The 70,547-nt window shown below is 57.0% G+C and overlaps 1 protein-coding gene across 1 annotated transcript; it reads left to right on the top strand.

Annotated features, from left to right (window-relative positions):
* The first annotated feature begins 15,999 nt into the window (after positions 1-15,999).
* SEMA6C (semaphorin 6C) lies at positions 16,000-53,651 on the top strand. Its single transcript, XM_065420147.1, has 18 exons — positions 16,000-16,117; positions 16,580-16,694; positions 18,331-18,388; positions 19,377-19,433; positions 20,286-20,387; positions 21,086-21,176; positions 22,873-22,995; positions 23,481-23,569; positions 25,464-25,681; positions 28,079-28,210; positions 28,723-28,878; positions 29,755-29,928; positions 30,448-30,585; positions 34,577-34,654; positions 38,433-38,488; positions 39,452-39,502; positions 41,774-41,923; positions 52,429-53,651. The coding sequence occupies exons 1-18, from the start codon at positions 16,000-16,002 to the stop codon at positions 53,649-53,651; spliced, it is 3,129 nt and encodes a 1,042-aa protein (XP_065276219.1).
* Positions 53,652-70,547: the final 16,896 nt, after the last annotated feature.

Here is a 70,547-nt window from a genome sequence, read left to right on the forward strand (position 1 = left end):
GTTTGTCTATTGCATCAACGCTATTACTTTTATCAATCAATCTTGTAATCTCCTCAAAAAAAGATCAAGTTAGACAAGATTTATTTTCCATAAACCCTTGTTTATTGGCATTAATTATATTACCCTCCTTTAATTCTTTATTAATCGAGTGCCATATCAGCCACTGCATTATCTTGCAGGGTGCAGTGTCAGACAGACAGGCCTATAATTACCCGGTCATTCCATTTACCCTTTTTAAATATTGGCACATCAGCAGCTTTCTTCTAGTCTTCTGGAACTTCCCCAGTGTTCTAAGATGTATTGAAAAACAATATTAATGGTCCAGCGAGCTCCTTAGCCAGATCTGTTAAAACTCTTGGATGCAAGTTATCCAGACCTGCCGATTTAAAAATGTCTAACTTTAGTAGCTGCTGTTTATCCTCCTGAGATACTAGTGGAAATAAAAGAGTCTTATCTTCTGTTTTTCTCCTAAATACAGAATAGAAATATTAATTGAACACTTCTGCCTTTTCTGGATTGTTCTTGATAATTTTACCATTTCCATCTACTGACAGACTGATATCATTGTTAAGATTCTTTTTGTACCTAATATACTTTTAAAAAACTCCTTATTGTCCTTAACTTTGCTGGACATAGTGGTCTCCTTGTGTCCTTTGCTTCCCTGATCAATTTTCTACAGTTCCTAGCTTCTGATTTATTTTTGTTACTATCAACTTCCCCTCTTTTCCATTTTATATATATATATTTTTTATTTGTATAGCTGTCTTCACTTCCCCTTTAAACCAGACTGTTGGCTTTTTTGGAACCAATACAGCCTTCTTCCTTGATTGTGAAATTGTGTTTTCTTGGGCATCCACTAAAGCGTTCTTAAACAATTCCCAATGATCGTTCACATTTTTCTGATTAAATTGTTCCTCCCAGCTGACTTGGCTCATAATTGTTTTGAACTTTGTGAAACTGTCCCTTGTAAAGCACCAAGTATATCTATTGCTGGTCTGGACTTTATTCTGTGTGTACATTACAAATGTGATCAAGTCTTGATCACTTATACCTCAGTTACCATTAATTGTTAGTTCTGTGATCAGTCCCTCTTTATCTGTCAAGACAAGGTCTAATATAGAATTCCCCCGTGTTGGCTACAACATGGTTTGAGTTAGGAAATTGCAATCTATAATATTTAGAAATTCCAAGGATGTTTCACAGCTGGCAGCATTAGACCTCCAGCTTGTGTCACTCAAACTGAAGTCTCCCATGATCATGCCGGTTTTGTTTTTTTGCTACACATTTTAGACAGGTGTGTAAGGAGCTGGTTGTCCTGCTGCCTAGTGTGATCAGGGGCCTTTCAGTTGCACTATAATCCAAAGTAGCCTTGTTGGTAGGACACTTCACTGGGACCTAGGAGACCCGCTTCTCTTCCCACCTCCAAATCATTTAAAAAAAAAAATTGTGACGTGCCTCAGTTTCCCCACCAGTTAAATGGGGACAGAAAGGACCTTCGCAGATAAATCCCAGAACTCTCCACTTGTTTATTGCCTTACTGGATCAGCACCCCACCCAGACGTGCGACCCACCTCTCTACCTGTGGCACACTGATGTCTCTACAAGTCCCCAGGCCAGGCGATGCAGCCGCAGTTAGAGATGATATTTAAATTGCAGCAGCGCACCAATTTGAGGCTGACACAAATTACTGCTGAATGGGCCTGCGGGAGCGGTTGTTACTGGCTGGATCCTCTTTGACGCAGAGCTTAATTGTCTGCCATTAAATTTGCATTAAACCACAAAATGTTGCTGAATGAGAGATGAGGGTGTGTGCGGGGAGGTGGGGGGCAATTCTCTGGCCTCTTTGCCCCACCCTGGCAGCATAAAAGGACCTTGGAGTGGGTGGAAACAGCCTCCCTGTGCACCACGCCTGCTGCTAGCCCCTGCTCCCCCCCCCCAGCATTGGGGGTGTGGCTATTCTCTGCCCCCAAAGGGATCATGGGAAGCAGAGAGTAAGTTAGAGCCACCTCGGAACTGCTCTAAATTATACCCTGGCTGGGCTGCCTGGATACAGGGGGTTCAAAGGGGCTCAGAGCAGCTTCCCATCCCCATGTCTGTCCCTGTCCCACATGCAGGAATGGGACCCCACGAGAGTCAGGGCTGGAAACTGCAGTCCAGGCTCCCATCTCTCCTCTCCTTCCTTGAGGGTGATAGGGGAGCCACGGGGCATCGGTCGCTGGCCAGGAGGTGAATTTTCCCTTTGCAGGACCAAGCCCTTTGTCCCCACAGTGTTCCCACGCTGTTGGATGGGAGCAGCTGCCTTGGGAGACCGGGACAGCTGGAAGGTGGGAACAGTTCCCCGGGGGTGGGGGGGGTCTTTGTTACCGTGCAAGCACCATGCATGGTGGTTACCCCGTGGTCACGGACACCAGGGACCAGACCCACAGGTGGGGTAGCTGGCCGTTAGCCTGGTGCCTGCTAAGCATCATTCTGCAGCCACCCCTCCTGGGGGCTGAGCTGTTGCAGTGCCAGTGTGGGGAAAGGACCCTAGAGAGGGTGTTTGTGTCTCAGCAGCCTTTGTTCGGTGGGAGAGGCGGGACAGAGAGAGGGAAGTAACTCACCTAGGGCCACACTGGCAGAGTGAGGAAATAGAACCCAGGAGTCCTGGCTATCCCCCACCCCCGCCGCCTGGCTCTGACCACTAGTTGCTACTCCCCTCCCAGAGCTGGGACTAGAACCCAGGAATCCTGGCTCCCCCCAGCTCCCTCCTCTAACCACTAGTTGCCATTCCCCTCCCAGAGCTGGGAGCAGAACCCAGGAATCCTGGCTCCCCCTGGCCCCGCTCTAACCATTAGTCCCCAGTCCCCTGCCAGAGCTGGGAATAGATCCCAGTCCTCATCCCATAACCTCTAGAGGCCCAAAGCCCACTCCCCACACTCACACAACTAATTCCAGGAGTGCTGTGCCGTGCCAGCGAGGGGCTGGGGGCAGCCGGGGGGCGGGCGGAAGCGGCTGAGCCCGGCTTTTCGGCAGCAGTGTAATTAACCGCGCTAATGATGCGTGTGGCAGCGACAGCAGCGCTGGGATCTTTCTTTAAAAATAATAGAGCGGAAAAAGAACTGATGGATTCAGAGAGAGAGAGAGAGAGAGGTGGGGGGAGGGGGGAGCCAGCCCAGGACTCCTGGGTTCTCTCCGCAGCACTGATACAGTCACTGGCCTAGGGATCCCAGCCACCCGTTGCTGGAAAGCAGCTACGTCTGGGCAACAGCAAGGAGCAATAACTGGAGCTGGGATGAGGCCAGAGCTCCTGAGGATTTTGATCTGTGGCTCCTATTTTAGTCCTGAACCTGCCTAGCTCAACAGCCAGCCATATGTTGGCACCCCCCACCCAACCTGTCTGCTCACCCTGCCCCCCAGCTCTGATGCCTTCCCTGCCCCGTCCCTGCCAGCTGCCTGGAGCCCCTCGCAGTCCCCCCTGCAGACAGGACCACCGGAAGGCAAGACAGTGTGACAGGATGGCACCAGGCAGGCTCAGGTTGGTGGGGGGGAGCAGGACCCGCTCTGTATCTTAATGGCGGCGGGGGGGGGGGGCACAGCCTCAGGGGCCTCATGCCAGCACCTGCCCCTCAGCTGAAGGCAATGGAGCTTTGCCAGCTTACGCCAACGGGGGCCGCAGCCCTGGCGGCGCCATCGGGCATGGGGAAACCTTTCCATCAGGTCCTCTTTATAAAGCATCCTCAGAAAGGTTAATCGATCCCTATAGAACCGAGTGACCAATTGCTATAGGTCGTGTCTAGCCATGTATCACCCCGCGGTGCCTATAACACGTCTATGACACGCCTAGGCACGCCTGCAACATGCACCCGCAGCCTCCGGCCATCCCTCGCTCCCCATTTCCAAACGGAACCAGAGGCCTGAATTCCAAGGCCAGACGGGACCGTTGGCATCATCTCATCTGCCCGCCGGTGTAACGCAGGCCTTGGTCCGCCCTGAATGAACGTGGCCAATGATGGTCCAGGCCCCATGGCGCTAGGCGCTGTACAAACCCAGAACAAACAGACGGCCCCTGCCCCAAAGAGCTCACAGTAAGACAAGAGACAGCAGATGCAGACCGACAGAGGAGCCCAAGGATCCAGTGGGCAATCTCCAGCCCTAGGCTGGGAGGTGAAAGGCCCTGTGTGCTCTCCCCATGCGCCGGAGCCACCCTGTCCCCCTCCGCCACTGTCTGGCAGCTCTCCCATTAATCACAGCAGCTCGCTGGCGCCTGAGCCAGGCTCGTTCCTGGCCTATTTATAGTGCCACCCAGGCAGGTGTCTTTCTGCCAGACAGATGGCGTGACGGCGCCGCCGTTTCGACAGTTTCTCAGCCTATCGGGGGCTCGTCCTTCGCATTTGTGCTTTTCCTTGCCCTTCCCTTCCCTTCGCCTGGGCTTTAAAATTATGACACGTTTTTATGGCACAACGGGGGGAAAAAACCAACACCTCCTCCACCCTGCAGAGCTAGACTGAGATCAGTCCACGCTCCTCCCCGGGTACCGTGGGGAAGAGCCAAAGCAGAGAGGCCTTTGCTTGGATGAGAAAAACTGTCTCCAGTTCTGACTAGTGGGGGCAGGTTACCCTACCTCCTGCAGGGCTCTTTATGCCAGCCTTTTCCAGCTGATGCCAGCCACTGGCAGATGCAGGCTCCCAGCTAGATTAGTGCCTGAGCCAGTAATTGCTACGAAAGATTCCAGCTTAACAACTCTGTTCATCCACGGGGGAGCTTGTTTATGACGGGAGCGCCTGGTTTCCAACGGAGAACAGGGCCTCCTTGTGCCAGGCGCTGTACAGACAAGACAGCCCCTGCCCTAGACGAAATAAACAAGACAGCCCCCGGGCGAGGGGGGCGGGGAAGGGGTAGAACGTGCGTGCAGAGCGAGCGGGTAGGTGGCATGGTCGCGCCAGGGATCTTTGGGTTCAGTCTTGTTATCTAAATCCCTTTGGTGGGGGAGAGGTTGGGCTGGAGGGCCTGGCAGGGGCGGGGCGGACACGGGGGCTGGAGGCCGGGAGGAAGGGCGGCAGCAGAAGGGGAAGATTCTGCACTCGCCACCCACCGCCACGGACCATGTAGTCCGTGGCCCCTCGGCTGACTCAGCCAACTGGGGACTGGTTGAGTGATGAATCCGCTGGGAGCGTTTGGGGACTTGGCGATTGGCCCGAGGTCCCCCCTCCGCCAACTCATTTCACCCAATGGTGAGTTACAGGGACCGGAGACGGAGGATCCTGTTGGACCCTCTAGGCACCGGGGCTGCTCCCATGAAATGCGATGGGACATTGGCCACGGATCAGGCCCAGTAGGGTCAGGATCTGGCCCAGAATTGTTCCCTCCATCTCTCCAGCGCTTTGTGCTGCCCAGTGTTATACAGCCCCCAAGCAATGGGGCTCCCCCCAGCAGCAGGCCTGTCTAGTTTGCTCTAAACTCACAGGCCTTTGGGGGGCTGGTTCCCCCCACATTGCTCAGCTTCTGGAATAGGGGTTAATGTTACACTGGGGGTGACTGGCACAAAACCCACCGAGGGAGTTGGTAGGACTGGCGTGAGGCCAACACCCTTAGGCTGCCCATGAGGCTGTAGCACAGAGGGCTGAGAGCCAGGACTCCTGGGTTCTATTCCTTGCTCTTGGAGGGGAGTGAGGTGTAGTGGGTTGGGGCTAGGTGGGGACAGGGAGCCAGGACTCCTGGGTTCCATTCCCTGCTCTGGGAGGGGAGTGAGGTGTAGTGGGTTGGGGCTAGGTGGGGACAGGGAGCCAGGACTCCTGGGTTCTATTCCCTGCTCTGGGAGGGGAGTGAGGTGTAGTGGGTTGGGGTTAGGTGGGGACAGGGAGCCAGGACTCCTGGGTTCTATTCCTTGCTCTGGGAGGGGAGTGAGGTGTAGTGGGTTGGGGCTAGGTGGGGACAGGGAGCCAGGACTCCTGGGTTCCATTCCCTGCTCTGGGAGGGGAGTGAGGTGTAGTGGGTTGGGGCTAGGTGGGGACAGGGAGCCAGGACTCCTGGGTTCCATTCCCTGCTCTGGGAGGGGAGTGAGGTGTAGTGGGTTGGGGCTAGGTGGGGACAGGGAGCCAGGACTCCTGGGATCTATTCCTTGCTCTGGGAGGGGAGTGAGGTGTAGTGGGTTGGGGCTAGGTGGGGACAGGGAGCCAGGACTCCTGGGTTCCATTCCCTGCTCTGGGAGGGGAGTGAGGTGTAGTGGGTTGGGGCTAGGTGGGGACAGGGAGCCAGGACTCCTGGGTTCCATTCCCTGCTCTGGGAGGGGAGTGAGGTGTAGTGGGTTGGGGCTAGGTGGGGATAGGGAGCCAGGACTCCTGGGTTCCATTCCCTGCTCTGGGAGGGGAGTGAGGTGTAGTGGGTTGGGGCTAGGTGGGGACAGGGAGCCAGGACTCCTGGGTTCTATTCCCTGCTCTGGGAGGGGAGTGAGGTGTAGTGGGTTGGGGTTAGGTGGGGACAGGGAGCCAGGACTCCTGGGTTCTATTCCCTGCTCTGGGAGGGGAGTGAGGTGTAGTGGGTTGGGGTTAGGTGGGGACAGGGAGCCAGGACTCCTGGGTTCCATTCCCTGCTCTGGGAGGGGAGTGAGGTGTAGTGGGTTGGGGCTAGGTGGGGACAGGGAGCCAGGACTCCTGGGTTCTGTTCCCTGCTCTGGGAGGGGAGTGAGATGTAGTGGGTTAGAGGTAGGATGGGATTGGGAGCCAGGACTCCTGGGTTCTATTCCTTGCTGTGGGTTAGAGTAGTCAGGCCTTACCAGCAGGACTCCTGGGTTCTAGTCCTGGATCTGGAAAGGTCTGTGGCCTAGTAGGTAGAGTAGGAGGGGCTCAGAGTCAGGACTGCTCGTCTCCTCACACCTGTGAGAGGGGAGTGGAATCTAGTCATCAGAGTAGGGTATACTGGGAGCCAGGACTCCTGGCTTCTATTCCCAGCCATAGGAGGCAGTGTGATCTAGTGGTTAGCACTGGGGATGGTGGCTCAAGACTCCCAGGCTCTATACCGAGCTCTGCTGATTCCTTGCTGCGTGGGTCTGGGTAAGTCACTTCCCATCTCTCTGCCTCATTTTTCTCCATCTGTCAAGTGTGAAAAATGATCCTCACCCACCTTTGCAATCCCCTGGTGTGTATCGCTCTGCAGCCCACGGCCTGGGCCAGCCGTAGCAGGGAAGGCTGAGTCCTGGCCACTCTCTGCCCCGGGGTAAAAAGAAACCTTCTCTCCATGTGACTCACCATCTATTTTTAAATGGTGTTGAAAACATAAAAGGGCCCCTTCCCCATCAGTCTAATTATAAATCGGCTGGAGCGTCAGTTTATCAAGTATAAACAAATCCGCCCCGGCCTCCTTCTCACCTCCTGGGCCGCGCTGACAAAGGAGAGCTCGGCGCACGCCCCGCTGGGATTCTGCGAATGGTGACGGTCACGGCACAGAGCTCGGGGAAGAAATTAATTTTCAGTCTATATTAAAAACGCGTCTTTGCCGTCTGTTCCCCACCCCCCAACGCCCCGCGAAATTCACGGCTTTTCATAGATTGTGCTGGCTTCACAGCACCTGGTATCGGCTCCTCATCGGAATGGGATCCAGGGAAGGGATCAGGCCAGCTTTGCAGAAGCAGATCTCACTGCCCGTCATGCTGGCCCAATATTGTCTCCTGGTTTCCTTGTGCTCCCCCGGCTGTCTCCACCTGCTGTCTCTTGTCCTATCCTAAGGGCAGGGCGAGATTGCAATCGTGGGGTGACTGCAGCGTGTGTAGACGTACCCCAGCTAGATTTCCTGGGGCTTGCTTGGGTGCTGGAGCAGAGGAGCCCCCGCCACTGGGTAATTACGTGGGCAGCTAGCCCACGCCGAAGTCCATCCTGCCACAGCTTCGCAAGTTTAAAGCCAGCTCGGGGGTGTCTGTACAAGCGGCATCCCAGGCCTCAGCTCCCGTTTGTCCCTTTATGTGTTTGGGCCGGGAGCCCTCTGGAGCAGGGATGCGCTCTGCTCTGTCTGTGCAACGCCTGGCACAATGGGGCTCGGATCTCAGCTGGGGGCGTTCCCTGCTACCGTCATGCTTCCCATCAAAGAAATCAGACCGGATCTGGGGAGAGCTCTGTGCAGTCTGACGCCCTTTAATAGCTCTTTTCCACAGATCTCAAAGCACTTTACAAAGGAGGTCGGTACGGTTATCCCCGTTTCACAGATGGGGAAACTGAGGCACGGGGCGGGGAAAGGACTTGCCCAAGGTCACCCAGCAGGCTAGTGGTAGAGGTGGGTCTAGAACTCAGGACTCCTGAGTCTCAGGGTAGCGATCCACCCACTAGGCATCACTGCTCAAGATTAGCCATCCTAACCGTACCAAAGCTTCTGCAGGATGTTAACCGAGGCCCTCGGCGACGTACTGCTAAGCTGGCAAGCCATGTCAATGGAGTGATTTGACTCCCCTCTCTTCAGTGCTGGCTGGAGGTTCATAACCAGCGTTCTCTGGTGTCCTGGCTGCTGACAGGCAGTGAGCGAGGGGGGTGGGGGGGGGGCGAATTCTCAGCTCAGTCACTCACGAGTGAACCATATGATCAGCCTGGCGCCGTGTGTATTTTCATTGTAACTCAATCACCAGGAACAAGCGCTGGGAGACAAGAAACGCAAAATGCAGTGAGCCTCCCTCAGGAGCCTGCCGAGACTTCCTGGAAAACGCCAAGAAACGGCTATCGCCCCAGCCGGGCCTGGGCTTTGCTGCCTCCATCCCCCCTATTACCAGGGAGCAGTTTAGATGCAAACAGAGAAGCCGTGCGGCTCAAGGGTTTGCCCAGCTCCTGCTGCTTATTCCCAGCTCTGAGACCACAGCTGCTCCATTTCATTGGGGTTAGCCTGGACGCAGGGCAATTAACAGGGTTCCGGAGAAATTGCTTAAAAATTGACTTAAACCCAGATTTCTGGATTTTCTGGCTTTTACAACGACTTAGTTACATGACGGTAGCAACTGAGATAGGGGCCCCATTGTGCCGGGCACTTGACAGGTGTGGAGCGAGAGACAATCCCTGCCCCAAAGCCCTCCCGAGCTAAACAGACAGATGCAGGGGAGGGGAAACTGAGGCACAGAGAGCAGATGGGTTCTCCAGCCCAAAGTTATCCGGCAGGTGGCTGAGCTGGGATGAGAACCCAGGTCCCCTGCCTCCACTGGGAGCCTGGGGCCTCTTGTTAGCTGTGGGGGGTAATATGTGTGACTGAACAGCCGGACCTGGGCGCTAATGGAGTTTTTTGATTAGGCCTGGCTGTTTCCCCTGTTGGCAAAGGGCTCCTGGCTACGCGTCATGCTCCAGTGCATCAGCTCAGCTTTCTTCATGATCAAGAGTCCAAGCCGACTGACCAGACCTCCCTCCGCTCCGGAGCCCAGGTCCCCCCGCCCACTTTGGGGGACCGTGCGTCGGCTCCATTGAGTAAATGGCAAGGAGTAGCAGGGCGTGGCTGAGAACGACGCCCGACATTGGGGGGCGTCTTCAGGGTGCCAGGTTCTTCCCCCACCAGCCCCTCCCGGCTGCTGCCCAAGAAAGCGACCTGCAGAACAGCCTGGCTTTGTTCTAACCTGGTGCCTCATCACAATCAGATTACAGCTCCCAGCTAATCAGTCCCAACTTCCAATTAGCAGGTGATTGGGATGGCGCAGCTCCTCGTAATTAGCAGTGCAGCAGGGAGCTCGGGCTGACGGGAGGGGATGGGGTGCTGGGACTTGCAAACCTGCTGGCGAGCTCAAATCATTCTTCTCTTCCCAGCCCCTGCTCTCCCCCCGCTCCCCCGCACACACACCCCAGCTCCCCATCTGAGCAAGAATTAGGTTGGTGTGAAGAGACAGGGGCCTGATCCTGCTGCCTGCAAGCTCTCCAGGAAAACCCGTAGGTAGAGAAGCATGTAGGATAATAGATAGGTGGATGGAGAGAGGTTCACGTAAGGAACTGGATGGATAGGTAGACAGAGAAGCAGGTATCCTGAGAGGTAGGTTAGATGAATGCATACGGGAATAGAGGGATGATGAACAGGTACATGTGGCACTGGATAGACCGTGATGAAGGGAATCCAGGGATCCATGGAGCGGTATGTACAGAACAGGGTGGATGGAGGGAAGGAGGGCGGGTGTGTATGTCACAGGACTGAAGGGAGAAAGGGAAGGCTGTGGGTCATGATGGATGTATATATATAGGGTATTATGGCATTGGATGGAAGAATGGATGGAGGGGAGTGTAGGTGATGGAGGGGTGGATGGATACATGGAGGGGCGTGTAGGGGATGGAGGGATGGACGGATACATGGAGGGGTGTGTAGGGGATGGAGGGATGGATGGATGGATACATGGAGGGGTGTGTAGGGGATGGAGGGATGGATGGATACATGGAGGGGCGTGTAGGGGATGGAGGGATGGATGGATACATGGAGGGGCGTGTAGGGGATGGAGGGATGGATGGATACATAGAGGGTTGTGTAGGTGATGGAGGGATGGATACATAGAGGGTTGTGTAGGTGATGGAGGGGATGGATACATGGAGGGGCGTGTAGGGGATGGAGGGATGGATGGATACATGGAGGGGCGTGTAGGTGATGGAGCGGAGGGATACATGGACGGGCGCACAAGTGATGGAGGGATGGATGGATACATGGAGGGGCGTGTAGGGGATGGAGGGATGGATGGATACATGGAGGGGCGTGTAGGGGATGGAGGGATGGATGGATACATAGAGGGTTGTGTAGGTGATGGAGGGATGGATACATAGAGGGTTGTGTAGGTGATGGAGGGGATGGATACATGGAGGGGCGTGTAGGGGATGGAGGGATGGATGGATACATGGAGGGGCGTGTAGGTGATGGAGCGGAGGGATACATGGACGGGCGCACAAGTGATGGAGGGATGGATGGATACATGGAGGGGCGTGTAGGGGATGGAGGGATGGATGGATACATGGAGGGGCGTGTAGGGGATGGAGGGATGGATGGATACATGGAGGGGCGTGTAGGGGATGGAGGGATGGATGGATACATAGAGGGTTGTGTAGGTGATGGAGGGGATGGATACATGGACGGGCGCACAAGTGATGGAGGGATGGATACATGGCAGGGCCATGTAGGTGATGGGAATGACAGCTGTTGTCCGCACTCCCACAGATGTTGCCTACATCCAGGAGGTGACAGCAACAGGAGGGCGGGGGGCTGACCCCTGACCAAACCCCGGGCCCCCAGGTGCGGTGGGTGCTGTGCTGCTCAGCTGCTAGTGGGCTCTGTGTGGGGGCAGATTCGCAGGGCAGGGCAGGCTGGGGCCCGTGCCCGGGGGCCCACTGGGATTCACAGCGAGATGGAGACCAGGGTTGGAGCCCCAGGTGCTCGGCTACAGGCGCCAGGCTCCAGGCAGGTGAGTGGCTCCAGCAATCCCCACTCAGCGGGTGTTGCTGTCGGACTGCAGAGAGCCCACAGCCCGGGCGGCCCATCAGCATGGCCAGCACCGCGCCAGGACCGATCAGCCAGGGCCTGGCACTCCAGCCCGGCCACCCCAGCAGCCTCCGAGGGCACAGGGGCTGGAGCGCCTGGACCCAGGGCCGGAACTCGCACATGGCTACGGGGCTGTGTCCTTGAAATGGTGTTTCATTCATCCCTCCCCCCCCAGCTGGACACACACACACACACCCCATGCATTGCCCCCACAGCTGCACACACACACACTATGCATTGCCCCTGCCTCACTATACACACCACACACACACACACTGCCTCATCCTTCCTGGACACACACACACACACACACACCATGCATCACCCCGCCCCTCCAGTAATCCCCTTCATGCATTGTCCCTGCCCAGCTACACCCCCACACACCATGCATCCCGCTGCCTGGATACACACACACATGCACACACACACACACACACCCCATGCATTGCCCCCACAGCTGCACACACACATACACACACACACACACACACACCATGCATTGCCCCCACAGCTGCACACAGACTATGCATTGCCCCTATCTGACTACACACACACACACACAGCCTCATCCTTCCTGGATACACACACACACACACACACACACACACACACCCCATGCATCACCCTGCCCCCGCAGTAATCCCCTCCATGCATTGTCCCTGCCCAGCTACACCCCCCCCCACACACACACCATGCAGCCCCCTGCCTGGATACACACACATGCACGCACGCACACACACGCTCCTATTCCCACATTCACTGACACACACCCACACACACTCTCATTCCCAGTCATTTCCATACTCACACCCCTCCCCCTCTCCCCTCCTCTCTCTCACACTCAGCCCAGCCTCCCTCCATCTCTCAGTCCCTAGCGCCTTCTTTCCTCCTCTTTTCTCTCTTTCCTTCCTTCCTTCCTTAGTGCTGTCTCCCCTCCCCTAACCCCCGCTGCCCCGAGCCGGGACCCCAGCCCCTCCGCTCCCTATAAATCCAACAGCACAAACTCCCGTCCCTGGCTAATCACGGCTCACCACTCTGGGTTGCCTGGCACTTGGCTCCCGGCTGGAAAACCGCCCTGGAACGGGGTCCCCCCCAGCCCACCCCACCCCACCCCACCCCACAAGCCTCCCTGTAATTGTCGTTTCCTGCCGTCGTGTTGGGCATTAATTGGGCTTTGGCGGCGATTTCCCCTTCCCGGGGCAGGTCTCCGGCTCCTCCCAAGGGGAAAGGGGCGCAGCGCCGAGCTGGCAGGTGGCGCGGAGCAGTGGTTAGGGCAGGTGACTGGCAGCCAGGACTCCTGGGTTCGTCCCGCTCAAGTGGTGTGAGCAGGGGGAGGGGACTGGGAGTCAGGACTCCTGGGTTCTATTTTCAGTGCTGGGAAGGAGCTCTGGGAGGGGAGTTGAGTCTAGTGGTCAGAGCAGGGGGGTGGAGCCGGAAACACTCGTCCGATAAAGAATTTGTTGTCACGTTTTTCCTTTTAAAACAAGTGTGTCTGTCCGTCCATCTGGGGCTCTGCTCCAAACTGCTGCTGAGCTGGCCTTTGCAATAGCACCCTCCATGTCCCCCCCAGTTGGCTATTCTCTACCCTCCCTTGCCTGTGCTCTGGGGAGCTCTCCGGGGGGACGAACCCACATCCTGCCTGCGTGGGAACTCCGGAGGGCGGGGAATGGTCTCGGGTTCACCCCGGTGACTTTCCAGGGACGCCGAGCTCCGTCCTGGAATTACCGGAGAGATCTTCTGAGGCTCCCGCAAGAACCAACCCGCGTCAGCGCCCGTCAGCGCCACGCGGCACTGACGCCATCACCTGCCTCTGCTCCGGGGCACTGGCTGCCCGCTGCACCCAGGGGAGGCCCTGTGGGCAGGGCCTGCTAATTGGCAGCCCAGAGGATGGCTCTCCTGGGGTGTGTAGATGGGGAGAGTCTCCACCACACCTCCCACACACACCCCTTGTACACACACCCCTTTTACACCCTCATGCTCCTCACACACACAGTCCTTGTACACCCGCCCCCACAGGCCGTACACCCCCCTTTTACACCCCCATACCCTGCACACACACACAGTCCTTGTACACCCCCCCACACAGCCCATACACCCCCCCTTATACAATCCCACACCCCCTCTCACACACAGTCCTTATACACCCTCACATCCCCTCACACACACCCCTTTTACACCCTCACTCTCCTCACACACACAGTCCTTGTACAACCCCCCAGCCGATACACCCCCCTTATACACTCCCACACCCCCTCTCACACACACTCCATATACACATTCACATCCCCTCACACATAGCCCTTGTACACACAGCCCTTTTACACCCCCACACCCTGCACACACACAGTCCTTGTATACCTCCTCAAACACAGCCCATACACCCCCTTTTCCACACCCACACCCTTATACACTCCAACACCCCCTCACACACACAGCTTTTACAACTCCCCTTATACACCCCTCACACACAGCCTGTACACACACACTTATACATAGACTCACACACACCTCTTATACACCCATTCACAGGTGTACACACACAATCTTTACACATACAGGTTTACATAGACACATACACACCTTATACATCCCCCACAGCCCTCACATACAGCCTGTACACACAACCCTTACACACATATAAACATAGACACACACACACTTTATACACCTCACACACACAGTTATACACGCACACCCCTTACACACTCCCACACCTGCTCACATACAGGCATACACACTCACTGGTATACACATACACAACCATTACACACACACACGCAGCGGTCTACCTAGCACGCACCGCTTACACATACATTCACACACACAGGGATACACTCACACACACATGCGCCTTACACACGCCCAGGTATCAGTGGTGCTGGAACAGTTTTTCAGTGGGGGTGCTGAAGGCGGAAACCATGTATTTGGGTTGTTGTTACTACTTCACGTAGCAGCACCTTGATGTAGGGGGTTAGCCATGATCCAAATGAAAGGGGATTGGGGAAGAGGTGCGGGTCCTCTGGCATCGGGGGGGGGGGGAAATGGGGTTGCTTCTCCCCCCCCCGCGCTCTTCCCCCTCTGATCACTCCCTTCCTCCCCCCACAACCCAGATCTTAGGCTGCAGCTCTCATTGTAACTCGACCCCTTGCTCCAGCTGCTGCTCCCTGATGCTTGCAAGCCCCATATGCAAGCTGGGCCGGGTGGGGGTCTGGTACCCTGTTAATAACCTGGCCTAGGGAGAGCTCCAGCCCGCAGGACAAAGTGGGGGCTGGGGGGGCGGGGGTGTTCACGCCCCTGCCCGTCCCCGCTTGGGCGGAGCCCGTGCTCCCAGAGCACCCGCGCCGACCGGGTATTCTGAGGACGGGTGCACCCTGGGCAGGGCGTTCTGTGCTTTCAGCAGTCCTCAGCATCCCCAAATCCCATGTGGCTGCTTGTAGGGCCCCTTGGCGTTGGTGTGGTGTCTAGTGGTTAGAGCCGGGGGGTGGGTGGGCTGGGAAAGCCAGGGCAAAATGAAGAGGCCTTGAAGCAGGGGAGTCTTAATGTAAATAAGACTCAGGCTACAAGGTCTGGGCATCCGGACTCCTGGGTTCTGTTTGCAGCCCTGGGAGGGCAGCGGGGTCTAGGGGCAAAGCAGGAGGGTCTGGGAATCAGGACTCCTGGCTTCTCTCTCCAGCTCTGGTTAGAGCAAGGACGTAGGAGTCAGGGCTTCTGGGCTCTAAGGAAGGGGAGTGTGATCTAGTGGTTATGGGTTCTTTCCCAAGATTTGCAGCTGACCGGATGTATGACCTGGGGCAGTCACCCCACCCCCCGCCTGCCTCAGTTTCCCCATCTGTATAACGAAGGGGTGATGCCTTCGCAGGGATGCTGTGGGCTTTAGTGAGTCAATGCTGGCGAATCGCCTGTGTCTGCCTTTCCCTCCGATTGGCCTTTTGGCTCTGCTGTTACCAATAGACTCTTAAATTAATTTTTTGTTGCGGGGGGGGCGGAGGTTGTGGGCGCGGATTGACCGTCTTGCTCCCATTTGGCCTTACCGGCTTTTCTGGAGCCTGCCCAGCCTGACTCACGGCACCCATGTGCGTCCCGTTCCCTCCCCATTGTGCCCGGTTGGACCGACCCAGGGCCAGCTGTTCTGCACCCCAGGCCTCTCTGTCCCCCCCCCCCCGTCCTTCCTGTGCCGTGCCCCACGAGGCATCAACCAGAAGCAACCTGAGGGGGGCGCTAGCTTAAGTAGAGGGGGTGCCCGGAAGGCAGGGCTGGAGCGCGTCGGCAGGGAGGCAGAGCCTGCGGGTAGCTCCCCCTGCCCCAGCTCCGTTGCCACAGCCCTGGCTCTGGGGTGGAACGAGGGCTTGTGAGGCACGGTGGGGAGGCGCCTCCGTGTTCTGGAGAGGAGGAGGAGGAGCTGCGTGGAGCCAGCAGCGTGGGCTCCGAGGTTGATGTGACAGTGACAGCCACACACACCCCCGTCTCCACAGGTCCTGTCGATGGGCGAGCGAGCGATGGTCCAGTCGTAAGGCCCAGCCGGTTCCGCTCTGCTCTCCGGCTGGGAAGGCCACGAGGATGCCCCCCTCCTGCCCTGCTGCGGCCGCTCTGCTCCTCCTGCTGGGCCGATGCCTGCTGCCGTCCGCGCTCTCCTTCCCCAAGGACCTCGCTCCCCTCAGCACCGTGGGCCTGCCGAGTAAGCCAGCCTGTTCGCGCCCTCCACGCTGCCCCCCGGAGCAGGGAGCCCACGGGTGTCGAGCCACGGGCCTGGGCTGAGACCTGCCACGCTCATGTCGCCCGAGCCAGCCGCCTGCAGGACAGGACACTGGGCGAGCCACTTCGTGGCCTTGGCCACTAGACCACATGGCCTGCTGCCGAGACCATGACGTGTCCCCCCCTTCCCGCCAGAGGGAGAGCAAATGGGGTGGCCCCCGCCTGGGCTGGGGTGTCCGGCTGGGGTGTCTCCCCAAGTCTGGAATGAACCCCTGGGACCGGAACAGGGTCTGTCAGTAGGGTGCGGGGGGTGACGTATGAAGGACACTATGGGGTTCCCCTCAGCTTCTGTGCTGGGATGTCACTGGTGGCCATCGTGCGGGGGGGGACCCCCGTGCTGGGGGAGGTGGAAGCGTATAATGGCCGCCCTACTCTCTGCCACCAGCGACGTCCCCGTACCCCTGCTTCCGAGGCCTCGCCGGCGACAATGACACGGCCCAGCTCGGCCTGGACTTCCAGAGGATGCTGCGGCTCAACCAGACGCTCTTCATCGCCGCGCGGTGAGTGAGGAGAGAGACAGCCCCCAGGGGGCATCGCGCCAGGGCACCCCACGTGCAACGTGGGGCCTCTGCACCCCTCGCCCAGACGCCAGTGTGCACACCCCTCACCCAGCTGTGTGTGCATACACCCCTCGCCCAGACGCCAATGTGCACAGACCCCCTGTGTGTACATACACCCCTCGCCCAGCCATGTGTGCACGCCCCTCGCCCAGCTGTGTGTGCACAGGCCCCTCACCCAGCCGTGTGTGCACGCCCCTCACCCAGCCGTGTGTGCACGCCCCTCGCCCAGCCGTGTGTGCATACACCCCTCGCCCAGCCGTGTGTGCACGCCCCTCGCCCAGCCGTGTGTGCACGCCCCTCGCCCAGCTGTGTGTGCATACACCCCTCGCCCAGACGCCAATGTGCACAGACCCCCTGTGTGTACATACACCCCTCGCCCAGCCATGTGTGCACGCCCCTCGCCCAGCTGTGTGTGCACAGGCCCCTCACCCAGCCGTGTGTGCACGCCCCTCGCCCAGCCGTGTGTGCATACACCCCTCGCCCAGCCGTGTGTGCACGCCCCTCGCCCAGCCGTGTGTGCACAGGCCCCTCACCCAGCTGTGTGTGCATACACCCCTCGCCCAGACGCCAATGTGCACAGACCCCCTGTGTGTACATACACCCCTCGCCCAGCCATGTGTGCACGCCCCTCGCCCAGCTGTGTGTGCACAGGCCCCTCACCCAGCCGTGTGTGCACGCCCCTCGCCCAGCCGTGTGTGCACGCCCCTCGCCCAGCCGTGTGTGCATACACCCCTCGCCCAGCCGTGTGTGCACGCCCCTCGCCCAGCCGTGTGTGCACAGGCCCCTCACCCAGCTGTGTGTACATACACCCCTCGCCCAGCCGTGTGTGCACGCCCCTCGCCCAGCTGTGCGTGCATACACCCCTCGCCCAGCTGTGTGTGCACGCCCCTCGCCCAGCCGTGTGTGCACGCCCCTCGCCCAGCTGTGTGTGCATACACCCCTCGCCCAGCCGTGTGTGCACGCCCCTCGCCCAGCTGTGTGTGCACGCCCCTCGATCAGTTGTGTGTGCACGCCCCACGATCAGCCGTGTGCGCACGCCCCTCGCTCAGCCATGTGTGCGCACCCCCTCGCCCAGCCACCTGTGCCCATGCCCCTCCCACACCCTCACAACTACAGCACAAACCTCCCCCGGCCCTTGCACAACCACAGTGTGAGCATAGCCCTCCAACACACCCACATCCATGGCACACACCTCATGCGCCCCTTGCACAACCACATGTGCACACCCCGTCCCACTCCCAACAGCCATAGTTCTATGGCTCCCGTGCCTCTCGCACAATCACAGTGTGCACACGCCCCTTGCCCAGCCACAGTGCGTGCATCCCCTCCCACACCCCCACAGCCCTCGCACAACCGCAGGGTGCACATGTCCTCACACACACAGCACACAGCTGTCCCATCCCACGCAGGGTCCCCTCACACAACCAGAGCCCGCTCACACTCCTCGCACATGACCACAGCACACCGACGCACGGACACCATCACAACCCCCCCCTTCCCCCCCGCCCTCAGCCGTGGTCCTTTTGCCTCCTCCCGTGCTCGGGAGATCGTCACGTTCCCTGCTCTCTCCCCACAGGGACCACGTTTATGCCTTTGACCTCAGGCAGACCCCAGAGGAGTTCTATCCCGACAGGGTAAGGAGGAAGGGGAGTCGCGGCCATGGTGCGGGGGTGGGTGGGAATGTTTGGCAATCTTCCCTCATGCAGTGGTGAGAGCAGGGGGCTGGGATTCAGGACTCCTGGGTTCCATTGTCAGCTCTGCAAAGAGAGTGTTCTCCAGTGGTGAGAGCAGGGGGCTGGGAGTCAGGACTCCTGGGTTCCGTTGTCAGCTCTGCAAAGAGAGTGTTCTCCAGTGGTGAGAGCAGGGGGCTGGGAGTCAGGACTCCTGGGTTCCGTTGTCAGCTCTGCAAAGAGAGTGTTCTCCAGTGGTGAGAGGAGGGGCTGGGAATCAGGACTCCTGGGTTCCATTGTCAGCTCTGCAAAGAGAGTGTTCTCCAGTGGTGAGAGCAGGGGGCTGGGAGTCAGGACTCCTGGGTTCTGTTGTCAGTTCTGCAAAGAGAGTGTTCTCCAGTGGTGAGAGCAGGGGGCTGGGAGTCAGGACTCCTGGGTTCCGTTGTCAGTTCTGCAAAGAGAGTGTTCTCCAGTGGTGAGAGTAGAGGGGTGGGAGTCAGGACTCCTGGGTTCTGTTGTCAGTTCTGCAAAGAGAGTGTTCTCCAGTGGTGAGAGGAGGGGCTGGGAATCAGGACTCCTGGGTTCCATTGTCAGCTCTGCAAAGAGAGTGTTCTCCAGTGGTGACAGCAGGGGGCTGGGAGTCAGGACTCCTGGGTTCTGTTGTCAGCTCTGTAAAGAGTGTTCTCCAGTGGTGAGAGGAGGGGCTGGGAATCAGGACTCCTGGGTTCTATTTCACATCTGGGTCGAGGGGTTAGAACAGTGGCCTGGGCATTCTTGGCTCACCCTGCTCAAGAGTTAAAAGCTGCTGGCTGGGGCTGTCCACAGAGCATCCTGTGACCTCAGCTGCCGTCCTGCCCTTCCCTTCCTTAGCCAGACGCCTCCCATGCTCCCCCCAGAACACCTTTGTGCCCCTCCTAACCCCCTTCCTTTGCCTTCCCCACCCCTTCTCTAGCATCTCACCTGGAAGACCCAGGACATGAAGAACTGCGCCATGCGTGGGAAGCTGCGGGTAAGAAATGTGGCTCCGCCTCCAGATGTTCCTGTACAGATGTTCGCTCCTCGGCCACCCCAGGGAGAGGGGAGAGCTGGAGTCTGGAAATGCTCCTGTCCAAGTCCCGCTGCCTCTCTCTCCCCCATAAGAACGGCCCTACTGGGTCAGTCCAAAGGTCCATCTAGCCCCGTATCCTGTCTCCCAACAGTGGCCAATGCCAGGTGCCCCAGAGGGAATGAACAGAGCAGATAATCACCAAGTGAGCCATCCCGTTGCCCATTCCCGTGGGTCTCTGAGCTCCCATAGCAGGGGGCAGCTCTGGGCGCCTGGGAGATTCATCCCCCCTTCCTGGGAGATGCGCTCTCAGGGCCCAGTCCGAAGCCCATGACATCTACAGCTTCGGGGGTGGGGGGTGGGGGGTTGGCTCAGGGCCCCACCCCGCAGGGTTGTGCCATACCCTATGTGCCTGTCAGATGTTGCCCTCCACCCCAGAGGTGGCTGCATTCCAGTGGTGCTCTAGGCACAAGCTTCCAAAACCCTTTGAGATCCTCCAGGCTGGACGGGGGTCGGGAACTGTGACATCTCCTGGTTCCTGTCTCCTTTCCTCATCACTTAACCCAGGTTCCGGTGCTAGGTGATCTACAAACCCACTCCGCCCCAGGTGACTCACTCCCCACCCCCGTCAGAGCCAGCTGACCACGCCCCCTTCTTTGCCCCTCCATACCACCTGATTGCACTATCCAGGGAGACCACACCCACCCCTCAGACTCCTCCTTCCCAGTGCTAGGCAAACCCATGTCCCCCGCAATGCCAGGTCCCCCACCCCTCCCCCAACCCCCTTTAATTTGGATCATGGCTAACCCCCCGCAGGACGAATGCTATAACTACATCAAGGTGCTGGTGCCCAAGAATGATCGGACCCTCTTTGCCTGCGGGACGAACTCCTTCAATCCCATGTGCCGGACCTACCAGGTGAGGGCACCACCCACCCGTCCCCCGCGCTGGTCTGTCTGCCCCATCACAGAGCCCCACGGGGACCAAGCCCGATCCCCGCTGAGGTGGTGGGGCTTGGGGAGTGGATGGACCCTGGTTGCTGGCTGGATCCCTTTCTCACTTAGCGCCCTGCACACGCTCAGGGCTGTTCCTGGTGGCCCACGTGGCTGGGCAAATCTTGATACTTCCAGCGACCGTGCTGCAGGAGCTGGCCTTAGGTTCCAATCCAGGCTCAGGGCTCAAAGGCTGGGCCAGCAGGTGGCTGCTGGGTGACCCCCAAGTGAAATGAGTTTGCTAGGGCTCAGCCCAGGTGTCCAGGACTCAGAAACCACCCCCTTGCGGGCAGCCTCAGCAGAGAGGCCAAGGAGGGAGTGGGTCCCACAGACTGGAGTCTCCCCCAGGTCAGGTATGAGCGCGCCTTGGCCAATTCCCCCAAGGTCAGGGTGGGGCAATGCATGCTGGGAGCAGGAGGCCTCATGGGCCGTGTCTCCCTATCAAAGATAATGGGTGGCCATCAGCTCCGTGGGCCGCACTCAGACCACCCAGGGTCTGTGAGGGTCAGTCCAGCCCAGCCCTCCCTGGATGGGGCCCCATGCATCGCTGTGGCGTGCTCTCCTGTAGGGCCCTGGGGTGGTATTTGCGTGGCCCATGAGTTCACCTCGGCCCTTGGTTCCCAGATCAGCAGCCTGGAGCAGGAAGGGGAGGAGCTGAACGGCCAGGCCCGCTGCCCTTTCGATGCCAAGCAGACCAACGTTGCCCTCTTTGCAGGTACGCGGCCACGCCCTCGGTGGGTGGTGGGACACAGGCTGAGTGGTGTAACCAGCCTCCGGATGCTGTGCCGGGATGGGGGGGTGACAATCAGGGTCCAGACACACCATGGGGAGAACAGGGGGTCTGATCCCCACTGAATACGCAATTGCACAGGCAAAGTGGTCATACGGTGCAGCCAGTCCTGACACACCAGCCTGCCTGGGGGAAAAGTCACTTCTTCCTTTGCTTGGTCACAGACTTTAAAGCGTAACGTCAGTGAGCATCGTAGTCCTGTAACATTGTGCACCATCAGCTGAGTCAATTGCTTATTCTTTGGGGTCCGGACCTGGGGGTTGTTCTGGGGCTGCGGGGGGAGAGGGGGGGTTCGCACACAGTTCTGACCCACACGGGGGTTTGCATTCTGACACCCTGACGCTGGGGGGTGCTGAGTCTGCGGGGCAGGGGCTAGGGCCCATCTCTGTTGCGTGTGCATTGACACACGGGAGTGTTCGCACACAAAGCCCATGGGACAGTGCTCCCCAGGGGCCGGCCTGCAGCATCCCATTGAGGGGGCAGAAGCTGCTTGTTGGCTCAGTTCACCAGGAATAACTCCCTGATGGCGACCAGCTCAGTCCTTGCCCCGGGGTTACCAGGACTGGGTGCTACGGGGCACATGTGGGGCACCCCCGGGACAAGCCCATCTGCATTACACTAGACAGCTCCCGGAGCTCCATCCTCATGTTTCCTTCCTTCCTTCCTACACGTCTATCTATCTAATGTGTCTGTCCCGTTCCCATACACCCCCTCTGTCTGTCTGTCTGTCTATCTATCCCCATACACACCCATCTATCTATCTATCAATCTATCTATCTATCCCCATATACCCCCTCTATCTATCTATCTATCTATCTATCTATCTATCTATCTATCTATCTATCTATCTATCTATCTATCTATCCCCATACACCCCATCTATCTATCTATCCCTGTTCAACCCCTCTATCTATCTATCCATCCATCCCTGTTCAACCCCTCTAACTATCCATCCCCATACTATCTATCTATCTATCTATCTATCTATCTATCTATCTATCTATCTATCTATCTATCTATCTATCCCCATACACCCCCTCTGTCTGTCTGTCTGTCTATCTATCCCCATACACCCCATCTATCTATCTATCTATCCCTGTTCAACCCCTCTATCTATCCATCCATCCCCGTTCAACCCCTCTATCTATTCATCCCCATACAATCTATCTATCTATCTATCCCCATACACCCCCTCTATCTATCTATCTATCTATCTATCTATCTATCTATCTATCTATCTATCTATCTATCTATCTATCTATCCCTGTTCAACCCCGCTATCTATCTATCCATCCATCCCCGTTCAACCCCTCTATCTATCCATCCCCATACAATCTATCTATCTCCATACACCCCCTCTGTCTGTCTGTCTGTCTATCTATCCCTCCCCATACACACCCATCTATCTATCTATCTATCTATCCGTCCCCATACAACCCCTCTATCTATCTATCTATCCCTGTTCAACCCCTCTATCTATCTATCCATCCCCATACAATCTATCTATCTATCTATCCATCCATCCATCCCCATACACTCCCTCACTTTATTTATCTATGTATCTAATCTTCCCTTTTCTCTCCCTCCCTCCCTCTCTCTCGTTCTTCCTCCCCCCTCCCAGACGGGAACCTGTACTCAGCCACCGTGGCAGACTTCCAGGCCAGTGACGCGGTGATTTACCGCAGCCTGGGCGAGAGGAGCCCCGTGCTCCGCACCATCAAGTACGACTCCAAGTGGCTGCGAGGTGAGGGGGCCAGAAGCCACGGGGAAGCCCCGGCTGGTGGGGGGTGGGGGAGCAGCAGGAATACATCGGAATACAGGGAAGCAAATGACTCATATCAAGGGAACTAGCAGGAACCTTAGCGCTAGCAGGGAGCATAAATTAGTGATTAGAGCTGGGGGCTGGGTGCCAGGACTCCTGGGTTCTGTTCCTAGCTCTGGGAGAGGAGTGAGGTCTGGTGGTTAGAGCAGGTGAGTCAGGACTTCTGGATTCTATCCCTGGCTCTGCTACTAGCTCCGGCAAGCCCCTTCCCCACCCTTTGCCTCAGTTTCCCCCCATGTGTAGTGGGGATAACACTGACCCAGCCCTCGGGGGGCGGGGCTCTGAGGCATCCTGAATTAATATCTGCAAAGTGCTTTGCGCTCCTTATGTGGCTGGTGCCTGAGACAAACACATCTACCATAATGGCTCCTCCCCACTTCACCCCTTGTCTCTGCCCCTCCCCCCAGAGCCCCACTTCCTCCACGCCCTGGAGTACGGGAACTACGTCTACTTCTTCTTCCGGGAGATCTCCATGGAATACACCACCCTGGGCAGGGTGAGTGCTGAGCGGGGGCCGAGGGGCCTCAGCGTGGCCAGGCCCCAAGGGATGGGGTGCAGCCATGGCGGGTAGGGGTTGGCATGCTGGCGGTCGGGGGCACCATGCCCTCTGGGGCACCCACAGCCCAGTGTGGCCATACCCCGATCCCCGGACATGGTAGCGCCCTGACGGCCAAAGGGGCAAGGCCCAGCACCTCCCAGCCTGGGCTTTGCAATGGGGTCGAAGGAAACTGGGCATCTAAATCCCATAGACAGGAAAGCTGAGGGGATCCCTGAACCCTTTAAGCCCCTTTCTAAATCCCTGTCCCGTTGCTGTCAGGGGGATGGGCGGGATTCCCCGTTGCTGTCAGAGGGATGGGCGGGATTCCCCGTTGCTCTCCATGGGGGGATGGGCGGGATTCCCCGTTGCTCTCCATGGGGGGATGGGCGGGATTCCCCGTTGCTGTCCATGGGGGGATGGGCAGGATTCCCCGTTGCTCTCCATGGGGGGATGGGCTGGATTCCCCGTTGCTCTCCATGGGGGAATGGGCAGGATTCCCCGTTGCTCTCCATGGGGGGATGGGCAGGATTCCCCGTTGCTCTCCGTGGGGGGATGGGCGGGATTCCCTGTTGCTCTCAATGGGGGGATGGGCGGGATTCCCCGTTGCTCCCAATGGGGGAATGGGCGGGATTCCCCGTTGCTCTCCGTGGGGGATGGGCGGGATTCCCCGTTGCTCTCCATGGGGGGATGGGCGGGATTCCCCGTTGCTCTCCATGGGGGAATGGGCAGGATTCCCCTTGCTCTCAATGGGGGGGATGGGCGGGATTCCCCGTTGCTCTCGATGGGGGGATGGGCGGGATTCCCCGTTGCTCTCCATGGGGGAATGGGCAGGATTCCCCTTGCTCTCGATGGGGGGATGGGCGGGATTCCCCGTTGCTATCAATGGGGGGATGGGCGGGATTCCCCGTTGCTCTCCATGGGGGGATGGGCGGGATTCCCCGTTGCTCTCCATGGGGGGATGGGCGGGATTCCCCGTTGCTCTCGATGGGGGGATGGGCGGGATTCCCCGTTGCTCTCCATGGGGGAATGGGCAGGATTCCCCGTTGCTCTCCGTGGGGGGATGGGCGGGATTCCCCGTTGCTCTCCATGGGGGAATGGGCAGGATTCCCCTTGCTCTCGATGGGGGGATGGGCGGGATTCCCCGTTGCTCTCCATGGGGGGATGGGCGGGATTCCCCGTTGCTCTCGATGGGGGGATGGGCGGGATTCCCCGTTGCTCTCCATGGGGGAATGGGCAGGATTCCCCGTTGCTCTCCGTGGGGGGATGGGCGGGATTCCCCGTTGCTCTCCATGGGGGAATGGGCAGGATTCCCCTTGCTCTCGATGGGGGGATGGGCGGGATTCCCCGTTGCTCTCCATGGGGGAATGGGCAGGATTCCCCGTTGCTCTCAATGGGGGGATGGGCGGGATTCCCCGTTGCTGTCAGAGGGATGGGCGGGATTCCCCGTTGCTCTCCATGGGGGGATGGGCGGGATTTCCCGTTGCTCTCCGTGGGGGGATGGGCAGGATTCCCCGTTGCTCTCAATGGGGGGATGGGCGGGATTTCCCGTTGCTCTCCGTGGGGGAATGCTCAGTGGGAGCTGCTGGGTACTGAGCAGCTTTGAACAGTCGGCCCCTTAGGCTTGGAGCCCGCCGTGTGCCCATCGCTGTGGCCTCTGGCCAGGCCGTGCTTGAGTGGAGCCCCACAGCAGGAAGAGAACACCCCCCTCCCCCCAGCATCTTAATCCAAGGCAGCGTAAGCACTCAGCCCAAAGGCGAAGCCTTGCCCCGGCTGGCCCTGGCTGGAGCTGAGTGTTAGCGCCCCCGGCAGGGCCGGCCGGCCCCTCCCCGTAACCAGGGCCCTGTCCCGGCAGGTGATCTTCTCGCGCGTGGGCCGGGTGTGTAAGAACGACATGGGGGGGTCTCCCCGCGTGCTGGAGAAGTACTGGACCTCCTTCCTCAAGGCCCGGCTCAACTGCTCCGTGCCCGGAGACGCCTTCTTCTACTTCGACGTGCTGCAGGCTGTCACCGACGTCTTCCAGGTCAACGGGCGCCCCGCCGTCTTCGGGGTGTTCACCACCCAATCCAACAGGTACTGCAGCCCCCCCTCCAGCCCTGCCCGCTCGCTCGATGGGGCGGGTCCTCCTGTGGCCTCCTGCTAACGGCCCAGCAGCACCCGGGGTGCCAGGCCCTGGAGCATGGCGCTGGGATGCCATGTGCCTGCAAGACATCCTGCGCCTTCAGGGGCCTCTTGGGGAGGAGAAGGGAGGAGTCTGAGGGTGCTGGCAGGAGGGAAAGAGTTGGGATCCACTCCCCAGCTGGGGGAGGAGGGAGCTGGCTCTGCTGCTGACTTCCCATGTGACCATGGATAAGTCACTTGATCGCACCGTGCCTCAGTTTCCCCATCAGTACAATGGGGATAAGGAAACGTTCCTGCCTCCCACGGGGGTGGGAGGATCCATCCATTCCTGTCAGTGACGGGCTCCGATGTGGAGCAGAGGAGCCTGTTAGAAAAGGTTGAAAGAGGGGGGCACAGAGCTGTGGGAGGGGGCCCGGATGTATAAATCCCCCTGCTGTGCCTCCCCCATCGCCCTGTCACTTCCTGCCTGCAAAGCCCATTGGGATTCTTTATAAATGACCCTATAATAACAAGTGGTGTGTGCAGCCCAGAGATCCTACAATAACAAACCAGAATGCACAGCCCAGAGACCCTACAATAACAAACCAGTGTGCGCAGCCCAGAGACCCTACAATAACAAATCAGAATGCACAGCCCAGAGACCCTACAATAACAAACCAGTGTGCGCAGCCCAGAGACCCTACAATAACAAACCAGAGTGCGCAGCCCAGAGACCCTACAGTAACAAACCAGAGTGCACAGCCCAGAGACCCTACAATAACAAACCAGTGTGCGCAGCCCAGAGACCCTACAATAACAAACCAGAGTGCGCAGCCCAGAGACCCTACAGTAACAAACCAGAGTGCACAGCCCAGAGACCCTACAATAACAAAGTAGCTTGCACAGCTCCAGGGCACAGGAGAGACCATAAGAAAATAACAAACCTGTATGCACCCCTAAAAGACTCTATAATACCAAAGGCAAATGTGCAGCCCCAGCTGTCCTGAGAGATGCTACAATAACAAACCAGTGTGCACAGTCCAGCATCCCGAGAGACCCTACAATAACAAACCAGCATGCACAGCCCTAGTGCTCACAGAAGACCCTACAAGAACAAGCTGGCATTTGCATGACCCCGAGGATTTCCTTTGCCCATTACCTGGGGTGGGGAGCTGTTCGTTGGTCTAAAACCAGGGGCTGCAAGGGAAGAACTGTGCCAGAGGCCCCTGGAGCATTTCCGGTGGGAGCCTGGCTTGGAATAGGGTTGATTAGCTGGGAACAGGCAAACAACAAGCCTCTGCCATTTCCGCAGGGTGGCTAGTGGAGAGAAATACGGCCCGCCTGGTGTATTTCATCACTTAGCCACCACTGCCTTTCTGATCAGCCGAAATGCGCTCAAGCCGTCCCTCGGATTTGACAGGGTCGCTTACGAATGGCCCCAGCCCTGTGCGGTGAGGATGTCTGGGGGGTCGTGGGTGTGCGGGGGGGGGGCATTCTAGCCCACACGTGGCACAGGGCCAAAGGGAAATGAGGGCCCAGGAACCACCAACTGGGCGAGGTGATGAAGCCAGGACGGGGCAGGCGATTCCGGGACACCCCAGGAGCTGTGGACTGTAGCCTCGAGGTTTAATGGCCCCTGATGAAGTTTCAGAGCCGTGCTCAGGGTCAGGGAGGTAATAAAACCTCCAAGCGTGGGAAGCCAACGTGCCAGATGGCACCAGAGATCAGCCACTAGGACCCACCTGGGAGAGGCCTCACCCCTCCACTGCGGGGGCCATTTCCCAGGAGGATGAGGGACCTGGGGGGGGGAAATGGATTGTGCCCATTATGGGGGAATGGAAAGAGACTAGGGGGTGTCATGGGGGGTGGAGGGGGGGTGCTGACTGGGGGGAAGGGGTAAATGTGTGGGGCAGGGAATGAAGGGAGGAGGACCCTGGCTGGGTGAGGGGATGCTGGGCAGGAGGGGGCGTAGGGAGGACAGGATGGGGGGGCTGGAGGAGAGTCCTGGGGTGGGGGTGGGATTGGAACGGGATGCGGGGGGGGGGGGACTTGTGGAGGGTCTGAGATGGACTGAGATGCCGGGGGGGAGGGGCAATGGGTCCTAGCCCCTCCTTGCTCAGTGTGAGCTCCACAGGTGCCCATACACTGACTGTGACCCCCACCCCTCGCGTCGCAGCCTCTGACCCCATTAGCCCCCTAGATTGCTGCAGCCCCCTCGGGAGGTCGGGGCCTGAAGGTGACAGGGAGGGGGATGGCTGCGGGGGGGGGGGGGGGCGGGTGAATCCGAGCTGGGCCCAGCAGCAGCTGGGTGGAGGTTGGAGCCACCGGCAGCCCCACTCATGCCTCCCCTCATCTCTCCCACCCCCCCAGCATCACCGGCTCGGCCGTCTGCGCCTTCTACCTGGACGACATCGAGCGAGCGTTCGCCGGGAAGTTCAAGGAGCAGAAGAACGCGGATTCCGCCTGGACCCCAGTCCCGGAGGAGAAGGTGCCTAAACCCAGGTAAACAGCCCCCCCCCCGAAATGGAGCAGGACGTGTGTGGGCTGTTACTGGGCACAGCCCCTGGCCTGCCCGTCAAGGCAATGGGCCAGACGCCAGGACTCCTGGGTTCTATTTCCAGCCCTGGGACTAGGGGCTAGAACAGTGGCCTGGGCATCGGAGCAGAGGGTTGGGAACCAGGACTCCTGGGTTCCTCTCTGTGCTCTTAGAGGGGAGTATGGTCTAGTGGTTGGAGCAGGGGCGGTAGCCTCTTCCAAGCAGGGGAGGGGGCAGGAAGTGGGGTCTAGGAGGTTTTACCCTGGCACCTTAATTATGTAAAGAGATGGACACAAGGTTTGGTTAACGCAACATCGGCTCCCTTGGGGGCTCCCCAGTCCAACGCTGTGGATGGGACTGGGAGTTGGGCATGTGGAGCAGCTACAGTAAGGGGGGGCACTGCCCCCTACCCAGAGCCAGATGAGCTGCCACTCCTGGGCCGCCCACGCCTACATCTGGATTCTCTCCGTCCCTGCAGGCCAGGCAGCTGTGCCAGCGTTGGCCAAGCAGCCGGCTACAGAACCTCCAATGAGTTCCCCGACGAGACGCTGGCCTTCATCAAGTCCTACCCGCTGCTGGACGAGGCCGTGCCCGCCGCCACAGGAAGGCCCTGGTTCACCAAGACCACCAGCAGGTACCACATGGGCGCTGGGGCTGGAGGGGCAGCCGAGGAAGGGCCGAGGCCTCCTGGGGAGGTGGGGAACCATCAAGCCCGGCCAGGTCCCACCTAGCCCAGGGCCAGGTTCTCCTGTACCGCATTCGCTCCCATCTACCCCATCAAGATGGTCCAAGGCATTGTCTCATCCTAGGGCGAATGAACCCTGGGGAGGGGGCTCCCAGCCCTTCCCCCGGGAGCTGATGCTGTCCAGACATTTTCCCTGCTAAATTGTCCTCTGGCTCCATTTCAGCCCGTCCGCCCCGATCCCTTCTGGCTCACCCTAAACAGCCCCACGCGGCCTGATCCTCTGGCCCGCCAGGAGTCGGGGAAGGGGAACCGCACCAGGCTCTGCCTTGGATTGAGGGGCAGCCATCAGTGGCAGAGGCAATCGACCCCACGCTCTTGGGGCTGGGATCCTTTGGGGCCAGTAAACTGTTACCAGCAAATGGTCTTTGGCCAGTGATCAGTGAGAATAAACCACCTGGGCCCTGGCGACAGACCAGCCTCTGCACGCGTACCAGTGTGCGCGGATGTGTACGTGTTCACATGGGTGTGTTCACGTGCGTGCGTGCATGCCCTTGTGTGCGTTTGCATGGCCATGTGCCATGCCCAGATATGGTTCTGTGTGTGCCCGTCGTGCACGTGTGCGTGCATTGGCAGGTGTGATCACGTGTGCACGGGTATGTGCGCGTCTGTATGTTTTTCCCTTGTGCAGTAGTGCATGTGCAGGGGCGTGCATTCATGTGCACCCACGTGGGCATGTGGGTGCACATGCATGTTCATGTGTCTGGGTGTCCAATGGCTGCCACACCAGGCTCATGCCCTGACCTCGCTCCCTGCCACCCCCCGCAGGTACAAACTGACCCAGCTAGCAGTCGACACGGCCGCCGGCCCCCACAGGAACTACACGGTGCTGTTCCTCGGCTCGGAGGACGGGAAGGTGCTGAAGGTTCTTACCGGGACTAAGGAGAACTCCAGCGTGGAGACCCTGCTCCTGGAGGAGATCAGCGTCTACAGCCCAGCCCAGTGAGTGCAGCCGGGGCAGCGGGCGCTCGGCACAGCCTGCGGGAGGGGCGCCTGGACGGAGAGATGGAGACCAAGCAAAGTGCTCACTGGAGAGCGTGGGACCTAGTGGATTAGAGCAGGACTCCTGGGTTCTGGCCTCAGTTTTGGGGACGGGGGGGTCTAGGGCTTAGAGCAGGACTCCTGGGTTCTGGCCTCAGTGTTGGGGAAGTGGCGTCTAGTGGTTAGAGCGAGGGGGCGGGGGATCACGGCTCCAAGGTTCTGTTCCTGGATGTGGCTGAGTGATTAGCAAAGGCACCTGGGAGTCTGGACTCCTGGGTTCTATTCCCCTGTGCCACTGACTAGCTGCTTAGCCTGGGAGTCTTCACCCCGCCCCCTCTCCGTGCCTCAGTTTCCCCACCTGTCAAACAGGGAGAGCGCTTCTGCTGTCCCTGTGCTCTCGTGGGAGGAGGGGCTCAGGTCGGCACGGGGACTGGGGGCGCGGGCTTGGTTTTGACTCTGGCTCTCTGTGCTCGGCCCCAGGTGCAACGTGAAGAGGGAGGACAGGCGGATTGTGGGCCTGGAGCTGGACACGGCCCACCAGGCCCTGTACGTGGCCTTCTCCAGCTGCGTGCGCCGCGTGCCACTCAGCCGCTGCGACGCCTATGGGAGCTGCCGCAAGTGAGTGGGGAAGGGCCGTGGGGTGGGTGGGGGCCTGCTGCCCCCTGGCTTGGAGGGACCCTTCCCAGCAGAGTCCCGAAGGTCCAGCAGGGCCCGGGGCTCCATTCACACAGTGCGCGTGCTGGGGGGGGAGAGGGACGGGAACTGTGTGTGTGTGTCAGGCGGGAGAGTGTGTGTGTGTGTGTGTGTGTGCACGGTGTACAGCATGTGTATGTGTGTCGGGGGAAGTGTGTATCTGAGTGTCAGGGAAGCGTGCACGTGTGTGTAGGGTGTGTGTGTTGGGGAAAGTCTGTGTGTGTGTGCAGGGCATGAGGAGTGTAGAGCATGTGTATGTGTGTTGTTGGAAGTGTGCGTGTGTGTGTGTTGGGGAAGTGTGTGTGTGTATGTGAAAAGTATGGGGGTGTAAAGCATGTGTATGTGTGTTGAGGGGAAGTGTGTGTGTGTAGGGTGTGGGGTGTACAGCATGTGTATGTGTGTCAAAGGGAAGTGTGTGCGTGTGCATGTGTGTGTGTGAGTAGGGTGTGTGTGTTGGGGAAGTCTGTGTGTGTGTGTGTGTGTAGGGTGGGGGTGTACAGCATGTGTGTGTGTCAAGGGGGAGTGTGTGTGTGTGTATTGGGGAAGTGTGTGTGTGTGTAGGGTGGGGGTGTACAGCATGTGTGTGTGTGTCGAGAGGGTGTGTGTGTGTGTCGAGAGGGTGTGCATGTTGGGGAAATCTGTGTGTGTGTGTGTGTAGGGTGGGGGGTGTACAGCATGTGTGTGTGTGTCGAGGGGGAGTGTGTGTGTGTGTGTGTGTGTGTGTGTGAGCGTAGGGTGTGTTTGCACCGTAAGCAGCCATTGGCTCCCCCAGTGCCCCTGCCTGGCCCGTGTCCCAGTCCCGACAGGTGTAGATGTCCGACCCGAGCCAGTTCCAAGAAACTCAGAGCCCCTTGCAATCGCTAGCTGACCTTTATCTGGCAATTAAAACCACCTATAAAAAGCCCCCAGCGAAGCCCTGAGCAACCCCCCTCCGAGTCGTCAGGAGCGGGGATAACAAGCAGAACTGGGCTGGCATTAGAAGCATGGGGGCCTGTCTAGTGGTTGGAGCGGGGGAGGGGGAAGGGAGTCAGGACTCCTGGGTTCTATTAAATAAATAAATGGAGATATCCTGTCTCCTTGAACTGGAAGGGACCATGAAAGGTCATCAAGTCCAGCCCCCTGCCTTCACTATCAGGACCAAATACTGATTTTGCCCCAGATCCCTAAGTGGCCCCCTCAAGGATTGAACTCACAACCCTGGGTTTAGCAGGCCAATGCTCAAACCACTGAGCTATCCCTCCCCCGTATATTCCCAGCTCTGGGAGGAGACTGGGGTCTAGTGGTTGGAGTGGGGGAGGGCGAAGGGAGCCAGGACTCCTGGGTCCCATTCCCAGCTCTGCCAGTGATATGTGTGATCTCGGACAGGTCACTTCCGCTCTCTGAGCCTCATTTTCTACGTGGCTGAAAGTGGTCCCCAGGGGGGTGGAGGGGGAGGTGATGAGCTGGTGTCTCTGCAGCACGTGTTACCAGCTGCGTCATCTCCACACGGGCTAGTCATTGCTGCTCGGCTCTCTAATCCTTAGCGCTTCTTAGCTGCCTAATCCCTGCGGCTCCCAGTACCATTCGCCTCATTGCACAGGGGTCACGCAGACGGCAGAGCCGGGACCAGAACCTAGGAGTTCCCCGCTGCCTCGCATTTGTAGTTCCCCTGCCCGGTGCAGCCTGCCCGACCCGGCGGCACCCCTGGCCCTCTGGGCGGGAGGAGCTAAAGGAGCACGCTGGACATCCTGGCCCTGCTCTCATGCCCGCGGGTCCCGGGATCAGTCCGTCATTGACACGGGCATCAAACCAAGGTCTGATCTGACACCCAGGGACGTCCCCCCACTGACTCCACTGGCCTTGGATCGGGCCATAAGTGAAGGCAGAATCAGGCCCCAGAACACACCCGTGATCAATCTTGTCTGGTTTCCTGACAATGTCCCATGCCAGCTGTTCTGAAGGCAGGTAAACCACCCCCCACATGAGCATTAACTACCCCTGGGGGCAGAAGTGGGGGATTCCTTCCTGGCCCTCAGAGGATGATCTGATTTTGCCCTGGAGCATGAGGCTGGCTAGCCCCATCCAGGCCGCTACCATTCATATTACTTAAGCAGATGGCTGAAGAGATCTGTGAGCCGTTAGTGACTATCTTTGAGAACTCATGCAGGACGGGAGAGATCCCAGAGGACTGGAAAAGGGTGAACATAGTAGCTAGCTGTAAAAAGGAGACTAAAGACAACCCGGGAATTACAGACCAGTCAGCTTAACTGTGGTACCTGAAAGATAATGGAGCAAATAATTAAACAGTCGAGTTGCAAACACCTAGAACAGGGGTTGGCAACCTTTCAGAAGTGGTGTGCCGAGTCTTCATTTATTCACTCTCATTTAAGGTTTCGCGTGCCAGTAATACATTTTAACCTTTTTAGAAGGTCTCTTTCTCTAAGTCTATAATATATAACTAAACTATTGTTGTATGTAAAATAAATAAGGTTTTTAAAACGTTTAAGAAGCTTCATTTAACATTAAATTAAAATGCAGAACCCCCCGGCCCGATGGCCAGGACCCGGGCAGTGTGAGTGCCACTGAAAATCAGCTCGCGTGCCGCCTTCGGCATGCATGCCATAGGTTGCCTACTCCTGACCTAGAAGAAAATAAGATGATAAGTAACAGTCAATATGGATTTGTCAAGACAAACCATGTCAAACCAACCTAATACCCTTCACTGGTAGGATAACAAGCCTTGTCGATGGGGGGAAGCGGTAGATGCGATATATCTCAACCTCAGTCAGGCTTTCGATACTGTCTCACATGACCGTCTCGTAAATGAACTAGAGAAATATAGCTTATTCTAAGATGGGTGCCCAACAGGCTGGAAAAGTGTACTCCGAGAGTAGTTATCAATGGGTCGCAGTCAAGCTGGAGGGACATATCGAATGGGGTCCCACCGGGATCTCTCCTTGCTCTGTTTCTAGTCAATATCTTCATAACAGATGTGGATAATGGCACAGCGAGTACACTTATAAAGTCTGTGGACCGTGCCAAGCTGGGAGAGGTTGAAAGCGCTTTCGGGGACAGGATTAGAAATTCAAAATGATCTGGACAAAGTGGAGAAATGGTTTGAATTAAATAGGATGAAATTCAATAAGGACAAATGCAAAGTACTCCGCTTAGGAAGGAACAATCAGTTGCACACATACAAAATGGGAAATGACTGCCTAGGAAGGAGGACTGCAGAAAGGGATCTGGGGGTTATAATGGATTACAAACTAAATATGAGTCAACAATGTAACACTGTGGCAAAAAAAGCGAACATCATTCTGGGCTGTATTAGCAGGAGGGTTGTAAGCAAGACACGAGAAGTAATTCTTCCGCTCTACTCGGCGCTGATAAGGTCTCACCTGGAGTATTGTGTCCAGTTCTGGGCGCCACGCTTCGGGAAAGATGTGGACAAATTGGAGAAAGTCCAGAGGAGAGCGACAAAAATGATTAAAGGTCTAGAAAGCTTGACCTGCGAGGAAAGATTAGAAAAATTGGGTTTGTTTAGTCTGGAGGAAGAGAAGACCGAGTCGGGGACATGATAACAGCCTTCAAGTCGGTAACAGGTTGTGATAAAGAGGAGGGTGATAAATTATTCTCCTTAACCCCTGAGGATAGGACAAGAAGTAATGGGCTTAAATTGCAGCTAGGGAGATTTAGGTCAGCCATTAGGAAAAACTTCCTAACTTTAAGGATAGTTAAGCATTCAAACAAATTACCTAGGGTGGTTTCGGAATCTCGTCATTGGAGGTTTTTAAGAGCAGGTTGGACAAACCCCTGTCAGGGATGGTCTAGATAATATTTAGTCCTGCCTCGGTGCAGGGGATTGGATCAGCTGACCTGTCAAGGTTCCATCCAGCCCTGCATTTCTGTGTCTGATCTGCTTCCCAATCCACCACAGGAGCTGCTTGGCCTCCCGCGATCCATACTGTGTCTGGCTCCGGCCGGGAGCGTGTGTGGCTTTTGGACAAGAAATCAGGTGAGTGGCTCTGGTTAGAGATTGGGAGGGGCGGGGGATTTCTCAGGGGTCTGCAGCCCCCGGTCAGTGTCTGCGCCCAGCACAAGGGACAGGTGTTGAAGCAAACCAGATACGGGTTTCAAATGTGCCCTGACACAACTCAGCTGGGGGATGGAAGAATTTACCGTATGTCCCTGACTAGCTGCCCTGCCCCGCCGACTGCACCACTCCCTGAGCCTGTTACACATTGCACACCTGGTGTGCGCTCATTCGCACCAGTCAAATCAGGACAGTGGCCTTTCACCCCCACTTCAGGGCAGCAGAGTCCAGCTCAGATTCTCCTGTCCTCTCCCACCGCTCTGCGTCTGTCTCCTTCACACAGGGTCTCTCCTCTGCGTCTCCGGCCGGCGGGGTCGGCCTCTCTGCCACTGCCAACTCTCGGGCTCAGTTCGCGTCGCCCTTGCACCATCTGAATCGGCTCCTATCCCACGGAGCTCGGCAGTACAGATTGCACGGATAGCTCTCCCCAAGCTGAGTCCCCAGGGTGCCAGTGAGGAAAGCGGGGGTGTAACACACACACACAGCAGTGGCGAGTGTGATCCGGTTCTCACAGCTGGCGCGCGTCTGTTCCCTGATTGCACAGTCATTTTCCCCAGCGGACAGTGGGTGTGACAGGCTGCCGGTGCCATCTGATAGCACCCTGCTCTGTGTAGCCGCCTGTGCTATCCATGCCTGGCTCTGGAGAACCAGGCCCGAGGCCCATGTGCTGGCAAAGATGGTTAGCAGAGCTCCCCTTCCCCAGCCCCACCCTCCTGGGAATGCCCAGCGGCTGGGTCCCCTTGGGAAGTGTAATGCCCAGGGTGCTGGGCACCGACCGATGCCAAAGCTGCCTCGCTCCACCCCTCTGGGGGCAGTGGCGCCTTTCTCTGTGAGCTGGTGCAGTTGCCAGGCTGACCATTAGAGGGAGACAGAGTCGTATGCGCTAAGCGGGCGTATTGCAGGAGCAAGCTGAGTGCCGCCGTGCCACGGCAGAGCTAGCCGTGCGCCCATCCGGGAGCACTGTGCATGTGTCCATGCAGCGACTTCCCTCGGGCCCTGCCCTGTGTCAGCCGTTCCCTTCAATTCCCGGTTCCCCCATCACCCTGGCTGGCCAGGACCCAGTAGGCATGTGCTCCAGAGCGCCCTCTGCTGGAGAAGACACCTGCGTGGGGACCATGAGAGAACCACAGGGCACGAAACCTGTAATTAGCCTCATTAGGGCCGCAGCACAAATAAACCGGCTCCTAGGGTGTATGGAGCTCGGCGGCAGTACAGCCGTGCCTCCCAGCTGCATCTGATTAGGATCTTGTGCTGGGGAACAGCTGCCTGGGAAATGTTGGGCCCTGGGGTCGGTTATGCCTGGGAACACGCACGGAGACGGAGACGCAGTGGCACTAGCCAGAGGGCTCCCCAGCATGCCGCCTTCTGAAGCTACAGAACAGGGCGCCTAGCGGGGGACGCACGAAAGGCTCCGTCCCTGAGAAAGCTTGGGACAAACCCCCACTCCCCGACTACACAGGCGGCTGGGCTCAGCCACGGCAGCTCCTGCGGCCCCCGGACTCCTGGGTCCTCGGCCTGTGTCCTCAGCCTGCCTTGGGAGTCCTGCCAGATCTGGGTGTTAGAAAGGAACCCTTGAAACCCAGCCCGTGCGGGGCCGGGAGGAGAGGGGGAAGGGGGAGCTGGTAGGAACATATTTTATGAACTGAAATTTTACGGAAGCTGAAATGTTTTGAGACAGGCTGCGACGAAGCGGTTTTTGGAGCAGGGGGAGAGTCGTGTTCTGTAGCCTGGGGGGAGAGCCAGATCCTGCCTGGAGCAGTGTGCTCCGGGTCAAAAAATTCAGCTTTGACCCAGGCAGAGCAGGGACTCCCCCGGCCCCGGCCATTGGCCTCACATCCTTGGACATTTCAACTCCTCTCTTTGGCAAAAACAGTCAGAGAGGCTTGGCTTCCGTCCCAGGCAGAAGGACAATACATTTCTGCGCCTCGAAAGCGGATTGTCTGGTCGGCTCTGGAAAGGGTCCGAGCGGTTTGATAGTGGGGGAAGGACAGAAATCAAGGCTGCTGGTTTGTCAGTTCCTGGGATCATACTGCGCATTGGGTGTTAGATGGTTTACGGTGAAATGCTTCAGTATCGACATCGGCAGGGCTCCCATCCCTGTCGTTAATCCGCCTCCCCGAGAAGCAGTAGCTAGGTCGGAGGGAGAATTCTTCCATGGGTCTAGCAAAGTCTGAACCACATCAGTCACACCCCTGAGCGGTCCCGTAGTTGGGTCGACCTAGTGTAAACCAGGCGTTGTGACTCTGTGTGCCAGGTAGCTATGCCATGCTCTCAGAGCAGGTCCATCCGGCCTTCAGTCGTCTGGTCAGGGGCCACCTGGATCCCACCCCTCGTGTCCCTGTCTTATGTACACTCCCTCCCTCTTGGAGAGGGGTCAGAGAAGAGCCACGAGATTGAGGATTGGAAAACCTTATAGTGAGAGACTCAAGGAGCTCAATCTGTTTAGCTTAACAAAGAGCAGATTGAGGGGTGACTTGATCACAGTCTAGTGATACCTAGAGGAGAACAGAAATTTGATAATAGAGGGCTCTTCCATCCAACACGACCCAACAGCTGGGAGGTCAAGCTAGACACATTAACAGCGAGGGTTATTAACCATTGGCCCAGCTAATGACCTAGCGGTGCCAGGAACCCTCCTTCACTGGACCTTTTCAGATCAAGACCAGCTGCTTTTCTAAAAGACCTGCTCGCGTTCAACTCGGACTAGGAATTAATTCAGGGAAGTCCTATGGCTGACGGACAGCCAGGAGGTCAAACTAGATGATGAGGGTGAAGCCTTCTGAGCTGAACATCTCTCAGTGTGGGTCACCCCCCATCTCACCTGTTCTGTAAGCCCCAAAAGAGATAGGTCTAGGCAAGCGCCCCCATCTCACAGATGGGGAAACTGAGGCATGGGAGCCTGGAATGAATGGAGAGACTCGAACGCAGGAGTCTTGATTCCAAGTTCCCTTTTCTCTAACAACTGGGCACCACTCCCCCTCCCAAACCAGGAGCAGAACCCAGGCGTCCTGACGCCAAGTCCCCCCTGATCTAACCACTACATCACACTTCCGTGGAGACACTGTCTATTCCATACGGGATGTTTTATGGGGTCCTCATGACCCCACTAGCCCATCGCAGCCACAGGCTGTATGTTGTTTGCGAAGTGGAAACCTTAATGCCGGGGGGGGGAGTGTGGACCTGGGAGCAGCCCGGCTCTGCCATGTGGTGACCCTGCATCCAGAAGGGTTGGGGACGGGGGTGATAGTGTGAACGAGAGCAGTGTGGGGGGGGTCCTTTTATTGAGCCTCATTTGCCTCCGAGCCCAGGTTGTAGGGGGCAGGGTGGAAGAGCCCTCTCCTAACCGCCTGTCACCTGAATTCCAGATCTCCTGGGTTCTTCACTCTAGCTCCTTCCTGATGGCCTTCCCTGCTTCCCGCCCCCCGACTCCCTCCTACCTTTGCCACGAGTCTAAGACCCTAAACATCCATGCGGTAAATTGCATCTGACATCAACCCAACTAACCAGCCAAGGGAAGACATTACGTCAGGCTCCTCCGAGCAGAGCGACGGCTGGGGTTCGGGGGGGCTGCTTCAGGGGAGGGGGTCCCTTGCCTCTAGCTTTATCTCTGTATCATTTTCTTGGAGCCCCCATTAACGAGCAGAGGGTCTAATCGAGGCGACAGGCTCCTTCACCGCGGTCTCCCTTGGTTTCCTTCCAGGGCCGGATTCGAACAAGATGTTGAGAATGCGGCCAAGCAGCCGGGGAGCTGTCAAGGTAAGTAGGGCCAGGGCCGCCTCCCCCCAGCAGCGGCAGCTGCAGGGGCAGGAAGCGCTGGGGGTCTCCGCGGAGGAGAAACGGGATGAGTCAGCATCCCCGGCTGCCCATAAAACAGCCCTGGCCAAGCAGAACAAAAGTGGCCGTGTGCCCCCGGAGGCCCGGCTCTGGCGGCGGGCGAATAGCTGTTGCGTGGGAGCGTGAACTTCATCTGAGGAAAGAGGAGGAGGCAGCAGCCATCATGGTTTCTTCATCATTGAGCCTCTTTAAATTGCGAAAAGGAAAAATTCCCATCCGGTTTGCAGCCCCCTGTCATATCGCAGGTGTGGGGCCGGCGGGGGGCCGGGTTCTGCCTGTTGTGGAGAGATGCAAAATTTGGAGCTGGATTCTAGGGGGGAAATCCTTGTGTTTCCATCCGGGGGGACTGGAGGGATCCGGGAGGCAAGGAAGGGGGTATGGGGCCTTTCGCTGCTAGGAGGCTAGTGCCGAGCTGGGCCCAGGCCAGGGCACTGGCTGGCTAAGGGGAGCTAGGAATGGGCTATGGGGACTTGCCTTTCTAGGGTGCTGGTAGCGTGGGGCCTGTCACCTCCCGGGCTCTGGTTCCCACCTGGTGGCGACCCAGAGCTGTGACCATGGGGGCAGTTCTTGCTAAAAGCCCCATGAACTGAACCCACAAGGGCCCCAGTTTGCAAACCGAGCTCCAGGCCTCCCTGGCTGGGAACGCTGGGACCCACCCAGACCCTTAGCAGCGTCACTCCGGTGGGTGCTGCTCAGACACAGGCAGCGGGTGGACCAGGTGCTGGCCTGGTTGGATGAATCCCTGAACCCCCCCCCCCTCCCCTGCCCTGTAGTTTCCCACCCTGACATTCCCCCCAGCTCTGCTGCAGTCTCCCCGTTCCTGCCCCCTCTCCCCACTTGGTTCATTGTTGATATCTAGCTCCCTCTCTCTTCTCCTTTCCGTAGACGCCGTGACCTCCACGGGGAATCACAACAGTGCCAGTGACTCATCGTATGGTCAGTGAACCCCCCCCCTCGCTTTCACCCTCCCGCCAACCCTGCTGCCCCCCAGATCCCTCACCCCCAACCCTCTGTGACGTCTCCCCCCAAAGCCCCGGGGAGGGACGGGCCCTACATGGTGTACGACTCATTGCGGTTCTGCTCTCATCCCCCACCCCGGGGCCGGGGAGAGTTTGAGGGTGCGTTACAACACAGAGGGCTTGTCCCAGTTCCACTGAGACCCCAACATCGGGACATCCCATGAGCACACCATGCTGGGACGCCGTATTGAGACAGCCTATGGGGACAGGACAGTGAGACAGCCCATGTTGGGATGCCCCATGAGGACTCTATATTGGGATGTCATGTTGGGGCATCTCATGGGGATAACCCTTGGCAACGCCATGTTGGGGAACCTCAGGGGGATACCATGTTGGGACATTACACTGGGACATCTCATGGGGATGCCATATTGGGACGCCATGTTGGGACACCTCATGGGGACGCCATGTTGGGATGCCATGTTGGAACACCTCATGGGGACGCCATGTTGGGATGCCCCTTGGTGACGCCATGTTGGGTTACTCCATGAGGATGCCATGTTGGGAATCCCCTGACCCCCGCAGAGTATTAGCATTGTGCCACTGGCCAGGACCCCCCTGCCTGCAGTACCACCATTGCTTCCTGTTGGGTAAGGGTAACACCCTCCACGAATCCCCCTCACCATCCTATTGGGACAGCGATAAGCTCCCTCAGGGCCAGGCCGGGTGTCTCCTGCTCTGGGAGTCCGGGTCTGCTGAAGCCTGGTGTCCAAAGATGGCTCCCACCAGGCCCGACCACGCCCAGACAAAATGCTCACCAGCCAGTGAGGCTTGGCAAGGTGGCAAAATGGAGAGAGGGCAGAGGGTGCCCTCCATGGCTGCCAGGAGTTGTGTTGCTAGTCTGTCACCATCCACACCGACACTAACCGGGTCCCCTAGCTGCCATCGCTAACCCCGTCACCTCTCATCACCCCACCCGCCATCTCTGCTCATCGTCACTCAGAATGTCCCGCATCCCTCTCCGCCAGGGCAGGGATGGAGCCACTGATCCCCAGAGCTCTGGAGAGAGGTTGGGAACCCAATGGCTCCCTCACCGGCCGTGCTGCACAGCTTGAGTCAGGCCCCGCCATGACGGCTCTCACCCCTAAGGTCGTGCTGTGAATACAGCGGGCCAGATCCTGGTTCTGTGGGCAGCAGCAGAATTCCTCGTAGCCCCCAGACAGCCAGGACCCGACCTGTCCTCCCCAAGGGCTAGGTCTGGAGGAGAAAGCAGGGCCAGACCGCTGCGTGCGTAGTCACTGTTCGAAAGCAGCCAGGAAGGGGCAGCTGGGTTTATTGAAGAGAGGGGTTAGATTGCGGCGGGCGATGCCCCCTGGCATGGGGTGGGGACTGAATCTGTCCTTTGGAGCGTCACAAAGAACCGCGGCATGGGGCAGAGTGCGGGGTTGGTTCCTCTCTTTCTCATCTTCTCACCCCTCTGGACTGGGGCTGAGGACACAGGGCCGGCCACGCGGCGCCGTAGCAAGTGAGGTGCTGGGCCCAGGCTCTGAGCGTAGGGCCCACGCCGGCTGCTCTGTACACGGAACCGGGCACGGCATGCGCAGGTGCCCTGCAAGCTCCTCCTGGGCAGTGCTGGGCTTTCCCCCACCCCACCCACAGCTCTGCCGGTGCCCCTCAATCCCGACCCGCAGCCCCCTGCTAGCCCAGCCCTGTCCCCTCCCCCAGCTCTGCCGGTGCCCCTCAATCCCGACTCGCAGCCCCTGCTAGCCCAGCCCTGGGCTCTCTGCACCTAGGCCCACCCTGCAGTGATCAATGGGGCCAGGACTGAATGGAGCCCAGCGAGTGAGCTCCTCCTTCCCGCTCCCTCAAGGGGGGTCTCTCCAGGGCAGGGCCCAAGCCCATGGGCAGGGGGGCAGGGTGTCGGGGAAGCTCTCCCTGCGTATGCTCTGTGCAGAGCCAGCGTTGGTCTGTAGGACTCCTGTTGCAGCCACCAGTGGGATGGATCCGGGAGGGGGTATTTTACCATCCAGCAGGGGGTGCTGGGCTACCTGGTTTGCCGCTGGCCTCTGGCCCCTTGTGCCGGCACTGAGAGTCACTGGTGATAACGCAGTAGGTGGAGCGGGGTGATCCAGCCCTCCAGCAGGTTGGAGGGGGACCCCTACCCGGATCCCGCAAGGGTGCAGGCTCATGCTGCCATCACCAGCCTGCTGCGTCCCCCTGACGTTTTTCTTTGTCGCCGGTAACGCAGGGCAAGTCCGACCCGCGGGCCCCACCGCCAGTGCCGCGCCCTTCCCGGCGCCCACGGGCCGTACCCAGGCGGGCACGGCCCGAGACGCCCGGCCCGCCCCTGGCGCCGGGGACCCACGCTCCACCTTACGTATGGCTGTAAACACTCAGGGTAAGAGGGGATGTGCCCGCGCGGAGCTGCACGACGGGCTGTCACCAGCACCATTAACTCAAGCCCCGGGGCTGTGAGAGGATTAACCCGCGGGAGCATGGCACCTGTTTGCAAGCGGAGAATAACCAGCTCTCTCCCTTTCAGTGGTGTTCGGTGGGGGGAGCGGGCAGTGCATAACCCCTGGTGTGCAAGGAGAGGGACAGGATCGGGGGTCAGGGTATGAGAGCGGTGTGGGGCTGGTCTCAGGGCCCGTCTAGCCCAGTGTCCCGTCACTGGATGCTCCAGGAGGGGCGGTGAACGCCACCGCAGGCGGGGATGCTGCTGGACCGGGGCGGGGATTAGGGGACGCAGCAGGTTTTTCATCAGACACTGAAACTTTTTGCAAGTTTGCGCGGGACGTTCTCTGGGCCAGGCTGGGATTTCACTTGCTGGGGGAGAGAAATACCTAGAGTGAGAGAGCCTCCCGCCCCAGAGGAGCCAATCGCCCGGTGCTCACCGCTGTCACCTGGCACGGGGAGATCCCTGCTCTGAACCTAGGACTCCTGCATCCCAGGCGACAGCCCCGATCCCTGGGCTGCTGGCTGTTCTGGGGAGGGGCAGGGCCGCTCTCGCTGGCTGGGTTTTCGTGAAGAATGGCAAAAGGGCACGGGGTTAGCCCCAGGCCACACGGGTTGTTCTGAAATCCTGAAAATTGTCATGGGTCAGGAGAGAGAGTTCCCACCCGGCTATAGTGCTCTGTGTGTGAGAAAGAGAGAGAGCTGTGTGAACCGGGGGGGGGGGGGGAGGAGGGAAGCGGGGGGTGCACAGGGTGTTGTGTGTGTTTGTGTGTGTGTGAGGTATGTGAACAGGGTGCTCTGTGTGTGTGTGAGGCGTGTGCACACAGGGTGCTCTGTGTGTGTGTGTGTGTGAGGTGTGTGCACAGGGTGCTGTGGGGGGCGTTTGCACAGGGTGCTGTGTGTGAGGTGTGTGCACAGAGTGCTGTGGGGGGACGTGTGCACAGGGTGCTCTGTGAGTGTGTGAGGCGTGTGCACAGGGTGCTGTGTGTGTTTGTGTGTGTGTGTGTGAGGTGTGTGCACAGGGTGCTGTGGGGGGCGTTTGCACAGGGTGCTGTGTGTGTGTTTGTGTGTGTGTGTGAGGTGTGTGCACAGGGTGCTGTGGGGGGGCATTTGCACAGGGTGTTGTGTGTTTGTGTGTGTGTGAGGTGTGTGCACTGGGTGTTGTGTGTGTATGAGGCGTGTGCACCGGGTGGTGTGTGTGTGTGTGTGTGTGAGGTGTGTGCACAGGTGCTGTGGGGGTGGTGTGTGCACAGGGTGCTGTGTGTGTGTGAGAGGCGTGTGCACAGAGTGCTGTGGGGGGACGTGTGCACAGGGTGCTCTGTGTGTGTGTGAGGTGTGTGCACCGGGTGCTCTGTGTGTGTGTGAGGCGTGTACACAGGGTGCTCTGTGTGTGTGTGTGTGAGGTGTTTGCACAGGGTGCTGTGGGGGGCGTTTGCACAGGGTGCTGTGTGTGTGTGTGAGGCGTGTGCACAGAGTGCTGTGTGTGTGTGTGTGTGTGTTTGTGTGTGTGTGTGTGAGGTGTGTGCACAGGGTGCTGTGGGGGGGCATGTGCACAGGGTGCTCTGTGTGTGTGTGTGTGAGGCGTGTGCACAGGGTGCTCTGTGTGTGTGTGTGTGAGGCGTGTGCACAGGGCGCTCTGTGTGTGTGTGTCTGTGTGTCTGTGTGTGTGTGTGTGTCGGTGGGAGGTGTGCACCCGTGTGGTGAGCGGTGCGTACATGTGTGTGTCACGGAGCGGCTCATCCTTAGCTCGTCTCCCCTCGATCCCCCAGGCCATACGCAGCAGAGCCAGTGTCATGATGGGGAAACAGGGCCAAAGAGAGGCCGGGACTTGCCCAGGGTCCCAGAGGGAATCAGTAGCAGAGCCAGTCCCACCCCCTGTCCCCAGCAGGAGTAGGACTCCTGGGTTCTGTTCCAGGCGCTGGGTGGGAGGTGGTTAGAACCGGGATCTGCCCGGTGTCCATGCTGCAGTCAGTGGGACCATTGGCCCCGCTGCCCCAGTGTCCTGCCCTCTGCCCGCCGAACTCAGAGCGAGCGCTTGGCACTTGCCGCTGCTCCCTTAGTGCCAGCAGGGAAGGAGCCATCAGGATTCGGGGGCTGGGGAGTTGTGCTGCACAGACAGATCCGCAGCTGGTAAAGACTGGGGTAGCTCCTCTGAAGTCCAGTCCCCCACCCCCCTCTAGGCATTGGGCTGCACCTCCCCTCCCCCCGAGCCTGGGAGAGAACCCAGGAGTCCTGACACCCGCTCTAACCCCTAACCTAAGGCAGGGACCCAGAGCAGAACCCAGGAGTCCTGGCTCGAAGACAGTGGAACTCTGATGCCTTCCCCCACCTGAGGCTTGAGGTAGGACAGGCTCCAGCGCTGTCAGTCCATCCCTTCTGCAGAACTCGCAGGCCGAAGAGAAGCAAATGCGCCCACCCCTTTGGAGAGGGAAGGCACGGATGCCTTTTGCCTGGGAGACAGCTGAAGGACCAGAGCCGAAATGGCTTTTAAAAGCCAAGCTGATTGGGGCATTAGGACTAATGTCTGTTTAAAAAAACCAGCCAGACACACAACAAGCTATAAAACCAAAGCCAAGCAGCGAGACGGCGCTGCTCCTGGCAGGAGGGAAGGCGAGAAAATAACCGTCAAATTGCAGCGAGCGCTCGGAAGCAGGCTCTGGAGTGAGCGGAAATGGGTCGCGAAAAGCAGCCAGATTATCTCCTCCCCCCCCCCCCCCCGCAGATGAAAGGGTTGTCTGGCCTTATCCAGTCAGCATTGGCACCAGGATGGGCAGGGGGAAGGCCACCGATTGCTCGCAGCTCCGAGCCCTGGGTAAAGTCACCAACCCAGCAGGGTACTGGAGGATCAGAGGGGACGATTTCAGGGGAACCTCCCCCACCTCTCAGAAAAAACGACTCATCACCCCCCCTCCCCCTCCCGATATATACTGCCTGGAAAATCAGTGGTGGGGTTGTGAGCTAATGGTTAGCGCACGGGACTGGGATGCAGGACTCCTGGGTTCTATTGGCTCTGGGAGGAGAGTTTTCGCTAGGGGTTAGAATCGATAAATGGTAGTCACGAGTCCTGGCGTCTGTTCCCAGCTTGCAGGCAGGCAGTGGTCTCTAGTGGTTAGAGCAGAAGGGGCTGGGAGTTGGGACTCCTGGGTTCCAGTCTTGGTTCTGGGAGAGGAGTGTGGTCTAGTGGTTAGAGCAGGGGATGGGGAGCCAGGACGCCTGGATTCTCTTGCTGACTGCTTGGCTGTATGAGAAAGTTATACCAGTATGAGATAAGATGAGTATTTAAACCACTAGAGAGACACCGGAAGCCTGTATCTCTTTTAGGCTTGGCATCTGTCACTTTGGACAGGGATTATGCTAAACCGGAAAAAAAGCCCCTCGTCCTGGGATAAAGCGTCCCCCCGTCGGTTATAGCTAGCACGGTTTGAATTCACACCTGGGCTACATGTAAAATGCAGGTCGACATAGCTCGGGGGGGTGAAAAATCCACAGTCCTCCGCTCTGCGGATGGTTCCTACAGCAACGGGGAAACCCCGTCTGCCGCTGTAGGAAGCGTCCGCACTACGGGGCTACAGCGCCATCGCTGGGCCGCGCTAGCATCCGTCGTGTGGACGAGCCCTGACACCGGGATAACGTTCCCATGTGAACAAGCCCTGACTCAGGGTGTGGCCTGGCCTCTGCCGCCCTCTGCACCTTCGCTTCCCCGGCCATCAAGTGAGGGAAATGGGCCGAATCCGTCCCGGGTGTAAGCCATGGGCCGAGCGGAGAGCTGACTGTGACCCTGGACGCCTCTCCCTCGCAGGGCGCCCGTGAGGCTGAATTCATGTGAGCAGGGGCTGGCAGGGCCGGAGCAGCGGGGTGAGCAGTTCTGCGTGGGCATGGCATCTGATCCCTGCTAAGTCAGCAGGGCGGGAGCCCTGAGGGGGGTGCCCCAGGGTATTGTCGCTGATGTGACCTTCTAACCAGGAGTCAGTCGAGGACCAGCTGTTGTCACTGCTCCCAGAGCCAGGCAAATAGAGCGGCTCCTGGGGAGCCTTCCCCAGTGTGGGGCCTGGGCTCAACTCAAGGGCCTTCTGCAGCAAGAGGAGGAGGGTGTTTGGTGCCATTCCAGGGCGACTGAGCAGAGCCCGGTGTTGTTAATAACCAAAACCTCTCAAAGCCTCTGAGAGTGACCTTACTGCTACAGCTCTCTTTACTTCAGCCCCCCTCTGACATGCAGCTGCCTCTGGGGTGGAACACAGCAGCTCTTTATATAGAGCTCATCCACTCACCACTAGCATGCAGCCACCTCTGGGGTGGAACACAGCAGCTCTTTATATAGGGCTCATCCACTCACTAACATGCAATCACCTCTGGGGTGGAACGCAGCAGCTGTTTATATAGGACCCATTCACTCACCACTAGCATGCAGCCACCTCTGGGGTGGAATGCAGCAGCTGTTTAACAGCCATGTAGACCAGGCTGGGACATAGAAGAGAATGTGCAGGGGTAGGGTAGAAGGTAACTATGCAGGTTAGCGTTCAGGCTGGAGAGGGGGGGTTAGCCCCCTGACACTAGCTGAAAGTGCCTCAGGATCGTCACCAGCCGCAAGGGGTTACGCCTCCCCTGAAATACCGCAGCTCCCTGGGACACCGGGGTCAGCACCCCCCTTGTATCCACCAGGCTCTTTGCCGGGGGGGTGGGTGTCTACCCTCCAAGCACCAACCTCCCCAGCCCCGCGGAGCCGGGACCCCAGCGCAAGGCAGCTCATCTACCTGCAGCCTGTGCCAGCCCCTGCCCTCCAGATGAGCCAGCGACTTTCCATCAGCAGCACGTTCCGCCGCCTTGCTTCCATTGCCCAGGGTTACTGATTGCTCTGCCTTGAGCGGTAACGGACGAGAGAAAGAGACGGGAGCCGAGCTCCCCCGTCACCCTTCTGCTAAACGCGGATGCCCCAGAGCCCTTCGCCTGCCCCCCGCACGCCTTACTGCAGCGTGGAGTTTATTGGGAGGGGTGAGCTTAGACATTAGCCTGATGCCCAGACTGTAACGTCCAGTCTGAGACACCAGTTCCCCTCCACGTTCCACTGCCCAGCCAGGCAGCCCCTGTGGCTTCTCCCGTAAGCCGTGCCGGGACAGACTCCGCGGCGCAGATGGGCAGCACCGGCTCTCCCGTGTGCGAGCAAAGGGGCCTGCCCCGGAAAATAAATCAGACCTGGAAATGGCAGGTCCCAGGGCAGACCGGGGTGCCCCATACCGCAGCCTCAGAAAGCCAAGCGTGCCTAAGGTAACCACAGTATTCCCCCCACCCCACCCCTATACCTCTCCCTGGGGCTGGACATGTTCATGGGGTCAGATTCTCAGCTGGGGTGAACGGGTGTCGCTCCATTGGAGTCAATGGGCCAGATCCTCAGCTTATGTAGCACGGTTGACTCCGATGGAGCGACGCCCATTTACACCAGCTGAGGATCTGGCCCCTCGTGGCACGGGGAGACGAGCTTGGCTCCATACCGCTTGCTGCCAGCGGGCTGGGGAACACTCATAAAAAAGCATCTTGCGCTCGTAAATTGCGCTCTCCCAGCTGTGGGGCTGAACTGAACAGCCAAAGGAGGGGTTCAGCCCTCAAGGGAATTTGAAAGCACGGATTCCCTTGAACTTTGGCTGAATAACAGATTGGTTCTGCACAGACGCGCATTTCCTGTGTCATTCGTCGAGCTCCCATTTTTAACAAAATGAAGAGGGTCCCCGCGTCCTGTCCCTTGCTCCCCACGGTGAACCGCAGCGGATTAAAGGGATCCGCTGTCTTTTCTTTAAAGGCCTCGCGTGGCTTGGCTTTTGTAAAGCGAGCAGCACCCAGCCGGGGCAGCAGTGGAGGGGGCTGTCATAAGCTGGGAGCTGCAGCTGTGGTAAGAGCGCTTAACGTGTGCGACCCAGCTCAGTTAACAACTGTGACCCCTTGTGTCTCCCCCTTTAAGCACAGAGCAAAGGATACAATAAAATCCCCTAAAATGAAAGGCATTGGAGCTGCAGGGTTCCTAGGTACCAGTGGGTTAAAAGTCCGTGGCGAAGGGGTTGGGTGGATTGTGGACCGGTTCCAGCCTGTGATGTGGCGCTTTGGTGTTTTCCCAGCCAGGGAGCAAATTCCTGCTCGATGGAGCTAAAAAACAACCCAAAAAAAAGAAGAAAGGAAAAGAAATCCAGTTCTCTTCCAGCCTTCTCCCCTTCCCCCTCTTCTGGGATTTTTAAGATTGATGCCTCAGCCGAGTGGAAAGGCTGATTTCAGCAGGGGCTGGGTTGGGGGTTTTAACTCCCAAAAGCTCGGGTGCAAAGAAGCTGTTTTGATGGCTTCGCTCTGGGGAGACTTTTGCCTTTGGCAGATGCCGGACTGACCCAGTTCCAGTCCCCCTTCCCTCCCGGCTGCCTGGATAAAAGATCTACAGATGTCCAACTCTCCCGGCCCGAGTAGAAAGAAATGGCCCGTTTCCATGGATACTTTATTACCCTTTTTTTTTAATGGAAAAAATCGTTTTTTCCCTTGACTCACAGGGTTTTGTACCCGGTCACAATAATCAGCCCCCTCCCGTCTCTTTCATTTCTCGCGCCGTACTTGAAAAAGTCAAGGCATGAATGGGAAGACGGTGCCTTTTTTCCTGATCCCTGTGGCTAACATAAAATGCCAATAGTCTGGCCGAGCTGTGGGAGACCACGCACGCCCACATGACTTAGTGTCGCGATCCCCCCACGGTTCATCTGAACCCTGCCGGAGCTTGGGAGGAGGAGTCAGGACACCTGGGTTCTATTCGAGAGGTAGGGGACTGGCAGTCAGGACCCTGGAGTTCTGTTCATGGCACCAAGAGGAAGTGTTTCCTAGTTGTAAGAGCAAGGGAAGAAAAGCCAGGACTCCTGGGTTCCTTTCCTGGCTTTGGGAGGACATGGGGCCTCATGGTTAGTGTGGAGGTCTGGAATCCAGGACTCCTGGGTTCCACTGGAGGGTATTGGGTCTGGAAAAGAGGATATTTTTAGGAGACAGAAACATGGATCATGGCCCTTTGTTCTCTTGGTCGACTGATCAGCTGTTGGGTGAGCGTGAGTACTCGGGGTAGGGGCCCCCGATCCTGTGTCATGCGCCAGCCCCTCCACATGGGCATCTTCCCCCAGCACCGCCGTTGCTGCTGCATGGAACGCGTTGCTTGCCGCTGTCACCCGCACACGCTTTACTGCCACGGCCGGCTGACCAGCTCCCCCGGCAGCTTCAGTTCCCCAGTGGCACAAATGCTTCTCCTTTCATTACTAACTGCACGGAGTGTGATTCGTCCCTCGTGGCTGCGGAGGGCAGGGCAGGGCGCATGTGTCTGGGCAGCATGGTGTTTCTGTGCCATCAGCCTGGCTTGTGCAGAGCCCATGGTGTCTTGTGCCGTTTCAGGACAGACCTGTGCTCATCACATGCCCTTTGGGATAACTGCAAAACAGCACAGCCCTGCCGCTGACCCCCATGGCCCCAGCTGAGTCCCTGGGCTCTGTTCCCCTACTGCCTTCCCATGGGAATCTCCGGGGTGGGTCAGGACGGGGCTCCGGCCAACCGCAATCTCCTCTTGCCCAGTGGCTGGTACCAGCTGCATCAGAGGAAGCTGCCAGGATCCTGCAGTGATGGGAGAACCTGCCCCCAGGGAATGCTCCCTCCTGACCCCAGGAGGGGTACCTGGATTATGCTCTGCAGCTTAAGGGTTTCTCCTGCCTCTGAGTCCTGAACCCTCCCTTCCCTACACACATCGCCTACACACGTCGTCCCAGCAGGGCCCGCTTGGGTCTCTCCACAAGCTGCAGGGATGGGACGGGCCCAGTGGCTGCTCCAGCAGTCAAATCCCCCAGGTCCCTCCCTGCTGCCCCACTCGCCATCTCCCTTTGCTACCCCGCATCCCCAGAAAGAGCTAAATCAGCAAAGACCCACAGGGGCCACACAGCCAGCCTGGGGCTCAGGGCAAGTTACACAAAGCGGCCCAAGCCAAAGGCCTTGGAAGCCAGTGGACAAACTATGGACAAACAATCCCCATATCCCCTCTATCTATCGATCTATCCCCATACACCCCCTTTATCTATCTAGCTATCCTATCTATCGATCTATCCCCATACATCCCCTCTATCTATCTATCCCCACACACACCCTCTATCTATCTATCTATCGATCTATCCCCATACACCCCCTTTATCTATCTATCTATCTATCTATCTATCTATCTATCTATCCTATCTATCGATCTATCCCCATACATCCCCTCTATCTATCTATCTATCTATCTATCTATCTATCTATCTATCTATCTATCTATCTATCTATCCCCACACACACCCTCTATCTATCTATCGATCTATCCCCATACACCCCCTTTATCTATCTAGCTATCTATCTATCCTATCTACCAATCTATCCCCATACATCCCATCTATCTATCTATCTATCCCCACACACACCCTCTATCTATCTATCCCCATACACCCCATCTATCTATCTATCTATACCCACACACCCCATCTATCTATCTATCTATCTATCTATCTATCTATCTATCTATCTATCTATCTATCTATCCCCATACACCCCCTCTATCGATCTATCCCCACACACACCCTCTATCTATCCCCATACACCCCCTCTATCGATCTATCCCCATACACCCCCTCTATCTATCTATCTATCTATCTATCTATCTATCTATCTATCTATCTATCTATCTATCTATCTATCTATCCCCACACACACCCTCTATCTATCTATCTATCTATCTATCTATCTATCTATCTATCTATCTATCCCCATACACCCCCTCTATCTATCTATCTATCTATCTATCTATCTATCTATCTATCTATCTATCTATCTATCTATCCCCACACACACCCTCTAGCTGGCTAGCTAATCTCTTTTCTCTCTTTTTCTGTCCCCTAATCTCCTTGCCTCTTTTCTCTTATCTCCATGTCTTTCTTGGGGCCCAATGGTGACCCCCTCCTCAGTGCCCCTTGTTGGCCTGATAGCCAGTGGGAGTGGGGTGGGGGAGGGTCCTTTCCCTCTCTCTCCGTATCCATGTTTCCTGCTCTCTTTTTTCTCTAGTTTTCCATTCTTCTGTCTGCTCTTTGTCTCTCTCTCTCTCTCTCTCTCTCTCTCTCTCTCTCTGCTGCCAGCTTTCACAATTAGCCATCAGGCAGCCTGATTGCTTTCCCTGCCACTCTGCGCTTTAGGCCACTCGTTGCTCTCCGCAGCCGCCTGCCTTCTGGCTGCCTTGGGCTCGGCTGCTCCAGTCCCTGTTTGGAGCACGCAGCTTTGAAATTAATCAGCTCCCCCCCCCATACAGTGCCATTAGAATAATGCCTCCGCGGCTTGCAAAGGGGAGGAAAAGAATAAAGGAGCAGAAACAGCTGCAGCGGCCCGGCTAACGGGATGATTGAATTTCAAGGGGTTTTCCCACAGGAAGCTGACACGTTGCCGTCCCTAACTGGGTAAACTGGTGAGGACCCATCACCCCAACCTCCAGCCGAAGCCACTTGGGTTCTTCAGGCCTCCCCCCGCTGCTGTTTTTCATCTTCTCTCGGCAGTATTTGTGCCCCCACCAGAGGCAGGGACTGTTCAGCATCCCCCATGTTCCCCCAAGATTTCCATCCATCTTGTTTGTGAGCACAAAGTTCAAAGCAACATCCAAGACGGGGCTCAACAGCCAAAACTTTAGTCGAGCGCAAGGTTTTGGCGAATCCAGGGGGAACGGGGTGAAATTATCTGGCCTGTGGCCATACGGGAGGCCCAGCTGCATGATCTAATGGTCCCTTCTGCTCTTAACACCTCTGAATCTGTGGCCTTCAGATGCTCATCTGGACCCACAGCCTGAATCTCCTCTTCATTACGTCACTGTGACTCTGTTGACTTTAAAAAAGTTGCTCCCAAATGAGGCCTTCGGGTGGCCTTCTTCGCTTGCCCATCGCTAGAAATAATAACCCACTCCCTCCCCCACCCCGGACATCCTTGGAGTTTCACACTGGCTCCGAAGAGCTGGCATAGCTTTCCATGCAGGACAGCAGCCACTGGGCCAGATTTCACCCCTGGGCAAAATCAAAGGAGTTATTTCAGGCAGGAATTTTCCATGTTGCACCTTCATTGACTCCATGTTGGCCATCCAATTCCATTCCCCATCTCATGTCATTGCCCCTTTCTGCAGTCCCAGAGATTAGTCAACAGGAGCACAAATTCGGGGATTTTCTTGGCTTGTCCCTATTTCATTCTGAACAGAAAACAAGAGAGAAAAGACGCCGTGAGCTAACGTCTCCGGCCTCTCCAAAATGGGCCCCGACCTGGGAAGGGTATTTTACTCAGCTCCAGCCCACGAAAAGGACATTCCTGCCCCAGCCAATTCTTCTGAGACTCTTGAGGATGTTGATGGATTAACCTCCCGTCTAACTCTCTCTTTGTGTGCGTGTGTTGTGTTTCTAGGCGTGCGGCAGGAATCCGAAGGCAAAGACGGCTCCAAGAGCGTCCATTTCACCTTCCTCATCGGCTGCGTCTTCGTGTCATTCGTCCTTGGGGCCTTCTTTTCCGGTTTGTTCGTCTCCTGCTACTGCAGCCACGTGTTCCAGAAGACCAAGCACGTCAGCAAGGACCCTGAGAACGCGATCCAGCGCCCCCTGTCCCTGCGGAGCTTGGCTAAGATGAACGGGCTGCTGGACAACCCGTCCAAGGATGGGCTGACAGAAGCCTCCTCTCCGAAACTGTACACCACGCTGCTGCCCAGTGAGAAGGAGCCGCACAATGGAACGGCCAAGGCCGGCGTGAAGGAGCACCCAGAGCTGTCCGGTTTGCCCACGCCTGAGTCCACCCCGGAGCTGCCCATGAAGAACATGAAGGCCATCAGGAACCAATGGGAGAAGAACCAGAACTGCAACAACGCCAAGGAGTCGCAAGGCAAGGGCCACCTGTTCCCCGGCCCCGTCTCCGGCACCCAGGTCTTCCAGTTCCCCGGCGCCATGGTGCTGCCTAGCAACCTCCAGGGCTACGACCCGTCACTGGCCGGCTACCCGGATGAAAAGAAGATCCCCAACGCAGAGCGGGTGCTGGTGCGCCACTCCCAGTGCTACCTGCCGAAAGGGGTGGAGGTGACGACCTTGGAGGAGCTGCTGAAACACCTCCACGAAGCTAGTGGCTCCCCGAAGAAACTGCTGAGCCATCAGCCGGCCATCAGCCCCCACGCGGCCATGTCCTTCGCCAACAGGGTGCAGCCCAAGATCCCGGACACCGAGAGCGCCCCCTATTACAGCTCCTCCACCCTCCCCAGGGACAGCTTGCCCCGGAGGCTGGACGTTCCCCCCGACGTCACGCCGCAGTCCTGCCTGGAGAAGCAGCCGCCGCCCAGGCACCCGTCGCAGAGGCACTCGCTGTGCTCGGCGCAGAAGCTGATGAACCTAGCGGTGGGCGGGGGGCTTATCTCCCGGCAGCACAGCCTGAGCCAGGCAGTCCGGCAGCACCCGCCCCCCGCGCTCCTGACCCGCATGCACTCCACGGGCACCCAGGTGCCCCTCGAAGGGCACGGCGTCTTCCAGAGCTCGCTGCCCAGGCCCGGCGGCATCAAGAGATCGGCCTCCATGAAGCCCGACGTGCCCCCCAAGCTGCTCTTCATGCCCTCGTCCCCCATCAAGCCGGCCGCCCAGTTCAAGTACTGACCCCGCCAGCATGAGCCGGGGGGGGGCACTGCTTGCCGGCGCCCCCTGAGCCCCCGTCCGCGGCTCCGGGGTGGGGGAGGGGAGAACAATCGGAAGCGGCCGGGCGAAAGGCCCCACCCTTTGCCCCCTGGATTTGTAGTTTTGCATCTAAAAGAGCCTTTTTTTTTAACATGCATCCAGCACACGTCCCCTCCTAACGCCCGAGCTTCAAGACCATGGGGCGGGCGGAGAACATGTCCCTCTGCCACCACATCCACCCCCCCCCTAAAAAGCTGCGGGGGCCACGCTGTCAACCAGCCGCCTCCTTTCCCGCTCGGCCTGTTACGATCTGCGGAGAGGCAGGGCCCGAGGGAACGGAAGCCGGGCCAGCCCGCCACGCCGCAGCTCCATTTTGCTTCCAAACGACGCCAAGAACCAGCCGGGGCGGGAAGAAAAGGGGATCACGCCTCAGTTTCTGCCTCGTCCTGCCTCCCCCCAGCTCCATTTAAGCCCCCGGTAACCTGCCGCTAATTGGTTTTATTTATTAGACGAAACTAATTTAAACGCAAAGGCCCCGTTGTAGCATCGGCCCGTGCTGGAGCCAGAGGTTTGACACCCAGCGGCGTCACCGCAGCCAGGCAGATTTCAGAGCCCTCCGGGGCAGGTGAAAGCATCAGCGTGGGACAGCCCGTCGTGGGGCAAAAATCAATTTTGGGGGGAAGATCAGAGCGCTCCCAACCCGGCCAGCAACTTGAGGGCTGGGAAGCCTCAGACAGATGGCCCTACGAGCCTTGTGGAATATATATATAAATACTGTACATAGCTATAAATATATATATATATATTTCAAGGTAACTTCGCATAAGAGAAGTCAAATTTATCCTACCGTGTAGGAGAGCGAACTGTGCACAAGCCAATGGTGCTGCAGCCATGTACATGCGGTGTCGGGACAGACACAGCCCGCGTTGATGCCTGAATTATATAATCTCGTCATGCCCCAAATGTTGGGTCGTTTTTTGGGTGTGGGTGGATAAGGTCAATTACCCACAAATGAGCTTTGTACCAGAGCATTAAGAAAACAACAAAGGAGTGGCAGCGGCAGAGAGCTCCAGTGTTCAGGCTGAGTCTGATCATCAGGATAAGTGCTGGGGGAGGGGGGAATTTTTCCACTGGGGTACAGGTCTGATCCATCTCATTCCCCCTCCCCATTGGGGGACGGGTCTGATCCATCTCATTCCCCTCCCCCCGCCCATTGGGGTATGGGTCTGATCCATCTCACTCTCCCCCCCCCCCCGGGGTACGGGTCTGATCTATCTCATTCCCCCCCATTGGGGTATGGGTCTGATCCATCTCACTCTTCCCCCCCACACACTGGGGTACGGGTCTCATCCATCTCACTCTCCTCCCCCCCCACTGGGGTACGCGTCTGATCCATCTCATTCCCCCCCGCCCACCCACTGGGGTATGGGTCTCATCCATCTCACTCTTCCCCCACACACACTGGGGTACGGGTCTCATCCATCTCACTCTCCTCCCCCCCCACTGGGGTACGCGTCTGATCCATCTCATTCCCCCCCGCCCACCCACTGGGGTATGGGTCTCATCCATCTCACTCTTCCCCCACACACACTGGGGTACGGGTCTCATCCATCTCACTCTCCCCCCCCCCCCGGGGTACGGGTCTGATCTATCACATCCCCCCCCCCATTGGGGTACAGGTCTGATCCATCTCACCCCCCCCATTGGGGTATGGGTCTGATCCATCTCACTCTTCCCCCCCCCCCACTGGGGTACGCGTCTGATCCATCTAATTCCCCTGCCCCATTGGGGTACAGGTCTGATCCATCTCACTCCCCCCACTGGAGTATGGGTCTGATCCATATAATTCCACTCCCTTGCACTGGTGTATGGGTCTGAGCCATCTGTCTCTCTCTCTCACACACACACACACACACACACACACACACACACACACACACACACACACACACACACACACACACACACACACACACACACACCTCTCTCTGGGATATGGTCTGATCTATCTGACCCCCCCACAGCACAGGGATGTGGCTCTGGTCCAAAGCCCACGTCAATGAGAGGCTTCCCATCACCTCCAGTCTGCTTTGGATCTGGCCCCAAAACCTAGAATTTCAAATGTGTCAGCACCCAGCCACCCCCACTGAGAACAGAGACACCCGCTCCCCCACTGAGAACAATGGAGTATCACACACACACTACTATTGAGAACAATGGATCGGCACAGAAAACAATGGCGAATCCTCCTCCCTCCCCCACTGAGAACAATGGGAGCGGAGCACTTTTGGAAATCTGGCCCTGCACAAGGCTGTGGGGGCACTCGGCTCGGCCCAGCTTTAACCATGGGTAGGAACTGAAACCTGAGCCGTGGGCATGCTCTGATTTTGGCTGAAGTCAGTTGGGAGCAGGGTTAATTTACACAGAAATGAGCCCCCGCTCTTCCCAGAATCAGAGTGAAACCAGTTTGACCGGCCTGGTGCAGGCTCCTGGTGTTTAAGACCCAGCCTCACTACAGTTTTGAGCCACATAACATTGCAGGGTTATGTACCATTGGTTTTTAATAGCCAGGTGCCTGCAAAGAATGGGGCAGGGACTGTAAAGGTGTATGTTGAGGGGGAAAGTCTCTGTTTCCCGAGAAGGCTGCTTCTTATATTCCCTGGGCATTCCTTCCCAGCATGCACTGCTGCTGAGTCTACAACGCCCACCAGTCCTCCTGGACTACAAGTCCCAGAATGCTTTGCCAGGCCCCAGTACCAGCTCACCCCTCAGGACTAGTCTCTGCGGTTGGTCAGCTGGGAGGTTACCGTACGGCCCATCGACCTCAGCTGCAGGACATGCATGCCAGGTGAGAAAGAAATTACACGCGCACCTGCCTTGGCCTCTGGTGGAGCCGGGCCACCAAGCTAGAGGGTGGATTTGTCTGCTCCGATGCCGCAGTTCTTACAGCGTCTCGCAGGATAACAGCTCTAACCGGGCCGTTAAAAGTCCGGTCAGCGGCGCAGTGGGGGCCTGGGGCTCCCAGAAGCAGCTGCCAGGTCCTGCAGGGAGGCTGCATGCACTGCCCCGGCCCCGAGTGCTGGCCCTGCAGTTCCCATTGGCCGGGAACCGCAACCAATGGGAGCTGCAGGGGCGGTGCCTGTGGGCGCGAGGGCAGCACGCGGAGCCTCCCTGGCTGCCCCTGCACCTAGGAGCCGCAGGGACCTAGAATTTCAAATTCAAATCTCACTTCCTGGGAGCCGTGGTAAGCGCTGCCACGACCCCACACCCCAACCCCCTTCCCCAACCTGGAGTCCCCTCCCGCACCCAAACTCTCTCCTGGAGCCTGCACCCTGTAGCCCCCCACACATCCCAACCCCCTGCCCCAGCCCTGAGCCCCTCCTGCACCCCAAGCCCCTCATCCCCGGCCCCACCCCAAAACTTGCACCCCCAGCCAGAGCCCTCACCCCCTCCCTCACACCCCAATTCCCTGCCCCAATCCGGTGAAAGTGAGTGAGGGTGGGGGAGAGTGACAGACGGAGGGAGGGGGGATGGAGCAAGTGGGGCGGGGCCTATGAGAAGGGGCGGGGCCTCAGGGAAGGGCGGGGCCTCAGGGAAGTGGTGGGGCAGGGATGTTCAGTTTTGTGCGATTAGAAAGTTGGCAACCCTAGGAGACCCCAGCGCACACACACACACACACACCCGTCCTGCATTTCCCCCACACCATCTGCCCCGAAGCACCCAGCCCTCTCCTGGAGCACGCTGAGCATTAAGGTCCGCGTGGCTCCTTTATAAAGATAAAAGCGCAGCTTATTCCTGGCCCTGGAGGTAACGAGCCCGTCAAGGCAAACGCAGCACTGGCAGGGGGTGGATTAAATTTACAACACGTTTAGTGACAAACGCTGGAGGTTTGAAGTGAGCCCGAGTACAAGGGATAAAGATAAAACAGTGACAAGCAAATAAAAGTGACTAAGTGGCTGAGACGTCATAAGCTACAGCCTTGGGTCAAGGCTGATTTCCAGCCAAGCCTTTTCCTGCCAGCTATGGCTGACCTTCTCTCAGTCAGAAGTGCAAGGGGCTGCTTTCCCTTGTCTTCCTAGGGGAACCATCTTGGCCTAAGCAGGTTTCTCACTCTAGTCTGTTCCCAGGGCCTTCAAACCCCGCCCCCCCATCCCTTGTTTGAAGGATCCATCTGCAGGGCCGGCTCTAGGTTTTTGCCGCCCCCAAGCAAAAAAAATGTTGGCTGCCCCCTACCTGAGCCCTGGACTCTCACCCCCACCCCACCAGTATACTCCCCCACCCGCATGCCCTGCCGCCCCAGCCCTAGGCTCCCCCCCCACCAGCGCTGACTCTGCCCGCTCCCTCCTTGCCTCCAGCTGGTCCGGTGCTGGCAGGGTTGGGGTAAGCAGCAGGGCTCCTTCAGCCCAGGGTCCCTCCAGCCTCCAGGACCGGCCGGACCCGGGAGGGCAGAGGGCTGAGGAGCCGGGGGATCGCCCCGGCAGGGGGCTGAGGAGCCGGGGCAGGGTAGCCCCAGAGGGAGCGGAGCCCCAGAGAGCGGGACGCGGGCCCCACACGGCAGCACCCCGCCCTCTATGGCCCCGCTGCTGCTTCTGGCCACCCTGCCGCAGCCCCTGGGCGGCTCGGGCTGCTTCGCCCAGCCCCGGCTGCGGCACTGGGGGGCGGCCACCCTGCGGCATCTGCAGGCGGCTCCGTGTGCCCCGAGGGGTGGCCCCCAGCCCGCGTGTCCCTCGCTAGGAGCCTGCCCGGCCCAGCCACAAGGTGCGGGCGCTGCTCCCCTGCAGCGCGAACCGCAGCGGCCCCTGGGTGCCCCCCACGCATGAGGCACAGCTGCTGTCAGGGCCAGCCTGAAGCAAAAAAATTAAAAAGGTGACCGGAATGCCACCCCTGAAAATGTGCCGCCCCAAGCACATTGGTTTGCTGGTGCCTAGAGCCGGCCCTGTCCATCTGTCTGGGCTTGCAAGAGCTGTGGCCCCTTGCGTCTGTCCGGATGGCTTCGTCTATCGTCCTAAACTCACTGTTTTGTCCCCAGACTCGGGCTGATCCCCGCTGTTCTCCCCTGCCTGGGGACTTCCCACCCCTGCCCATTAGTATATAAATGGAGTTTGCATTGGGTTTGGCCTCACTTTTGTTAATTTCACTGGAGACAGGTAGCAGCTGCCTTCCCTCCTGTCTGGGAGAAAGCCTTTGGGGCCAGACTTTACGGTGTAATACCAGTGAGGAGCCATAATTCCTCCCCTAGTGTTAATACAGACATGTTACAATATTCATCACCATTAGCGCTCATAAGCGAGCTGACTAGCTACTCTTTTACGACAGTCATATTGTCTGCAATCAGTTCATTGACCTGCCTGGCATTTGCGGTTCCGCCTCCCTGTCTTTATCATCCAGTTAACCGCTGCGGTGCGGTCTCAGATTAAGTCCCTTTTCTCCTCCCGGGCAGGGAAGATTTCACGCTGGTGTTGGGTGCGTCGTTACCTCCTCCCCTCGTTAGCTTGATGGCTTTGTTTATCTTTTATGCCAGTGCCCCATCATTGACTCAGCCTGATCACCAGGCTGGTCAGCCAAGCCAATCCACAGTCCTTTGTCTATGACAAACCTGTCCATTGCCTTGACCAGGGCTAGGCCGTCGGGTTTTACACACGTTCCAATGACATCACCGGGAGAGAATTTATGACTTGCCTTCTGACGCTGTCACAGAGATTTTACAATGACACCATTGACCAGTGTGTTAGCGGTTGTCACATGATAGCTCACAAGGCAGATTTGGTACAGATAGCCTTGCAGTAGCGTGTACAGGGCCGTCCTTAGGATTTATGGGGCCCTACGCAGTATTATTAAACTGGTGCCCCTACACCGGCGCATTCGACTCTGTGAATACGGCCCCTGACTTCTGCCTAGTAAGGAGACTGCAGCGGTGCTGGGTGGGCGGGAGGTGAAGGGTTGTGCTCAGAGACAGGCAGCAGACCAGCATGGCGTCTGGGCTGAACAATCAGAAGGAGCAAGATGGGAAAAGACCCCTCCCCGCCCCCCAGCTCTCTCCTCCCCTCCAGCTCAGGCATTTGCTGAAGGTTTAATGGCATCTCAAGGCCATGGCCTAACAGTCCCTCCCCAAGCCCCTGACATCGGGGACCAAGGACCAAGCCCTCTGCTGATGTAGACCATTGCCTGCTTCCAGCCATTTACACTAGGCGGGAATCTGGCCTCCGCATTCCCACTGATCACCAGCAGACGCAGTCCCATAGGAGGGTGCTGGGCCTGGCCAGACCTGGCCAGAGGGTGAATGAACCAAAGGAATTAGCAGGCAGAATAGCCCCCATAAGACACCATCTCTCCATCCCCCTTTGGCCAGGGCAGGAGCGTTCCCCATTGTCTGTAGTTCACCCCCAGCCTCGTCGGCTCCCCCTGCAATCCCAGGAGACAACCCTGCAGCGAGAACGGGCAGGAAGATTTCCCTGCTGTTCAACTACATTTCCCCTGGGCTTAATGTCACCCCGTCCTCCTAGCGCTGCCCTGGGGTCACCCTGAGCTCCCCTAGGCACCCAAACCACACCCCCTCCTTGGGTGTTCACACCCTTCACTAATAGCTGTATGAGGGGAGCTCCTAGCAGCCCCAGCTGAGATCGAGGTGGGTGCTCTGTGCAGACACAGAGAGACACTCCCTACCCCAAATTGATCACAGGCTAACTAGACCTGACAGACATGGCCAGGAAGGGAAACTGAGGCACAGAGCGGGGCAGGCCCAAGGCCACCCAGCAGGTCAGAAGCAGAACAGGGAACAGGACCTAACAGTTTTCCAAGGCTGACCAGACATTCAGCCCCCCATCCTGTCTCCCTGACATGGCAGCACAAAGACACCATTGCAGTTGGCTGCTCTGAGTCCTGCCTCACTTGGTCCTGTCTGTGGTGGGTGGCCACAGCAGATGCCCAGCAGGAATGCCAGTGCCATGGGAACACAGATCAGAGGGGATTTGGATTACGGCGGAATGGGCTGTTGCGGGTGGGTGGGTGGGGGCGTTCCCCACTCTACAGGGTGGCAATTAGCTTGCTGGGCAGTTTTCCTCCATCAGAGCAGGCTAGCCGGGAGCCAGGCGAGCTGAGTTCTAAGCCTGGCTTTGCTGGAAAATGGCCACGGGACCATAATCACTCCGTGCCTCAGTTTCCCGCTCTGAAGAGTGGGGACCGTGGTAGCGCAAGCCCCACGGAGCAGAGCTCTGTGAGCGCTGCTCATTGTGACCACAGCCTGCCCTAGTGATGGGCTTTGCCCAGGATGGGGTGTGGGAAGGAAAGGAGTGGTGATCACACCTTCCCAGCCCACGGTCGAGCTGGGATCCTTTTGTCACCTTGTTTTCTGAAACTCATAAGAACATAAGAACGGCCAGACTGGGTCAGACCAAAGGTCCATCCAGCCCAGTATCCTGTCTTCCAACAGTGGCCAATGCCAGGTGCCCCAGAAGGAATGAACAGACAGGTTATGAAGTGATCCATCCCCTGTCACCCAATCCCAGCTTCTGGCAAACAGAGGCTAAGGACACCATCCCCGCCCATCCTGGCTAATAGTCATTGATGGACCTATCCTCCATGAATCTATCTAGCTCCCTTTTGAACCCCGTTATAATAACTCCTTTCCCCAGCGGCGGGTTCTGGGTGATTTGCCAGTCCCATTATGAGCTGATACAGGGCACATAGCCCAAGGAGGCTGGTACGCTGGAGATCTTACCTGAAATTACTTCCAAGAGCAGAGACGTTTTTAAAAAGTAAGCATGTGTGTGTGAGCGAGACGCGGCACATCTAATTGGCTGGGCTTGGCTGAACGAGTTAGCTGAAAATTACCGAGCCGGAGTGGAAGCGATTTGTTCAGGCAGCGAATTAGATACTGCAGCGGCAGCCAGCCGGACGTACCAAACCTCATTTGCCCCAGCGATTTAATGTTCCAGCAGGCTGTGGCTGGTTTCCATAGAGAAGGACCAATTGAGGCAGCACATACACATACACACACACAACGGGGAAGGTCTGTCTCTAGTCTCCACTGCGTGCCCCTCTGTAGCTCTGCCCACGGGCTATGGCCCCACCCGTCCAGCAGGGCGGCAGTACAGCAGCAGGTTTCAGAGATAACAAATGGGACGGTTCACACCTCTCGGAGCCGTCGGGTCAGGCTGGCTGCAGACTCAGGCAGGCGTCGGTTACACTCAGGGCATATTTTCTTGGCATCCCTGAGGGCTAGAAACCTGTTTAAAAAACCCAAGAACGTTGCGATTCCGCTCTCATCACGGCAGACCAGATGCGGACGCTTCAGGCCTCAACCCAGCTCTGGCTGGCTCCCAAATTAGTGGAACCAGGTTCACAAGCTGGCCCTGTGGAGGCCCGAGTGCTGCCCTGCACCCCAGCCCCATCTGGGCCTCGTTACACACAGGTCCCTTCTCTTTTCTCTTTGTGTTAAAGCAGAGGCTACAGGCCCCAGCTGAGATCAGGGCATCGGTGTGCCAGGCACATGGGGAGAGGCCGGCCCTGCCCGGACGACCTCAACACAACTGACTTTGGCAGAGCCGCCATGACAATTAACCCAGCGTCTCTCTGTGCCCCAGGGCAGCCTCCTTTCAGGGCCTAATCCTGTGATGGCCGCAGTTGTCCGCTGAAGCCAACAGCAGCTCTGCTCCGGGGAGGACACAGGAGCAGGGCCCCTCCGGCTTTCCGGTCTGGCCAGCGTTATCCTGGGTGATCCCTTCTGCAGCCAGCGCTGACAGGCCTGGTACAGCCTCCTCACCCCATACCTCGGCTCCGCTGCGGAGCCGGCAGCTAAGCACAGCACTGGAGCAAGAAAACTATTCCAGCTCCTCACAGTCTTTAATGTATTCAACCTCCCAGCCCCCAGCCCCACCCCCCGAGGCAGGGCTGTTGTCCCCAGGGGACAGGTGGGGACACTAAGGCACAGAGAGGCTAAGGTTACATCTGCAAGTCTCCGTGCCTCAGTTTCCCTTCCCACCCTTGTCTACTTAGACTGTGAGCTCATCAGGGCAGTGACTGTCTCTCATGCTGCGTCTGTGCAATGGGTCCCTGATCTCAGCTGGGACCACTAGATGCTGTGTTAATATGAATATAAATACCAGACATGTGGCTAAGCACTTGGGCTTCCCAAGCCACCATCTACAGACGGCGTACCTGGAAAGGCAGCTAGCGCTACTTATGGGAAGCACATAAATAACCTGCGGAACTCACTGCTACATGATAAACAAACGAAGAACTGAGCAAGATTTAAAAAGAAAGGAGTGAGAGGCATAGCCAAAGAAACAACGGTGACGCTGGCTAGGTTGAGACACAGTCATGAGCTAGGGAATTTGCAGCTGCTCTGAACAGGCTGTGTCTACAGACACAAACTACAGACACAAAGCGGCTTCTGTGCAACTCAAGTTCCAACACTGTCTCCTTTGTTTACCAGGATTCACACCCTCTAGAGCAAACAGAGTCCTCTAGTAGCTGAATAATGCATTACAAGCAAACCTCTTGTCATCCATCCTCAAGCTTCAGGGCATAGACTCATAGACTCATAGACTCATAGACTTTAAGGTCAGAAGGGACCAATATGGTCATCTAGTCTGACCTCCCGCATGATGCAGGCCACAAAAGCTGACCCACCCACAACAGAATCTTCCAGCCTGCGACCCCTGCCCTATGCTGCGGAGGAAGGCGAAAAACCTCCAGGGCCTCTGCCAATCTACCCTGGAGGAAAATTCCTTCCCGACCCCAAATATGGCGATCAGCAGTACCCCGAGCATACAGGCAAGATTCTACAGCCGGACCCTCATTTTACCCGTGATTGCACGTTAATGCCTAATTGACTGTAATCACGTTATCCCTTCAAACCATTCCCTCCATAAACTTATCAAGCCTAATCTTGAAGCCAGAAAGGTCTTTCGCCCCCACCGTTTCCCTCGGAAGGCTGTTCCAAAATTTCACCCCTCTGACGGTTAGAAACCTTCTTCTAATTTCAAGCCTAAACTTCCCCACGGCCAGTTTATCAGCATAAGCTGATCCCTAGCAGGAGGTCAGGAAGAAATGTTCCGAACCTGTTTTCTTCTCCCCGCTGGGTGTGGAGCTCAGCTGATCAGTCCAATCTGCTCCGGGAAATAGTTTCATGGATTTTAAGGCCAGGAATCTGACCCCCTGCATAATAAAGGCAACCCATACAAATCAGAGTGGGAAGTCTCCCTGTTTTTGTAAAGGGGAAACTGAGGCACAGCATGGGTAAATGATTCACCTGACAAGTCAGAGCCAGGCATAGAACCCAGAGGTCCTGCTTCCTGTCTCCTGCTCTGATCGGTAGGCCTCCACCCCGCCCATGGCCTCAGGCAGGTGGGCATAACAGTAGCAGTGCCTGACCCAGTGCCACTAGAACTGCGCACCCTCACATGGTCAAAGGTGAGAGGTGACTCATCTTCCTCAATACACAATTACACACCCAATCCACACACCCCGCCACATAGTCACAACTGATATAAAATTACAGACACACACACACACACACACAAAATCCACACACCCCGACACCCAATCACAACTGATACACAATCACGCCCCAAGTCGCCACAATCACAAACCTCCCAACACATCAATACTCTCACCCACAATCACCCCCCCCAAAACACACATAACACTGGTCTACAATTTTTGAGAAGTCGTCTGCTTCAGAGATAAAATGTGCTATTTATTATGTATTTTGATGTGCTGAATTCAAATATGACAATTAAAACAACTGATTGGCTACTGTTTCTAAGATATTTAAGTTTTTACATTTTATATCTATGTATATTGTGTAGATAGTAGAGTTTTAATCATAAATTGTAAACCTAGGTCTTTTCATGTGTTTATGGTTGCTTTACATGATAATATTTCACCTGTCCTGTTTATGTAACACTTTAAAAATCAGCAAAAGGGTTATATAAATAAAATGGATTATGAAACAAAAGGCAAAAAACTATTCTGTATATAGTTTAGTCCTATTCAGTGTCTACTCGGCGCTTCTTGGCTTGTCTCTTGTATTCATTAAATGGAGCATCTCTTGGCACTGTCCAGCAATAGTCTGCAAGCATTGATGGGCTCCATTTGCCCTGATAGCATTTCTCCATTGTTGCAATGTCCTGGTGAAATCGCTCGCCGTGCTCGTCGCTCACTGCTCTGCAGTTCGGTGGAAAAAAATCTAGATGAGAGTGCAAAAAATGTATCTTTAGTGACATGTTGCAACCAAGGCTTTTGTATGCCTTGAGGAGGTTTTCCACCAACAAGCCTTGTTTCCGAGAAAATTTATTGTCACTAACTGGAAGGCTTTCCATGCCGGCTTTTCCTTGCCACGCAGTGCATGGTCAAATGCATCATCTCGAAGAAGTTCACGAATCTGAGGACCAACAAAGACACCTTCCTTTAGCTTAGCTTCACTTAACCTTGGAAATTTTCCACGGAGGTACTTGAAAGCTGCTTGTGTTTTGTCAATGGCCTTGACAAAGTTCTTCATCAGACCCAGCTTGATGTGTAAGGGTGGTAACAAAATCTTCCTTGATTCAACAAGTGGTGGATGCTGAACACTTTTCCTCCCAGGCTCCAATGACTGTCGGAGTGGCCAATCTTTCTTGATGTAGTGGGAATCTCTTGCACGACTATCCCATTCGCAGAGAAAACAGCAGTACTTTGTGTATCCAATCTGCAGACCAAGCAAGAGAGCAACAACCTGCAAATCGCCACAAAGCTGCCACTGATGTTGGTCATAGTTTATGCACCTCAAAAGTTGTTTCATGTTGTCATAGGTTTCCTTCATATGGACTGCATGACCAACTGGAATTGATGGCAAAACATTGCCATTATGCAGTAAAACAGCTTTAAGACTTGTCTTCGATGAATCAATGAACAGTCTCCACTCATCTGGATCGTGAACGATGTTGAGGGCTGCCATCACACCATCGATGTTGTTGCAGGCTACAAGATCACCTTCCATGAAGAAGAATGGGACAAGATCCTTTGGACGGTCACGGAACATGGAAACCCTAACATCACCTGCCAGGAGATTCCACTGCTGTAGTCTGGAGCCCAACAGCTCTGCCTTACTCTTGGGTAGTTCCAAATCCCTGACAAGGTCATTCAGTTCACCTTGTGTTATGAGGTGTGGTTCAGAGGAGGAGGATGGGAGAAAATGTGGGTCCTGTGACCAGGGCCGGCTCTAACTTTTTTGGTGCCCCAAGCAGCAAAAAAAAGCGCCGCCCCCCGAGCGCCCCCCGCGCCGCCGGAACCCCCCCCCCCGAGCGCCGTGCCCCGCGCCGCCCCCCCGCCGAGCGCCGCACCTCCGGAGCCCGCCCCCCCCCGCCGAGCGCCGCGCCGCCGGAACCCCCCCCCCGAGCGCCGTGCCCCGTGCCACCCCCCCGCCGAGCCTGGTTGCCTGGTGCCTGGAGCCGGCCCTGCCTGTGACATTGATGGTTCAGGACCAGAAGTTTCATCCTCTTCCTCTTCCTCATCTGACTCAAGTGAGAATGATTCTGGTGCATCAGGAGGAATGTTTGGATAATGCACAGTCCACTTTTTCTTCTTTGACACACCTTTCCCAACTGGAGGCACCATGCAGAAGTAACAATTGCTGGTATGATCTGTTGGCTCTCTCCAAATCATTGGCACTGCAAAAGGCATAGATTTCCTTTTCCTGTTCAACCACTGGCGAAGATTTGTTGCACAAGTGTTGCAGCATATGTGTGGGGCCCACATCTTGTCCTGATCTCTAATTTTGCAGCCAAAATAAAGGTGATAGGCTTTCTTAACCATAGTGGTTATACTGCGCTTTTGTGATGCAGAAGTCACTTCACCACAAACATAGCAGAAGTTATCTGCACTGTTCACACAAGTACGAGGCATCTCTGCTCACTTTGGCTAAACAGAAATGTGTCCCTTTGCAAAATCAAACACTGACAAATAAGAGAGCACGACACTGTATGATTTCTAGAGCTGATATAGGGCAATTTGTTCAGCAGAGTGATGTAAGCTTCGTTATGATTGCATCATCCATGACTTCTAGGAATAACATGATGCAATTCATATCATGTATGACGCAATACCAGCTTCAGATTGCATCATTCATTGTTTTGCCTAAAAAGCAAGTACTGTCCAAACCCAGTCATAGATTTATTCATAGATCCAGTCAAAGATGTATTTTAGTCATTTCTGGTTTAAATTGAGATCCCTTCCCTTTATAACTCACTTATCCTCCGCCATTCCCAAGTCAAGGGTCGTATATACTGACCCAATAGCATATCTTGAAAACTAGAGCCAATCAACAATTTTAAGCATCATTTTCGTTCTCAGTGACCCAGAATTAGTAAAGTTTGACTACATTTATTTCAGAAGCATTTTGGCTGTAGAGCAGTGTAATCGCACCCCCATCCCATCTCCCCATAATCACACCTCCCAACACAAAGGCACACACCATGCAAAGACCCACAGAGAAGGGGGGAAACAACTGATCGTACGGGTGGAACCGACCAGACAAACGCACAAGGCTCCCACGTTGCAAGGGAGCGAAACATTTTTCTCCGCTGATCAGCCAGGTTTTTTCCTACGCGCATCATATTTCGAGGGAGCCCTCAGATCCCCTCACTGACATCCCCCCCTCGTGCTGCACAGCCAGTCCCTGCCGCAAAGAGCCGACAGAGCCCGGAGAAGGGACTTGCCCAAGTCATGCAGCAGGCCCCTGGCTGAGCTGGGTAGAACCCAGGTGTCCTGGCTGCTCCGCCAGCATGTGGTGCACTATGCCACGCCCAGGTCCGCCCCCGTCTCTGCTGCATCACCATTGATTCCAGCGGCTCGGCGTGGCCCGTGGGCTCAGGCTTTGCAAAGGGCTCGGCCCACGTGAGCTCGGGGGACAGCTGGGGAGCAGAAGGTGAAACACGGCTGCATGTGGTTGTATTTTCCTTCCCAGCACCCCACTCAGCTCCCCCCCCCCCCATCTGCTTTGGTTTGTTTTCCCACCAGCTCCGCTAACAAGTGCTATTTATAAAGTCCCCCTCTCCCCCCTGCCCGAACACTCTTAGATTTTAAATGGCTTAGTTTAAAATAATAAGAGGAATGTAGCTACACAGCAGTGCGACTGGCTGGCTATTGGCCAGGCGACGACAATCGAAAGCAGGTGTCCCTTGCTGGACGGATCGCAGCCAAATAAGGCCAGGAACTGAGTGAGCCTCGCCAATTTCCCCTCTCCGTTCCTGCGGACAGGGCCAGAGCAGAGGGCTAGATCCTCGGCTGGTGGAAATCAGTGCAGCCTCGCTGATTTACACCAGCTGAGATCTGGCCCAGAACCTCTGGCCCGTGTTTGCTCTGGTTGTTCTTTAGCTGTCCAGGCTAATGGGGAGCTGTTGCCGCGTCTGCCCTTCGAGGGAAAAACTGACAGCTACGTTGCGCGGGCTGGGTTGTTATTGTAGGGTTGCGCCTCAGCACGGGGACTGAGCCTGTCTGTTTTCGTAGGCTCATCCGTCAGTGCAAGGGCTGTGCACACCAGCTTGTTATCGTCAGACTACTCATGAGTGCTGGGGCCATGAACGCCGGTTTGTTTTCATAGGGCTTTGCATCAGCGATGGGGCTGGTTTGTTATTGTAGGGTCAGTCGGTGCAGGGGCTGTGCATGCTGGTTTGTTATTGTAGGGTCAGTCGGTGCAGGGGCTGTGCATGCTGGTTTGTTATTGTAGGGTCATCAGTGTTGCACAGGGAGGATGCGCTCTAGGGCCAGCAGAGGTATTTTTGCTGCTCCCTTGCTGGAGTTCTGTTTCAAAGGCGAGCGGTGGCTCACCATGCATCGCCTTCGCCTCTTACAGCGCGGCTGATTAATATTCTGCGGCGGGAGGCCCAGCTGTCACAGCGGAGGACTGCAAGTGAAACGAGTGGGCTCCGGAGGATTGGCCTGGGAGCGTCCCGAGTTCATAAATAATCCGGGACTCACTGCTCCTTCTTAAATATTTGAAGCAGAGTTTTTCCAAAGGCAGTTTAAGTGCTCCTTGCATAATTCTGGATTTAATGGCACTTCAAATAAACGAAACGGATTCAAATCCTGGCGTGGGATTCAGAGGGACTGGCAAAGGAACAGCCTCAAACCAAGAAACTCCCACCCCATCAGCGTAGCTAGGCCTAGATAAACATTGGTTTGTTATTGTAGGGTCTCCTGCTCAGTCTGGCTTTATTGTAGGGTAAAAATTGTCCTGACGTGCCCAAGCCTCATTTTCAAAAGTAACTAAGGCCAAGATACTCAAAGGTGTAGAGGTTCCTTATTCCCACTGATTTTGCTGGCTGTTGACTTCCTAAATACACAGGAGTTAGACACCTAAATACCTTGGAGGAACTTGGCCGTAGTACTTTTGAAAATGGGACTTAGACACTCTGGAAAATGTGACCTAGTCTAGTGACTTGGCCACTGGACTGAGCGTCAGGATACCCGGGTTCCAATCTTGGCTGAGCCACATTTTTTCACTGGAAATGATCTGCCCCACGCAAATGTCCATTTTCATTCCAATTTTCAATTTGCCGACCAGGGCGAATTCAACCGAACAGCATCGTGTTGGATCGACATTGCCAACCCCAGCACGGTTCCGTTCGGCGTTCAAACGGCATTTCATTTGGCTCTTTGGCCGTGGAAAACCGTTGGTTTAACCATTTCACGTGGGGGAGTTTTTGATTTTTTTCATCTACCTTTTCCAATGGAAGAGGGGGGAGGTTAGAGTCGGGACAGGAAACACTTTTTTGAACTGAACAAAGTGTGAAGAAGATTCTGAGGCCGAAGGGACCACTGTGCTCATCTAGTCTGACCTCCTGTGTTACACAGGCCAGAAACCTTCCCCCAAAAAATTCTAGACTGTAAAACGGCCAATGAGAGCTACTGTCTCTCCTTTTCCTAACTTCTCCCAACCTTTCTCCAGGGACAATAAGAGACAAGGCAGTACAAACCCCGAAGCCCCAAGCCAATATAGAAACAGACGTTTTCGATTTCCCAAAACGAAACATTTTAAAGCCGAAACAAAACCAGAAATTTGTCCCTTCCTAGCGGCCTGCCATTGTGAAATGTTCCTTTTCCCGATGTCCCATGATAAACTGGGGTTTTCCAATGGGAAAATCTTGCAGGGGGATTTTTTTCCAGTGCCCCAGCTGGTTCTGACACTGGCCTGCGGGGTGACTGTGGACACTTACTCGCTCCAGGCCTCAGTTTCCCCTGCCGCCTTTTATTTACACTCTGAGGCCCAGATCCTCAAAGGTAACTCCCATGCACCTTTGAGACTCTGGGCCTAAGCGCTTTGTCTCTCACTCTGTGTCTGGACAGAGCCCGCCCGTGGAAGCCTGAGCTCAATTGGCGTTACCGTAATACACCTAATTGTTTTCTCCGGAGGGCTGGGCTGGTGACACACATTTCCTTTGTATTTTTAAGAATGGACAGTAGTGAAATACTTGTCTGGAGGAACCCCGGGTGTTTCCCAGGGCCTGGGGATCCCAGGGAATGAGATGTGGAGCTTTATGCCACTGTTTTTCCAATCCGGTCCGGATTTGATTCAAAGCCATCCGACCCGAGTCTCTGGTGCAGGGCCCGATTTTCCTGCGCCCTGCCCCTTGTGCACTCATCTACACCAGAGCCCAGTGGGTGGGAAAAGCCAGGGGAGAACTGGGCCCTTCACGAGCTTGCTGCTGAGACAAGTTTGCAGGGTCTCAGCCCAGTTCCCCGTGCACACAGGCCAATGGCACCCAGCTGTCACTCCAGCTGGCTCCGCTTGGCTCCCTCACGATCAGCCCCAGCGGAGAGGCCAAGGATCCAAGGGGGCTAGCTGCCCTTGTGCCTCCCTGAGGGGGGTCCAGCAGGGCAGGGGGTGGGGCAGACGCT

This window comes from Emys orbicularis, chromosome 20, assembly GCF_028017835.1.
Source record: "Emys orbicularis isolate rEmyOrb1 chromosome 20, rEmyOrb1.hap1, whole genome shotgun sequence".
Lineage (NCBI taxonomy): Eukaryota > Metazoa > Chordata > Testudines > Emydidae > Emys > Emys orbicularis.

Bases quoted from the DNA above. Each gene is read 5' to 3' on its own strand.
- SEMA6C (XM_065420147.1), top strand. From the start codon at position 16,000: ATGCCCCCCTCCTGCCCTGCTGCGGCCGCTCTGCTCCTCCTGCTGGGC. The intron at 16,695-18,330 runs GTGAGTGAGGAG...CTCTCCCCACAG, and splicing joins ACGCTCTTCATCGCCGCGCG to GGACCACGTTTATGCCTTTG. The intron at 18,389-19,376 runs GTAAGGAGGAAG...CCCCTTCTCTAG, and splicing joins AGGAGTTCTATCCCGACAGG to CATCTCACCTGGAAGACCCA.